This window comes from Scomber scombrus, chromosome 6 (genome assembly GCF_963691925.1).
Source record: "Scomber scombrus chromosome 6, fScoSco1.1, whole genome shotgun sequence".
In the NCBI taxonomy this organism is placed as follows: domain Eukaryota; kingdom Metazoa; phylum Chordata; class Actinopteri; order Scombriformes; family Scombridae; genus Scomber; species Scomber scombrus.
Genome location: NC_084975.1, coordinates 5,600,742 through 5,672,830, shown reverse-complemented (window position 1 = coordinate 5,672,830; position 72,089 = coordinate 5,600,742).

The window sequence follows — 72,089 nt, the reverse complement described above, 5'->3', positions numbered from 1 at the left end:
TATATTGTTGTAATTATTGTATTCTAAGATGTGCTGCTCTGGATCTAAGTGTCTATTTCATTTGAATTCAACGCAGCAGAAATATGCAAGACAGAAATACACAAAATCTGCACAAGCCCCCCTAAAAAAACTGACTGAGTCAAAGTAACCTTTTGCTTGAATGAAAGTGGAAAACAAATCAGTATTTGCTTGTTTGCTGGTTAAATGCAGTTAAGTGCTAATCAAAAATTCAGCTTTTAACCTTTTATAAATGGAGCTGCATCTAAACACATTTGCAACACTTTAATCCTCAATTTGGTGAATGGATGAGTTTTGTAATTAAAAGACATTTAATCAATTTATACCCAATTTCAGACAGGTAACATTCACATTTTGTGCATGTATAACTTTTTGCTTTCTGAATGTCAAGTACAGGCTACTGTACAAAATAAACCAACATTGTATAATAGACTTAATCATTTTATCTGTGTTTACGAAAAGTGTTTTGACCGTGCACTAAATTGAAATATTCACTACATTGTTATATTCAAAAATTAAAAGCATTACTACACTTCCTTTGTTTTTACAGATGGCTCTTTAGTCCCTTTTAATATTCAATGATCAATATATACAAATAAACTACAACATCTTTTGATTGATTAATGTGTAGGACAAGTAAGCTACATTTTTGCTTATAAGTTAATTATATAAAGCTATTGAGCATTGATGAACACACTAGTTTTAAAGTTTTAAATTCATATTTTTAGTAAAGTAAGTTTAGTGAAAATGTTGAAACAAACAACATGCACTTCAGAGCTTTTCTTAAGCACAGGCCAGATAGGGCAATTTCTGGCAAATCTAATTTAGTAGCAGATCAGGTAGCAAAAAAAAACAACCTGTATGAAAAGACGGGCAAATTACATTTAATGAGTAATTTTCCCAATTCAATCACTCTTCAAAGCTACCTTTGTGTTCCGAATACAGAATTTAACCTTTTCACTAATGAACCCTGACTGTGATCAGTGATCAGTCTAATCATTCAAACAAGTTAATTACCCCTCGTAGCAAAGTAGCAAATGTGAGCATAAATAGCACTGCAGTGATAATTAAATTTCTCCAACATCACAGGACAGATGACACAACAACTATTTAATAGAGTTCAACTCTAAAAGTTGGATAATATTCTCGACATGATGTATATTTTAAAAAAAGTGTCTCTAATGATACCTTACCTCCTTTCAGTCCAGTGACACAGAATCTTTCTACAATATATTGAAGAAGTCAAAAGAGGTATTTTGAGAGTTTGACAAGACAGCGGCTTGATCGTATTCACACTTGGCACCAGTGAAGCACGCGACGCCTTGGTTGAATGATCCCTTCTCTGGAGATGAAAGATGGAAAGAGTCCATGGCCTTGAATTCCTCTGTAGCACCTTTCTTTATTAGAATTCAGTCCTGGCGCAGAGTTCTTACGTCTCCTATTATTTCACCACCGTACAACTGACTTCAAACCCTGAAGACAATATGAAATACCTGTTTTCTGTAGCCTTGACAACAGTGACTCTACCTCATAGTCGGCGTAACTTCTCTTTCCCCCCACTACTCACTCTCTCAGAAGGAGTCGAACTCTGTTTTGAGAGCAAGGAACCGTAAGCAGTCCGACCGGATGGGAGGAAAACCTCAGTGCTTTATGAGGATAAAGAGCTCTGACCCAATTAGCTGTCTTTGTTAAATAAAAGTCCACTGGCACTCGTTTAAACTGCCACATAGCCCCCCCCCCCCCCCCCCCCCGCCCCTTCACACACCCTCTCCCTTGCTTGTGTTTTTACTGTACAAAGTGATTACTGATTTAATTAGCTGAGGACCTTGCTTCAGGGAGACTCCTAAATCCATATTGATATTTCTGCAGAGTTTGGAGATAGAGGCCTCGGCTCTGTGATGATGACTTATGAGGGAGGCTGCAGAAAAATATAATGAAAAGATGATTTGCAACTTTTACTCGGCCCTGTTTACTTTTTCCCCTGAGGCTAATCATTCTGTTGCAGGATGATGCTGAGAATTATGCAGAGAGCAAGGAGCTGATCAATGCTGTCTCACAGCTAGAGCCTTGGATTTAAACAGGCCTGCTGTCAAGATAGCAGCTTTTCTGGCTTTGACAAGTGAGTGTGTTCTATTACCGAGCTGCTGAAATGTATTAACTGTATGCACTGCCTGATAAGGATAGAATTGGAGTGAAATTATCCCACCCCAACCTTTCCTTAGTGCTGATTTGTGTATATTGCTCACTCCTATTTCCAGACAAAAACACTGATATTGGATATATAAAAAAACCTGGATTTCTTCTCCTGTCCAATTCCAATATTTTCTAAATGTTTCTACAATATCCTCACATGACACCTAAGTTAATAAGGTTTTGAAAAGATTGAGATTATGGCAAATAAAATATGATATGGTGTGGCTATGGTTATGTGAAAGATTGTGGTTTAGGTTTTTAAAAAAAAAGGAAAACGTTAATTGCTGATGGAACGTGAACCGCAGTCTCCTGCATGAAAATTGCAAAAATGACACACTCATCCACTACCCCATCCACCCATCCTCCATACTTCCTACGCTGGCACAGAACGCAAATTGTGAAACTTAATACTGTCCAATATTACTGTTAATTATATTGTTATTCCTGGGCATTGTGGGCTGAAATTGTTTCATGTGAAGTAAAATATGACATGCTCCCAAAAACTTCCTATGAAAAATCTTAATCTTAAAATGTACATTTTTTATGTTGTCCTTTTACTATTTCCAAGAACACTTGTCCAAACCTAAATGACAGCACGTTATATAAAGATATTTCCAGTGCAGTTATGATTGAGTAAGAAGAAAAGAGAATTTTCCATTGTGCAAGGAGAAATCCCCAGTGGAAAAAACAGATGCAAGCATCAATACACCAGATTACAATGCAGCCTTGGTGTGGTCTTAGTAAGAAGTCCAACTATTGATTTTTTTTTACCGGTAAACTGTCTTGTCCTTGCTGTTACTTTCTATTATCGTAACATTCTTCAAGAAAAATAAATTCAGCTGATTGTCGAACGACATATTGGGAAATGTAGGACGTCACGTAGCGTACCAGAGGTTGAAGTTTCCATTGATGTAAAGCGGCTGTTTTAGGATGAAAGCCTTACACATAATAGTAATAAAAGCACAAATGAAAGCTTTTCAGTTAACAGGGTCTCATTGATATGCAGTCTTTTTCGTTTTCAAAAATACTTTTTTCTTATTAAAATGTAAAAGCAGTGTTCCGTGGTTTTCTTTTCATCATGACTGTACTAAGCGCTCGGTGCTGTGCCGAAGTGCAGTTTTAAGGGAGGGGGGGGGGGGCTTTGAGGTGACGTGCTGGAGCCAGAGAGGAAATGAAAATGAGGGTGGAGAGTATGAAGGTGTCAGGTCGGCTCGTCAAACTCCCTGCACATACTATGAATATTTCACTACTGACACACAGGAGCTCCCCCCCCCCCCCCCCCCCCCCACTGCACTCCTGGAGACAGACAAAGACGTAGAAAGAGAAAGAAGGGACGAAAGTAAGAATGAATGAAAGAGAATAAAGAAAGAAAGACAAACCTCCTTCCCTTCCCTTCACCACACATGGATAGCTGTCTCAAGATTCACAAGGCAGGGATGACAGGAAGAGCTCTCCACAGCTGACAGACCTGCCTTCCACAGCGCCAACAGGGCCTGTCTGAGAGCTCACCCACATCCTACCAGCAGCTAAAACCCCAGTCAGACCGACAGACACACCACTCTCAAAGCGAACAACACACCAACTTATGCACACTACATGCACCCCAAAGGTGTAGACAGAGGGCTGGATTACGAAATAGTTCACACATCATATGTTTGTATGGTAATTTACTGCCGCACAAAACATCAGACGGTCAAAGCACATGACACACAGATCAGGCTCGTTCAACTTTTGCTGTAATAGCTTTAAAGCGTGAACTATGGACCCAGAAAGGATAAAAAAAAAAAACAACTGGAAAACATAAACCAAGCTGTGATCACTCCTGGCTGCTAATGCTACCTGTAAACTGATGGTAAGGGATGCCAATGCTACAGCTGACAGTATAGGTTACAGGAGATATCTCAAAGGAAAAACCAAAGTCATGGGGATTCAACTTCTTGGCATCATGGAAATCTATAGTATATTTCATTGCACCCAGAATTTCAACCTAATGGTGGCAAGGGGGGAAAATCAGGAAATCCCAAAGGAAGGCATGGGATTATTCTGTAGCAACCATTAGTATGCCTTCCCTAGAGCCACACCACAACCATGGCTAAAACCCATCACCTACTTGAAGACGTTTTTCTGGCCAGCTTTGTAGGCGATTGCCAAACAACGCTTTGGCTACCTGCCAATGCTGCTTGTAGATAAAGTTGTTCATCCAAAGGAAAGAACACATTTCATTGTGAGCTGATGTTGATGTTCCCTATTCAGAGCAGACAAGCATACATAATGTACAGTGGTCCAAGCCACAACCTGCCTCTGCTCACTGAAACTCTCAACTGCTGAGATAATCGCGCTTCACTAATCGGATAACTCCACCTCTCTGGGGTAAAGCAATCACAAAGCAAAACACTGTACCTTTTTAAATTTTCATAACTTCAAGCAGTGTATTGTGGAGTAATGAAATAATGACTTTAGAGTCATCTTTTATTTCTTTGAACAGAATGTTTCAGTTAGTTACTACAGTAGAAAAAAACCACTTTGGCGGTTGCCCACTTTTGTGAATGTGATCCTCAAGGATCAACACAGTAAAAGGGGTTAATTTCTAGCTTCAGACAGCGCTCTTGAAATCCAATTTTCCCCTTGAAGAACTTTATTAATTCTATGTTTAAGAAATAATGGACTATTCTGTTCTGTAAGTCCTCCTCGTCTCCAATACTACACACTCAAGCTATAAAAATTCAAGGCAACACCATGCAGTTGACTGTCCGGGGCTTGTGTTGTAATAAACAGATTGCTTCATTTTGCTAGCTTCATGTTAAGTGCTATGTTATGATTTAGAGATCTGTTGATTCAGATGCTGTGTGGTACTGATCAATATGTCTGCACCAGGTGAGCTGAGGTTTACCACTAGAGCAGTAAATCTGACCAGAAGCACTTACTTCCACTGCATGTCCTATGGGCCATTATTGGTGGGTGTGCTCACAGATCAAAGTGGCAGGGGTCTTCCAGGCTAAAAAGGAATAAGAAACAAAGGACCATTAAATCACAGTGAGAGACCCTGCTTCGAGCTACACCCATGTGAACACACACACTTAAACACTGCAGTGTGAGGACTGTGAAGAGGTTTTAGGATCCAAAGAGAAAGATAGAGGAGGAGAAGGAGAGAAAGAGAGCGGGACATTGATTTTCCCCCTCTGAAGTGCCAGTTCATCATTCTGTGAGACACACTCTATCGATCCTCCGCCTTTAGTTTGTTTGTAATTTTGGGGGCTCAAAACCGTTCACAAAGATAGATCCTCTTATATGCCACTTGCCTCCGAGATGAAGAATAGAGGGATCAAAGGATGTTTGAAGATGACCTCATTTTGTGAGGTGCTCTTCACTCGGCTAGTTTTTGTGGCCCTGTTTTAAAATGGGAGCTTTTGGATGTGCAGATGTGGGGGGGGGGAAATCCAGTCAGCTGAGTGTTTATTATAATAATACAGAGACTCGCTCTGGCCACAAATTACCCTTTCTGCTTTTATACCACATTGGTACGGCAGAATATTATTTTATGAAAGTTAAGTGGAGCTATGTTAGTAGATTTTAAGGCCTCACAAGCCAAAATTCACTCATTTTATTAATTCAAGTCAGTAACTATGGCTCCACAATACTAGAGTGTATCTTCCTATCTAAATAATCTCACCAGTGTTAGACATTTCGCCTCTCATCTGCCTTCAGTGTCCTCTACATGGCAAGCACAAAACAGTTGGGTTCGTCAACATGAGCATGCTGTGCGTAATTTAGTGTCACCACATTGCATAACTTCTGCACATTTAAGTTCATCCTTCAAGCATCTACCCCCCCCCCCCCCCCCCTGCTGCCATTTGGAGCTAGAGCCAAAGTGTTAAGTTGCCAAATGCAATTTTTACTCAAAACCTTTAATGCCCCACGATAAGCTCTTTACTGGATGATGTCTTGTTCCTTCCCAGGGATAAAAAGTTGAATTTTTCAAGCAAATAATAAAACATGTCATGCTGCAGAAGTATGCAAAAAGAAAGTATGGAATAATATGCAGGGTTTCTGTAATGGATGTTGATGTGAAAGCATAAAAAAAATCTGTCTTCATGAAACAACCTGCACCTTTAGTTAGGGGAAAATTCTTTATAATACTTCTTGGTGCTTTTTTAGCTTATGAAAACATGTTATTCAATATTTTCAGCAGGGTAGAAGTAGTCAGACAGTTACAGAGGGGGTAAACAAATCTCTGGTTTAGCCATATTATGTGAAACAGTTATGCAACCAGACAGATAACACTAAAAAAACATCTATAGAAACATTTTAGAAAAGAAGCTAGAACTTATGCTTTTACTGATATTTACACACACACACACACACACACACACACACACACACACACACACACACACACACACACACACACACACACACACACACACACACACACACACACACACACACACATTGAGGTAATTATTTTAGGAATACTCAAATTCAATCCCAACATATATTGCCATCAGTGCCAAAACTAATTGGTTTGGGTAAAGTCAGTAATTGTGCTATTTGTTACATTCATTCAGTAAATCACAGCAGGCTTTCAACAGTTTATAGTGCCTCAAAAATGACTGGCATTGTGTTAATTTACATGGTTATAATTTCAATGAGTTTGATGCAATAAGGTTTGCAATTTTTTTGCATTTGCAAAAAAGAAAGCACTGTGTGAGGAAGGTATTTGGTATTGGCAGAGAACCTGAGTTGAGATGTTGAGCTAAGCAAGTTTAATTTGATGTTTGCTGCTTCTTCCAAACAAGAGTGATAACACTGGGTTTGTATATCATCCTTGACCTGATACATTTCTAGTGACCAATCCTACAAATAATTAGAAAATAATTTAAGAAAATTGTTTGCTTTCAGTTGTTTTAAGAGTGAAGTTGGAGCATTAAAATGGTCAGAATTTGGGCTTGAGTGTTATTTGGCTGTAGTTACATTGTGGATTGTGCATGTTTTATTTGAATAAGAGTGGGATTTCACTGCCAACATTCATCGCAACCCGTTTTCCACTGTGACCTCCATAGCTTCTAGGTAAATTCTAACCTGAAAGACAACCACCCACATACAGCCTTACCTTACATCTCCTCTGCACTGCATACCCCCTCACTCCCCCTCATATTTAGACATACTGTAAAAGCTATCACCTCAGAATACCTTCAGAGATACCAATAGAATACTTTAAAGTCATATACAGCAGTAGCAGTTTCAGGAAAGCATGTTTTAATTAGTGTACAATTAACCAAAGAAAACAGACCTACCACCCACGTGCAATGCAAGGGCATGATTCTTAAATCTCCTTAATAACTCACATTAAAAAATGAAGAGTTTTTGAGGGTTTTTGGTGTAAGTCATTTCTGATCATCATGCCAGCACATTTTCTACCCAACACGTGTTCTTCCTGCACCCTTTCCAACTTCATTAATAACAGGCTGCCGTGATGTAAGTAGGAATAAAATACATTACATAAGCCATTAGAAATGAGCAGAGTTAAGATAGTTTAAAAGATAACACATTTCTTTGAGACATCAACCCTAAATGTTTGTCAACTTTGAATATTTCCTTTACAGGATCAGGATTTTCTGCACATTTTAAACCATTCCTACAGCTGTGAACACTGGTTGACATTTGACATTTTACACCAAAGTGCTAATAGTTGTGTGAGAGGAAGTGTTTTTGCTTGGCAGTAAATTTACTGAAAGTTGCCTAACCTTAAATATATTAGTCTGCATGCTGTATTTCACATTATATACTCATCTACTATTTGTTAGCATTATGAAATACTGGCAAAATGATTTTTTGCATGCTATTAAATGCTACCTTTTCTATTCCCCCCTATGCTATTATATTATGCACCAGCTAATATTCTATTTATGGAGTCTGGAGTCAACTATTTGTCATTTCCTTGGTAAAAATCAAGAAGATAACCACCCACTGCCTGGAAATTTGAGATGTAGCTGAAATTCTGGGGTTACTTACGGCAAGCCATAGAACAAAAAGTCCCAAAGAGTACAGTAGCTACAGTAGCATGAACTGATGTAAAAGGATCACCTTTGTATCAATGCTACAGAAATGAACTTTGCCAAAATATATAAAAATAGCATTTACTTTAAATCAATTCAATAAAAAACCTTATTATGTATAATTTTGTTAAACAGGTCCGTTTTTATAAGCTGCCAATATCCAAAAACAAAAACCTTAAAACACTGCTTCCTGTTTTTCTAAGGGATGATGCTGAAATCAGTTTCCTCCAGCTCTCCAGTGGTTAACTACTACAATATTCACAACCTCAAGCCAAACACCACAGCAGCTGATTTCATCCTGATCTGCACACATTCAACTAGAGATGGGTGACTAATCAATCATGTTGTGTGATGATTGGTTGCAACATAAGCCTGCAGATTCCTGGGATTTAGTGGCACATGCTTGAGAGCTACTGTTTAAACAGAAGAAAACAAATCCAGCTGGTGGTTTTCTGTTGAGCGGTATTTCCATTTTGTGTTTTGGCTTTGTTATCTAGATACAGCATGTAGGTTAGGATGGAGTCAACATACCCCCACAAACCATAAGCTGTGATGTTAAATACGATGTTTCTTATCTCCTCAGTCTCTCTTCACAAAGCGGCAAAATATCCTTGCAAAAAAGTCTCCACCGAAAATAATCAAATAATATACCCACAAAAGGATTAACTGTCAAACACAGAAGATATGTGCCAATTGTACAGAGCCCTGAGATGCAATGTGGATATTCAGGGAAATGGTTCTGACAGTTTCTCTGTAATGAGCCTCCATCCTCACAGTTACCAGCAGTGAAATGAGTGACAGTCTCAACACTCTGGGTGGAGGTCATCCATGTGAACGGAGTGCTGCATCCTCCAGATGCTCTTGCCATATTTGCTGCCTACAGGCATTCAATCTGGAATACTTCTTCCTGTCCTTACTCCCCAGGTTTTTAAAATGTCATTTATATCTAATGGCCGTGCTCATTAGCTGCATCTAAAAAACACTCTGGTCATTACCAGCTACATTAGCAGTCAGGCTCCATGCCGAATTCTCTTGTTTGAGTCATCCGTCATACCCCCGTTCGTTGGCAGTTGGGAACACAACAAAATGACGCAAACAGCATATCTTCTAATTATCTGCAACTATCTTTATCTGTTTACATTGCTAGTGGAAGTGTTTTGACAAAGCTGCTTTATCAGTGTAGCAAGTAACCCGATCTGAAACAACATCCATCATGTTGAGGTTGGCGAGGCCACTTGAGGGAACTACACATGCAGTAGTGCGCTAAGAACTGCATTTTACCTTGGCGCAGTCCTCTTGTGTATGGGCAATGTGGGAGAAAGGAGGGTTATGCATGAGTTAGATTGCAATGTAGACAATAGCACTCAACTCTCTTTCATTATTTACTTGTACCACTGTCAGATACACATGTTACAAGAAAGAAAAAAAGTCCAAAGAAACCCCTCCTGTGTCAAGAAGATGAAAAGTTCATTCAAAAACTAAAAGATTCAAGTCTACTTGGAATAGAAGCAGACTTGTTATTTCTACCCAAATACAGCAAAATAAATAACTGCTTTAGAATCAGAGCGGCACACTTTTTTTTTTCTTTTTTAGATTGTGCATATTTCTTTAGAGGAGCTTTGTGTGGGTGTGCAACAGCCTGTCTAAGTAAGAAATAGAGAGAGAGAGCGAGAGTGGGTGGGGGAGCATGCTGGCTATCCTTTGTCAACTGCTCAGTGCCATTTAATGGCCTGTAAACCCCTTTGCTGGAGAAAGAACAGGCAATTAGCATACTGAGTGGATTACAAGATTGCTCTGACTCCTGGATTAATGTGTGCACTTAATCTTCTCTTTGCTAAGCGATTCTTGGATATACAGCTGTTCAAGGGGAACAAATATCCCCACCTCCCATAAACACAACATGTAAAGGGATTTCTTTCATGATGGCATCAAATTCAAAACAGTTACTGTAAGCCTTGTCAAAAATGTTTTTTCAACTTTCATCATTTAAAAAAAAAAAAACCTTTTTCTAAAACCTAAAGGCTGGATAACAAGCAACAGTGGTGTGTAAAAGTGTTCTAAGTGGCAAAGTCCCCTTTTATAGGAAATACTTTCCCAGGACATGTTTGTTACCCAATGCTATTCTCCATTTCTTAGTTGTTGCCCTAATGCTATATATGTGCCCTCCGGGTGCTTTTTTTGTTTGGTCCCAATTCCCCCCCATGTTCCCATAAGGTTTGTCCAAATGCTATTTTGGGTTTGACCTCTAAAGCTGGTGTTAATGGTAGTCCCATTGTAGGTTTTGATTTATAGTTTAGCTCTAGATTCACTCACCGATAGAAGCACTGAAACACTAGATGGATGTGTCATACAGCACATCAGCAGGGGATATCGTGCTTTAATTACACTGCACATATACTTAAAGAACATGAGTTACATCCAGGTAACTTTTTATTTTACTTTTTCTCATTACTGAATAAAAGACTACTGCCTTAAAATATCTGTGTGGTTAGATGTTTAAAGGAGGAGCATGTCCACTATAGTGTAGCCTACAGTGATGTCATGAGCAGGCTCCAAAGCTACACTGGAAGTGTAAAGCGGAAGTGGGGGCCACTTTTCATTTTTTACTGCTAACAAAGTCATGACACTGCATACCAATGCATGCTTGGCTATCCATCAACTTACTCAGAACCTTCTATGTTGTGTCCTTGAATATAAAAGTCAAACATCTGCCAAGACGCTGATCCACAACTATGCCACACACCACGCCATCTCCTTGATTGCTTTCCTCTGACTATCTGTACTCTAGCCTATATGATAAACTTGGGTCTGTACCCCATATCTTCACAAACTCGAGCTTCATCTGCTATCTCTGCCATTGTTTCTGAATCACTGTACCTATTTGCTGGCTTTGATATGATCTTTAATCCATGGCTCTTCACCTCACCCCCAAATCTTTCACCTAGAGTGTCAGCCCAGAAATGAAAAGATCTGATAACTTTGCCTGACTATTGCTCAGTGTCAAGACACTGTGTCTTAAAAAAGCAACATCAGCTTCATATAGCCCACATTCAAGATCACATACAAACACAAAAGGCATGGAAATTGTGGCCGATAAAATAGCTTTCAAAACCAGATATTTGTTCATTCGCATTACATATTCACTGGAAAAACCTCCAAACACTTCCAAATGCTGACACTTACTGCTAATATCTTGCAGGTGGTACCCATATGCCAATGAACCATCATGTTGTAAACCATTTTTAAAAAAAAGCTTAGGACAGCTTGTTTGCCTTGCAGAATATGTGTTAAAATGGAGCAGTAACAGAATACATAGTCCCCTTCCTCTAAATATTACCACAGATAACCATCTTTGCAGTAGTTCTCTGCTTCCATCCTTCCTCACAGATAAAAGGCTTTCGGGATGCACTCCTACAAAGTGCTGATTCACTGCATTGTGTCAAAAGGGAACAGATGGTTGAGGCATACCTTTGCTGTCCATTGAGATGAGTGCTCACAGCTACAACGGCATGCCTAAGCTACACTGGGTTTATATCAAACCCAACTCCTGAGTCATTTTTGTTGGCTAAAAGCTGAAGAAACACAGAGTCCATGTAGGAATGAGAAAGAGAAAGAAAGCCTGGATCCCTGGACGCATTAAGAATGCATTTTTTCTCCTTAGAAATCAATAATGTCTCATTGCCTTGAAGATCGCCAGGAATGCCATCGCTTTCAATTTATACATTCATTCTTCTCAATGAACACACTGTGGTGATCCAGTGTTTTTCATCCCATCAGCCCTCATTCTCCCTCCTGGCCCATCTCCTGGGAGGTTCTTTTAACTTGTGAAGATCTCTTCTCTACTCCTTTAACAATGGCATTTGTCTGAAAATAAGTGTACAGAGAGAGTCCGGGAGTCTGAGACACCAGAGTTTCTGGATTGCATCAACGGCAACGAACTTCGACAAGTTTATTTTTTCCTAATCAGGCCATGATTTGATAAGCTGCACGATGCATGCTCATTTTCTCCACACACACATACTGAGTCCTGCTTAATGAAAGTATCCAGTTGAGATAAGGAATCATATCAATCCACCCACCGCCCTCCAACTTTCACAAAACCTGCTTATGTTTACCTCCTAAGTGCACTGTGACTCAGCACGGTCTAAAGCAGAAATATAGCACAGCAGAGACTTCATATGTCTATTCACTCCCCTTAATTATCAACATCACTGACTGGTGGCAGCATGGAGGCCCTCAGAGAGCTGCCACCAGTCACTGGTCTCTCTCCAAACAGTGAATGGAGGACATGAAACATCCTCAGACATCACAGACAGCAGCAAACCCCCAGCTGTGGGGTAAACAGTCGAAATTTTTTACAGATTGCAGAAGTAACCTTAGGGAATAAATGGTTGTTGCCAGATGTAGTTTTCCAGAATTGGCTGTGATAATATTTCCATCTTGATGTGCCTGTCAAATACAGCTGGCTGATTCTTCAGTCTGAGTCATCTCACGAGATTAGTCAAATGTGCATGTTACTCCTTGAACTTGGAAGTTAAAAAACGTTTGATAAATTTTGCTCCTTCAATATTCTGATGACCAACACATCTGCGTACAACTCTCCAGAACTTGACGGGAATCTTAATTAGACTTTTTTGTCAGTGCACGAGAAGGTGTATGGGAAAATGCATGCGGGATAGTGTACAGTCCCACGAAGCATGTAAGAGTGCGTGTGCACACTCAATTCACTTCTGCTGAGCATAACAATAAAACATAGCTCAATGTGAAGCCCTCACTCAGCAACTTTAATGCTGGCGCCGCGAACAAAGAGGTCAGAGCTTACAGTAATTTTTGTTCTCTCCACATCAATATATGATGCTTCACTGGGGGCAATGAGAACCTGTCCAGAGCTATAACAGGGATCTGTTTGTACGAGGCAAACGAACACACTTTCTGTGCACATTAGACACCTTTTGAACCTCCTACAAGGCAGGGCGTGTAGCAGCAAGGCCTTAACGGCTCAATTCTTTATTCCCTCACAAAAACACTGAAGTCAGCTCTGGTTTATTACAGCTAATGTACCATCTGCTTCCCAGGGTGACTGCTCATTAAATATGGAGGAGATAAATAACATATCTCACGTCTGCAGCACCGAAACTAAACGTGACCGGTGCTATTAAAAGGTGACACTAAGACAGCTGACAACTCCACATTCATACATGATGGTCTGTGCAACCTGGGTAAAAAAAAAAAACATGCAAGAAGATGTTCTTTAAAAGATTCCTGTTTCAGATAGCCTTGGCAGATATTATGCATCTAAATGCAGCCGAGGGAGCTTGTCACTATTTATGTTACAAACTAAATCCAATAAATCAGGAAAGAAATTTCATCTGCAAACACAAATCAATGCTTCCTCTGTGTATCCAGCTTTACTTTCAAATGTCTACAACTTTAGAATTATGAAATCAAAGGTCTGAAATTATGAGATGAAGTCACAGTTATTTATATGGCCAAAAATCTCAGGTTTATCCAAACATATAGCACCCTTTTTTCCTAAATCCTTATTTCAGATTTTTTAAAACTCATTTATTTAGTGTATCAACATAAAATGGTTCATGTAATCATAACGAATTGTCAAAAATCACTAGTTTGGGGAGTCTGAGGTAACACGCTTGCCACCTTTATAAAACCACCAGTAATGCAAAGTAATTTTGTTTATCTATTTCCCCCGGACAATTAAATTCTCCATTAATGTCACTGTGTATTATAAGCTCATATGTGCGTGGGTGTGTGAATGGTTGAGCAGGAAGGATAAATAAATAGCTCCTCCCTTGATGCTGCTTAATTTTAGCAAGCCACTCACGATGGGATGCTTTATATAAGCACCTATTTACCATCCAGCACCACATATACTGTTCATTGTGAGATAAGCAGTAAGACCGCTTTTGTCATCATTTAATTTTTCAAATATTGCCGGAAAAAACAACTGCAGTTAATCACAATTCTGAACACAGGCTTGTCTCTTTCAAAAATGAATGGATAAATAATTCAACAAGAACTGACAGGGAAAAACACATTAGTATTAAATATACTGGACGGCAGTGTTCTGGCTCTTTTAAAAGACGATAAACATTTTTCAAGTTCAGGTCCTCAGCATAACTACTGTGGAACTGAGGAATGCGTCTTGTCTACTTCTGAGGGGTCTGTAGGTGCTACTGGCTTAATTTGCACTTGCGACTTTGTTTGTTCAATCAGCCGAATCATTAATTTTCATACATTTAAAAGAGGGATGGATTTAGCCTGACTCATTAACTTCTCCAGTGTCTGCTGTCTTTTATTTCTTTTGGCTATTGTTGACGTTTTTTAATTGCATGTAGAGAAGTGATGCAACATGGCAGTGACTGCTTGTTTTATCACTCAGAGAACAAAGGTTACAACCTAACCAAGACATTCCCTTTTTGTTCAATCACATAAAAGATGGAACAAGTTATATCCCCAAGCCAAAGTGTGTTCGTACCCACATCACAACAACCTGCACAGATCCCAACAGGTTCTTTAGAGCATGATGTTAGACATAATGTTGCAAGACTACAACCTCTGTGCAACATATGATCAGAGGGGAATAGCAGGAGTCCTGAGATGAGTAAAATGAGCTTGAAATTGAAGTAGCTTAGAGGTTGTTTACACTTGGTTTTAAAATGCGTTTTGGGGATCCGTACAAAAGCAGACAGCAGAGACACAAAGCGCTCCAAAGTGTCCAGCTCAACACTTGTTTTCAGACTGTGTTACTGTCCTGTGTTAATGTTCCTTCCACTAGAAAGTCCAAGGGCCCTGCACACAAAAATGTTTCAAGAACTAATATACATGCATAGGCAATTCGAATTGTTGAGATTGGCAAGACAAAGTCATTTGGCGTTGGCACATGGTCACCAAACATCCATAACGTCCTGCATTGATGTTATAGTTTCCTGTTAAGTCCTTGTTGTGGATGCATCAGGACACATTTGCATTAACACGAGTGGTAAAATGCATCCCAGACCATCTAAGCAAATGGTCTGAGTGACTGGATCACTGTGCATCTTGGTAGTCGTTTACACTTGTATTTAGCACTGTCAACTTGTGATCCAATCACCCAGTTCCCATTTTAAAACCCGGTACAAACAGGGTCTTGTTAATATGTATGAAAACATTCTCATAATGCTTAAATGAAGATGTACAAGTTCTTAAATGTGATGTAAGATTTACAAGTGCTGGCACACAGGACTTACTTTCTAATCAGTTGTTTTGTGTCTGCAATTGCCATATATAATGTGGATAAGCAAAAAAACAAAAAACAAATCATTTAACAGCCTTGATGTCTTGCATTGTATTCTTGTCACGACATCCACAGCTGACACTACAAGTTTCATATGTTCAAAGCTACTTCTATGCTCCACAAACACACTTTTCACTGCAATATTGCAATGCGAAACCACCAATCATGTCTCCTCCACAAAGATCTTCTTGATGTAATTAGTCATCCAAAGGCACTGTACTAATTTCACAAAATCTTGTGAGACCAGAATGTTTAATTACTGTTGAAGTGCTTTTCAGCAACGCTGTTAAACCACTGACTGCTCCTGTATGCTCCTTTCTGCCCTGAAGCCTGAAAGAGAAATTATTTCTCAGCCAAACGTACTGAGTTAAATACCAGCTAAGAAGGGAGTAAAATTGTCTACTATAATGCACAAGTAAATTGTCCTGCCTCAGCATAAATGGATAGGGAGTCTTTACTGCACTAAAGGGTTGTCTATTACAGTACAGTGTGATGGGTTTTTAACCAAATGCTGTACAGTATGTGCTCTACACTACAGCCCAAACTCTAATTAATCAGTGATGAAGCCAATTACAGTCACATGTTTTTTTTACCTGGGATTTATCTTAATCAACAGCCAAGAAGCAATAATAGGCCATGTACAATAGAGCTCACTTCCATTCAAATTTACTTCTATGCAATGCTCTCCGTGAGGTTTAAATTAATTTAAATGTAAGCTTTTTTGTTACATAAAAACATATTAAAGGGACATTTCACTAGATATCCCATGTGAATGCAGAATTGAACTACATAAAAAGAGTTTCACAATTCCTTTACTCTCATGGTCAAGTGCCCATGCACCCCAAATTCTGCTGAGCAGCTATCCGATTGTTTCTTCTCTGCACTTTTCTCAGAGGCGCTTACTCTCTGCAATGCCAAAGAAAATAGTGTGAGCTGAAAAGAACTCCCTGGAGTTTGGTGTTTTTCCCCTCCACGACTGGACACATTGGAGAGCTCTTTGGAGATGGACACATGCTGTGCAGTCTCCTCATGAAAACACCACAGGCAGCATTTGGGGAGGCACACTTTACAGACAGAAGCCTTTACTGAAAGCTCAAACAGCAAAGGCTGCTGAAGTCAGCTTCTGGCACGATGAGACAAAGCTGACAACTCGTTATACATGGGGGGCTTCCACAGCCCGTGCCCTGTCACTATCTTTGCATATCTTTGTCTTTGTACTTTCATTTCTCAGTAATACAGTGTGCCATATTTTCAACTGTTTGATTATTTGATGTCATGGATCATAGTAATGAATTTGGTGTAAAATATATATTTTAAATAAAACACTTTTTGAGGCGTGGTCCCTTAATAAAGAGACTAACATTTTTTGAGGAAGTGCCACCTTCCTGTTGATTTATGATGCAAGAAGTCATCTCTTACCATCCTCCAGCTTAGTTGTGACTTTCAAACACACTATGCAACCGTGACGACCCTTTGGCCCTTCAACAGCTCCAGAGCTGGGTGACCCTAATTACAGTGTTGGCTTTACTGCCAACCATCTCATTGGAAAGCAGCCACAGCTTTGGCGACCCCGGCATACGAGCTGTTCCCAATGGAAAGCAATTTAATGCTTGGCTGCTCAAAGAACAAAATATATGCAGCACAAGAAATCCCTTAGATTAGAGCGGGCGAACGGACTCTGAAAGAGCCTTATCTGACGCCTGATGAGCCACCTGTCACCTTAGAGGTGAAATGAATCCACAACATGGCAGGAAGCAGTTGAATGCTGTCACCAAGCAGCAGGTACAGAGATTCCCATGGTGGGAGCCTGCAGGAAGACGAGCACTGCAACTGCAATCCATTTGTGTTTGAATAACAAGTTATCAAGAAAGATAGCACCCAAGTTGCGGAGTTCCAACATACTGTACTTTAAGTGTAGTGGTGGTTTTGACTGTCGGTCCTTTAGGCCAAATATTTCACTATGGCACCACAGAAAGTAAACTCAGGAATAAAGTCAGAATCTAATCATCTCTTTGCATTTCCCAACTCTGAGCCTAATCTGCAAAGTAGCAAGAATCTCCGTCTTGTGGTTATTTCTTCTTCTTTAGTGCTCAACCTGGCACATATTAACCTCCCTTGCCCTGGGTTTCCTGTACATTAATCATTTTGTCACAATGTGATTAAACACAAATTTGTTTAAGAATATGCTAGAACTAGATTCAGACACAGTGCCCTAAGATTAGACAGAAATGCATGAAAGAGCTTTAAAACATTTCTAGCAGCTTTTAAAATTACGCTGTCCATTTGTTGAAAATGACAATGGTAATTAATGTTCTTTCCCAGTAATTATTAATAATAAAGTGCAAACAGAAAAATGTCCTGTGATGTAGCCTATACTATGCAAGGGTGGTTGAGGAGCAAATCAGCCTGGGTTGAGAGGTCCTCAGCTCGTTCTAAGACCATGATGACCTTTAGATTGAAACAATGTCCTGGGGAGTCAAACCCATTAAGCACAGTAACTGTACTGGAGTGAGCCCTGCACTGAGAATCCATCTCCTTAGATTAGCCGACAGCAAACAGGCCACCGACTGGAGCCTGCCTCAGTGGAGTGATGCCTCTGATGCCTTGAAGCAGCCTCGACAATGTAATCCCATTTGGCCTCCAAAGACTGGAGTTGTGCCTACTTGAACCCCTTTTTAAACTCAATACACACACAAAGAACACACACACACACACACACACACACACACACACACACACACACACACCTTCCAACGAACCACGGTGGTGCAGAAATGCCACAGAGGAAATTGGAAAAGACAGGACTGAATCAACAATTACACAGTGAAAGCCTTTTTCTTTTATGCTATGAACCAACGTCTGACACATTCCTTTCATATCTGATTTGCAGTTTCAGGCTTTTATGACAAATAACCACTTTTTAGTCATGACTAAAATAAGTCCCATTACAGGGACATCTGTCAGATTTATACTATATTTCTATAATTATTATGGCACATATTCTTGACATCATTCCTGTTTTGCTTGTGCATCTGAGACTTTCCTGCTGCATAGCTTCGGGGCAACATGAGTACTAAATCTTCAGAGCCATGCATCATGTACTATTACTCAAAACAATGTAGAGAACATATAAATAAGGGGAAAATCTGTGAAGTTTGTAAGTGCTTTCCGAAAAAATCCAATTAAAACATTTTGCTGATTTGGTCAGTTATTGGTTCAACAAAGACACACTGGCAGAACCTTTTTTAGTTTAGGCAACTATCACATGGTTAAAGTTAGGGAAATATTAAATTAATGGATCAAATTTCAATTCATTTGGTTTCATTTCAAACCAGTCAGTAAGCCAGTCTTTTGCATGAGTTAGATAGTGTCCAAAGTCCCAATCCTGCATCATTGTGATAGTGGTAGTTTTCCAACATAGACTTTATAGATAAACAAATGCCAGTGCTTATTATGCCTCTCTGCCAGAGAAGAACAACCCACCTTATCATACAAGATACAATGGGGAGTACTGTAGCTATCACCGGTAATAAATCTGCAGGCAGAATGATAGACTGTGTCTAAGGGTTTAAGAGTGGAAGGAGCAGCATTTCTATAAATTACATCCCCATAATCCAAAACTGATAGGACAAGTGCTTCAACAATCCTTGTTCTTCTAATCAAAGCTAAAGCTGGTACTTTTCTATAGAAGGAGCCAGTTTTTTTAAGCAGTTGGCTGACAAGATTATCTTTATGGTGTTTAAATATAAATATCTAATCAAGCTCATGCCAAGATATTTATAGTCAGTATCTCAATGTTAGATCAATTTTTAGTGGATATATGCATACTATTATAATCAATATGTCTGGTTCTAGTAAACAGCATGCATTTCGTTTCATCTGGATTAATTACCAATTTAAGATTAATAAGAGCATCTTGTAAAGCATTACAGGGAAGTTCTCAATGGCTAGCTGTACAGAAACAGCGGGACAATACACAACCGTGTCATCAACATAGAGAATGACTTAATAGCCACTTATGGCGCTTTTCCACTACACAGTTCCAGCACGACTCGGCTCGACTCAGCTCGCCTCAACTCGGTACGGTTCCAGAACAGACCTTTTCCATTACAAAAAAGTATCTACTCAACGTGGGCAGGGTCGTCATAGCACGGCTCCGCGAAACTGCCGTGACTTTGTTTTATACGTGACACAAACACATAAACAATGGAGGACATTGAGGCAGTGGTGTACTTGCTGCCGTTTTTGGCTTTCTGTCTCACACAAAGCAAGAAAATTGAGCCGTATGGCTGTAACGCTGCTGCCGGTATTTAAAAATGCCGGGTTTGATTCTTGTGTGGGACGGCTCATGACTCTTCCAGCGACAACTCTTCTGACCAATCAGTGGCCGGCAGTCTGTTGACGTCACATTTATTATCGGCTTGGCTCGCCTGGAACCTCATCAGAGCAGGTACTAAAAAAGTACCAGGTACCAGGTACTATCCCTAGTGGAAACGCAAAAAAAACCGAGGCGAGGCGAGCTGAGTCGAGGCGAGTCGTGCTGGAACTGTGAAGTGGAAAAGCGCCATTAGTGAAGAGGACAGGACCCAAAATTGAACCTTGCAAGACACCTTTTGTTACCAGCAAGAACTCAGACTGGACTTTTCCTGACCTCAAACAGTGAAGTTGCTCTAACAAATAATTCTCACACCAACTGGAAAAGCCAACACTGCATAACTGTAGTAAGAGGAAATGGCAATCAACTGTATTAAATGCTTTTGACAGATCTATAAAAAAAGCAGGACGATGTTTCTTATGGTCTTAACTGGAAAGAAATGTGTGTGAGGTAGGAGGGCAGGAGTTTCTCAGTGACAAAGGGGGGAACAATAATAATAATGAAAGGAAGACAAACAGCGCGACAACATTTAAATGAGCCAGAAGTAATTTTTAAATAAACCTGTCTGCATTTAACTTGGTTTATTTTCACATGAAGACAGCTTTAGTTTTAGGGGCTAACAGCAGCACTGACCAGCTGGAGGAAATCTCTCCATCTGTGACTGTCCGTGGGAGGAAACACTGCTTGCAGCCACAAAAACAACAGCAATCCTCTTTGCCTTTTGTCGTGTAGCTCTTTAACCCTCCAACTGTCTGTCCATGCAGTTATCAGCTGGTAAAATCTTGTTTTAACACATTAAATCGTGGTGTAACCTGAGCTCCACTGTTACTGAACCTGTCTGCTGTGGAGCAGAGCTGCGGCCTGCTGCGGCTCCACAGCGGCAGGTTCAGTTACTGTGGAGATAGGTGACAGGTGACACATAAAGCCATTGTCAATCCATGAAAGGCTGATTTTTACAAATATGGTGTCAATGTCAATAATAACACCTGTATTAATGTGTGTTATTAAAGTGCATTCATATAATTTAGTTAACAGCTCAAAAAACATGTTTAAGTGTGAAGTTCCTCTTGGCTAAGATCAAGTGTGGCATCTGTTTTTACTGTCTTAAACATTGTTTTAAAAATTACACTTATTGTTGTATTTTCAAAGTAACTTGTATGTCTTAAATATTTGAAACTTTTATTAAATGTGTCTGAAATGAGTGGTTTGTTTTTGTTTGAATTGACTGCGTTCCAAAAATGTGCAGGGTTTGAATAGGAGCTAGTAATTCAGTCTAAATAATAACAAGACTTGACATTTCTCAAAGATGTTGTGCATTTATTTCTAAGATGTCTAAATAATGACGAATAGGATGGATCCTTAGTGTGTCCGGAAAGTGACCAGACTCTTTCCCTTTCCTTAAATAAAACTAAAGTTGGGTGAAAACCAATATTCTACTTTAATCTATCTTTTATTCTAAACTTTCTGAATGATACACGTTCTTTAATGACTGAAAGAATAATTTTTTTGTAAAAAAAAAAAACACAAAAAAACAACAACTCCAGCGCTATCTCAACATCTGGGATTTCAGGTGTAGCCTATATCTTATGTCACTATGGGAAACATTAAAGGCTTGGTCACAAAAATGTCTTATATTTCTTTTTGCAACCAAGTGAGAGTTTGCCTTCTTTAACCAAGTATTTCTAATCCATGCTATAGGGCAGTGATCACTAATTCCCAGCAAAAATACACCAAATGTTATAATTTTGTCAGTCCTATTGGATTCGATTAAATCAATAAGGGTAGACCTAGAGACCAGCTGAGATAAGTTGGGGTTACTACTAACCTCATTGTGATAGTCAGATGTATTATTCAGCCAATTTAGATTAAAATAACCCACAACAATTCATTCAACATCAGAACACAGAGAGTACATCAGCAGATGGGGGTCCACTGAATTACGCCAAAACTGAACTTTCAGTGCAAGAAATTGGAAAAAAATCCTTTGGTACGGTGACAGCATTAGAAATGTTACAATGAGAAACTTGATTTAACATGTTTAACCATTCCCACCTTCTCTTCTTATTGTGTCTATTCTATAAATTGTAATCCTTTAGAGCTACATCAAAATCATTGATAATCTTTCTTTCTTTCTTACTTAACATCAAGACATCAGGAACAGTCTGTGAACGTACATATTTACATGATCTAAGTTTTGAAGTAAACTTATAATATTTAAATGACTTATCCCTAAGGCCGTTTCTGTTCTTAAAGGTAAGTGGGTTAAATCGAGTGTTTGGAGTAGGATCTGAAGTATAGCGATGGAAGGCTAGAGGGGGATTTCAATTATATTAGAGGCAGTAACAGTATGATTTGAATAATGAATGGAGTATGTAATGGTGATTCGAGTAGGGATGATCGAAGGAGTAATATATTGTTGGAACAGCATTTTCCAACACGTTTTTTCTCTTCAGGATATATGAACACTAGAACAGTGAAGGGACAGCATACTCAGCGAGTGTTGCTTGAAAGGTATGTCCGGTTCAGGTGATGTAGGGGCAAACTCCAGTATGGGTGCACTGGGTTGTTCTGTAGGGATCAGGAACTGCCCAGGTTTCCTTCAGTAAGAGTTGACACTTGTAGTTAACTGTAGCCTTAGGTTTGGAGGATACGGCTGATGGAGAAGCCCTGTCTGCAGCCATTTCCAGAGTGGACGAGCATCCATTTAGAGTCAGAGAAGTTGGATAGCCCAAGTTTTCCAAAGCCTGAAGCTTGTCTTTATATTGCAAGACTTCAGTCAGTGCAGGATCAAGTAGTGAAAGAGTCATGGGACCTTCATCCCGTTCCAAGGCTTGGCAAGGATGGAGTTGCACAGGAGTGAAACTTTGGTTTTACTCTGAGTCTCAACCAGAGTTCTTCTCTCAGGTGATAACACCACTCCAGCAGGATGGGTCACCACCAGCTGCCATTGAGTCAGAACATGCAGGAGTAGTAATGTTATTTCCACAGAGCAGACGGGGGGGATGATTTCGATTTTATGTATTGACTATAATGATGTTCCTCCTCCTGTGTATTATAAAACAAATAATTTATTTTTAAATGATCAAAAACCAAGCTTGTTTGAAACCTTTTAACAAATACCATCTTACGCCAAAACTTTAGAGGAGGATAGTCATTATTTACTGTAATAATGACCACTGCATGAGGTCTGAAATATGTCTTCCTACATTTCCTGCTGCTGTGAAAACAATCCTAATGCAAAGACCATTATTCAGAAAGTATACGTCTAATGATCTAAAGAATAGAAAAATGTGGAAGGAAAAAAACATACTTTCGAGTCCATGAAAGCTTTCTTCTTTTTTGGATTTTTGTACAATTGATTTGTTTCTATTCTATTTCACTTTCTTGTATTTACTTGAAGTGAAGTGTATGTTCTTTCACAATCTAGCAACCTTTAACAATGAATGTCAAACAAACAGCAGTGTCAGAAATGTTTGGTTATACAATGGCAAGACATTTATATACACCTGCCACCCAATCAACATCAAGAATCAAGAAACAATAAAGGCTGAGTATTCTAAAAGATGTTGTAAATCCATTTTATAAGTTGCTTGAATATGACAGTGAAGGAACTTGCGAACATACATAGACTCACTGAAACACAGCAAAACGCCTCCGCTCTGTCCCAGTGTAATCACACACACAGCAGCTTCAGTATTTTACTTTGATGGTAAGACTGTGTCTGTAAATGATACCGAGCTAAACCCCAGTGCCGCCTCTGCTTGTTGTTGAACAGTCGTGGCCTGGGTTTGTCTCTAAGTGCTGAGTATATTTACCCTCTCTCCAGTGCTATGCTTTGTTGCACTCTGTGAAACAAGGTACAATTCAATTACATGGTGGCTGAGACCCTGACAAGAGCTCACTCTTGTTTCAATCACCCCACAGGTGGATATGGGGATGAGGAAAAAGTTGCGCTCCAGTCACCCCACTGTGGACCACCACAGGGCAATGAGCCATGAGGAGGCAGTCAGAAGGTGGTGGTCAGTGGGTCGGAAAGACCCGCCAGAGCAGAAATCCTACTCATCGAATAGGATGTTTAGGTCAGTTACGAGACCTTTATTTTGAAATTTCATTGCTGTAAAAGACACGGTATGCATAGTATCACCAGTGTCTTTCTATCCTATATGTACAACCACTATTGGCATGTTTTGGTTTCCATGCAGCGTAAATATTCTGTTTAAATGGTCCACTGCACAAAATGGAGGCAAAACAACATCTGTTTCAGGGACTCCACTCCAAGATTTAATGTCTTTTTATTATACTGACCTTTTCTTCCATTTCAAAAATTCTACAGTCTGTGAGCACTTTGGGGATCTGTGAGTCAGGAGATGTGTACACTGCAGCCATCACGCTGAAGGCCCTCTCCAAGGACCCTCCCGTGCCCATTACAGATGAACAGACTCCAATAAAAACAAACACCATCAATCATCATGATTGTCACACTTTTCATTGAGTTCATAATTTCCCTGTGAAAATGGCTGTCGATCCATGGCTGCAGAGACAATTTAAGGCAGTAATCAACCATGTTATGAGTCCACATTGATAATTAATGGGTGACAATGAGAGTGGGAGGGTATCACTGGAATGGGTGTAAACCTTGTTTGTGAAGCCCGATGTATTTCACCGTATTCCTCTCAATAACGTGTTATGTTTGTCTGTGTTCCTCGGGGCTGGAATGTCTTCAGTGATTGAATGCCACCATGTCCTGGAGGAGGCCAGATCATTTAACCGTTAGTCTCGTCGGTTCCCTATGGGAACTTTTTTTGTGTGTCCTGTCTGCCTCATTGTGTATACAGCCCGTAAATGATATTTATGGGTAAAGCCTACAGAGGGATGTTGTGATGATAACGCATACATACCTCGAGCTGCAGGGTGACAGTGAGAAATATGGCAGGGAATTAAGTCAAGATTGCAATGTTAAGAGGGTCATGTCTACATGAGAGCTGACTGTTGTCAAAGCTGATGAGAAATTGTGCAGATAAAAACAGGATGCTGAGCTAAACCAACAACAACACCACCTTCACCCTACTTTAAAAAACCCACCTATTCACTATTTACCTAATTACTACAAGCACTATAAACTGTAATTTGAGAATATAAGAATGAATTAATATGTGTGACAAAAAGTCCAGCTAATGTACAACACACTAGAAGGAGTTGTTTATGCCTAATGATTCAAATAAACGTGTTTGTTAATCTTTAGTCAGTCAGGTCACATAAATACCAGAACACGTTTGATTAAATCGTGTAATTTTATTTTTAATGCACAAGGATATGAACTGCAAAAGGAACAACATTAATTTAATGATGTATGAGATGTTTTTGTTGCTCATGTGTTGATGTTGGTGCAATTTATCTGATCAATTAGTGATAGTGAAAACAGGTGTGCACGATTGGGTTAGCAGTTGGTAACTAGGTAGTGTCAAGATGTGGGAGGATGGGTGAAACTGTTCTGCAAAGACATTCTGTTAGGGTTAGTGCGAGAGGTGGGAAGAAGTAGATTTTCCAGGTATCTGTACTTTACTTGAGTATTTATTTTTCTGACAACTTTTTACATTTACTCCCTACATTTGAACACAAATATCTGTACTTTCTACTCCTTACATTGTCAAAAAAGCCTTTTTACTTGTTTCAACCTCAATGACTTTATAAAAAGACGACATTATGTGCACATAAGCAATAGAAAACCTTTTTTTTTCTTTTGTTGTGTGCGCCCCGTGTTGCCCTGGCCGACTGCCCATATCAAAATCTGCTACTGGCAAAGAAAGACCCGACAATGTGTGCAGACAGTGCAGGAATATGACAACAGCAGGAAGACTCCTGACATACCCACACATGCTGTGCATTGTGGACAGTTTACAGAGGTCGATTATAACGACTGTCTGTGACAGTGAGTGTGTCTGTGAGGAGCGAAATTTTAAAAAAAAGGTGAAAAACACGTTAAGCTCGGCCCTTAATCGCATCATAATTAACGCATTAACGCTGACAGCCCTATATTTATATATATTTATATATATTCCGTCTGAAATTTGAATTGCAGCAAATTAGACTAGTGTCCAGTGATTTATTTTCTGTGCAGGTTGTTAACAAAAGACGAAAACTATCCTATTTTGTGTGCCGAGAACTTTTTTTGTTTTGTCGAGTTATCAAAAGAGGTATTGTGTATCATTGGCGGTAAAAATTCACTTTCATTTTGTACTTAAGAACATTTCAGAGCCTGTACTTTCTTACTTTTATTTGGCTAAAGGAGTTGAATCAGTACTTCCACTTTTACCAGTCTCTTTTACTTTTTTTACATTCTTTACTTCTACTTAAGTACAGAATGTGATTACTTTTGCCACCTCTGGTTGGTGCACACATGGGTGTACATGTGCCCGTAGATTCAATGTGATTGTCAGCTGTAACAGAGATACACTGAATGAATACTTTGTTTGATTTTCAGTACTCTTTGCTTTAATCTAAGTCACTCTTTGGTTACCTGAGCAGATGGTTGGTTCCAGGTAGTTGTGCCTGAGAAGGTAAAAGACACTTGTCATTTGTTTAGTGTGGTACTGTAGGAGTAAAGGGGACAGTTTGCTGTTTAGCTTTGTGGAAGTTGTTTTTGTTTATCCTTGTGGGGTTTGTGTCTTGCCTGTTTTTCATTAACATTTAAGTTTCACCTTTCCTTGCCTGGACTCCTGCCTACAGTACCGCTTTCTTCAAAATGCTGTTAAAGTTTTCCAGTACCAACCTACATCAACTCCCCTTTCTGTGGGGTTATGCCATAGGACATAAAGTGACAATTGCTGGATTATACACAGGAAACATTGATAATTGTCACTAAGTAAAGTAACTAACAATCTTAAAACAGTTGTGTATAGACAACTATTTTTTTCTTTATCAAGGCAAAAACCCCATAAACGGCTCACTCCAACTTCTCAAATGTTACTGCTACTTTACCTCTGTTTTATATCACTCTGGGAACTTTATTGCTTTTTGACATTTTTAAGATTTGACATTTGTAGATGAATTGACAATAGTTGCAATCTAAGAGCAAATATATAATTGAAATGGTAGTCATGTTAGCTAAAAGGGTTTTGCTCCATTATTGCTATCTTCCGATGTTGTTTTAGACTGATAACAATTAAAATGTACAATCTAAACTGATCACGCATTAAAATGCAGGGCTTACAATGAACACTGCTTCTATGTTATTTATTACGATGTCAGTCTGTTACAACATGGTGCCTTTAGGACAGCAGAGACTAGTCCCGTCTTTCCTCACAGAAAGAATGTTGTGCTACGAGACGCAAACATTTCTTCCTGCTTCAAAAAATGAACACAGAGAATATCCAGTTCATCCTATTACCACTGGATTTCTGCTCAGTTTCTGACTTTGGCCTAGTTTTAACTAGTATTTATGAACATGAGCTCTCCAACCCAATGATAACCAAGACTGTAATATGTGACGTCAAACACAGGCATTTCCTACATCTCTATAGTTCTATAGGTACTTTATTGGTTATAGGTCGGATGCGGAATTTATGTTAACCTTTAACGCTAAATAAGTTTCTTGCTGAAGGCTTTAAAACTAAAAAAATATCTGGCATGCCATAGGAGGCACTCGGGATGCAGGCAGCACAATTCAAGAGCTGTGGCTCACATACTTAGCTTGCAGGCTAAGTATTTATTCTCAGTATGTTACCATAGAAAAGCCATCCAAACTGTGGCACATTGACCTCAGGTCAAATTGAAATCACCAAAGTTATATTCAGTAGTGCTGCAAATGCTTTGTGCATCACTCTTGCCATTTGGGTTTTTCAGAGTGATTGCCACATTCAGAGTCAGCCCATTTGGAAATCTTTTTTTTCAAGTCGTTTCATTCACACTGAAGCTCTCTCTGGGATTGGCATGATTTTTTACAAAAAAACATACCGTTATAGGTCATTGGAAAAACATTTGGATTCCAATAATTTGATGGCAACTACATTCTGCATTAAAACTGAGACAGACGCTAACGCTGTTCCCTGCACATTATGGATAAAACCTCTGTATTGTGCCTATACTCTCCCCTTCCAATCTCCTCCCCTTCTTTTCTTTCTATTCATCTATCAGTGCTTGGCTCTGGTTACTGCATATCAGGTCCGGGCACAGGCTAATCGTGCATCCCACAGGCTCAGTAGGACTCCAGCAATCTGAGGGCAGCACATTACCCCAGACACACTTCAGTGTTGCACAGCAGCCTGAATGCCATGTCCGCAGAGAGAGAGCGAAACCACTGGCGTTTGGCCCATCATCTGCTTTCAGCAGGTTTTTGGCTCTGTGAAATCATTTTGCACCACTAATGATGTCTTTTCATGAGCTGCGATCCATCCAAGAGCATTTGGATAGCTATAGGAAAGCACGTATGCAAAGAGTAATAAATGACCTGATTTTACAGAATATGTCTATAATTTCCTTTTTTGAGCAGTAGTAAAAGTTACAGGAAGAGACTTGTACGTAAAGCTTTCAATTCGGACATGATTTTGCACTAAAAACACAAACGTGTAGAAGGAAGACTGCATTAAAGTTTGATGAACTAGGTCATGAAATATGAAAGCTCTGATAAAGTGGATGTTAATAGGTTGCCTATGGGTGGACCAAGCCTGTAAGTGAGGTGAACCTTCCTTCTGCTGAAACGACTATTAACACCGTGTGTGTGTGTGTGTGTGTGTGTGTGTGTGTGTGTGTGTGTGTGTGTGTGTGTGTGTGTGTGTGTGTGAGTGTTGAAAATGCAGAAGCTGCTCACAATGAAACAAAACTGTATAATTTGCAGAGAATGCAACAGATGGATTAGTAAAACATTTATACAGTAATGGATAGTCATTATCCACTTATTAATTTAAGGGCCTTTTTTTAAATTAAGGCGCCGGCTAAGGAACTCGTGCAATAATTTACGGGATATTGACACGGAACAGGATTCCATGCCAGTAGCCCTCAGCGGGGCTTTCAACAAGGATGTGGAGTAACCAACCAGAAAAATCTGGGCTGTAAAAGCCCAATTGTAGTTGTCTCTGGCACATTTTAATGCCACTTTTCCATCACATACACAATGAGTTTGCCTGTTCGACTGTAAACATGTAATCAATTAATTGTAAAAAAGAATTAAGCTTTATGAGTGTTTTAGCCCACACAGTCTGTAAATAGCTATTAATATTTGAAACCATGCCTTTTCCTGACTGATCAAAACTTTTCTAATTAAGAATCATTGGACCATATTTATTACTTATTTATTTATTGACACCTTCACTGTAAGGTTTACCACAACATGCCACAATGATGATTGGTGTTTTACTTGAAACATAAATGCACTCTCTAGTGAAATTAAGGGGGAATGGGTTTTTAATCCCATTTCTTATCTAGCCTATGAATTGGTTTTAAATGAAATTATATATATCTAATGAATCAAGCGTTAGCCACCGTCATCTCGTATGATACAGGTCGGTTACTCTGCTCATTCATTTGTCCATTCATTAAGCCCATAAATGTCTGTGTGGCATATATGGAAAATGCAACACTTTCACTGGACTTCTATACTGTGCAATCATTAAATTGCCGCCATTGGTGTTCACTAAGTAGCCCGTCTAACGAGGATATCCCCTGTCTGTGCAGTCAATGCAATTCTTCATGTGTTTTGTCAACAGATATTTTGCTAATATTTATCAAACACTAAAGATGAGTCTCCACTCTCTACTTGGCAGGACTGAACCTCACAGCTAAGCACACACACAGTCATATAGAGCATGTGGTAGGCAGGACTGATACAGACAGATGTTTCTCTGTCATTGTGCTCGCATTGTTTTGAAGTGGAAGCTAATGGTCGTAAATGTGCAAGCATAGTGAATTGCATAAAAAAAATTAGTTACAATCAACAGTTATTATAATAAAGTAGCCGGCTGGTCTTAGATGAGTAGACAGTTGTTTGGCTGGCTGCTGGCGCTTGTTGAAAGCTTTGCCACAGACTGTTTTTTTCATATTGATAGTAGGTTGTTCTTTTAGTAGTACTGAACCTCTTGTAGACCACTAGCCTGACATTTTTAACGTCACATCGGGCATGTTAGTGCTGTTAAAAAAAAGGATATTTTACTGAATTTTACAGTTCTAAACGAAACCATGATCTTCCCTATCCCTAACTCATTTGTTTGTGTGCCTAAACCTAACCATTGTAACCCAAACCACGAGTTGGATCGGGAGATACAAAAATACACAACTCTATTGCATTTTACTGTGCTTGTACATTTACAACCACTGGCATCCACTTCAAGGCAATGTGAGCACAATGAGCACAATGGGGCGGCTGTGGCTCAGGAGGTAGAGTGGGCGGTTTGATTCCCAACTCCTCCAGTCCACATGTCGATGTGTCCTTGGGCAAGATACTTAACCCCTGAATTGTTCCCGATGGCTGCACCAACAGTGTATGAATGTGTGTGAATGGGTGAATGTGACATGTAGTGTAAAAGTGCTTTGAGTGGTCAAACAGACTGGAAAAGCACTATATAATAATTACAGTCCATAAGTACAGTCTAATTATTGTAAATTAACATCTATAATACAGTTTAATGAGGATGATGATGAAGGATGAAGTGGCTCTGTTTCTGCATCTATTCTACAGCAGACTTCCATTACATTAAATGCAGGAACTGTCCATGGTGCTTACCTTGTACACTCAAAGCTGTTACTCACACTGAATCTTCGATCTATCGGCGTACAATGAAGCATACCCTTGAGTCTAGCTATCTGGCCGTGGTTGACACCAAGATGGCTTTATTTCCATACGGGATCCATGCTGACAAGCCACAACTGGTTTCAACCAGAGCTTAATTCATCTATTATTTAAAAATGATGTAAAAAAACGATGGTAAATTAATCATTAACATATTTACTAAACAAAAACACATAATAGTTTGATGTGGGCCTGTTTTCTGTTTTTATAATCACTGTGGATTGAAAGTAAGAATATTAAGACTATTGATCAGATGAACCAATCAATCTGATGATGTCAGTTATGGCTCTGAAACCTCTGAATGGCATTTTCACTGTTTTCAGTTAATCTAAAAAATTAACTAGCAACTGAATCAATAATGAAAACAATCTTTAGTTGCATCCCTTCAGTATTTCCTGCTGTCTAAAGCTACTGCACTGAGGGGTCATCTATTATTTATACTCTTCCACAGTTACATATTACTACAAACAACAGGTGAAAAACCAGATGAGTACCCTGCATTAATTGTGAGTTAAATATCGAGAACACATATGCCATGCAGGGATACTAACAGCCTTTCATTGCATCCATTGGGCGAGAAGCAGAATACAGTCTGGACATGTTGCCAGCCAGTTTCAACACTAACAGCAGCAGCAGCTCCATTTCTCTGTCGGTGTCCACAGAGTGAGTCGGGAGGCAGTGCCATGCTCACCTGTGTTTTGGCTGCTCTCACAGCTCAATACACAATCACTGTAATATGTGCATAAGATAGAAAAAATAGAGTTGAAGAGGCAATGGTAGCCTAATGGTTAATGTGCATACCACATGATGCTGTGCAGACTTTTCAGTTTATTTTATATCTTACTTTTTGTGGAGAAAACACAATATCTATAATGCTGTTAGAAGCATGTTGCCACTGTTTTAGGAAATCAATCCAGTTATTACAGTACCAGCATGTTTTACAACACTTAAAATGATTCAATCAATACTCTTATGGGTACTTGAGCAGGAATTAAATTCTAATAGTATTAGTGCTGGTCTAACTTCAAAATAAAAGCATCGTTCAGTGTAATATTCTAACCCACTTTGAGCGCAGAGGTTGTGAGAGATGAATAACATGTTTGTGTTGCTCTTTTGGGAGTGACAAGAGAAAGGCGGAACTTGAAAAGAGACTGGGAGTGCTAATGAGCCTTATTTTAAGAACACAACGCAGCCATGAATATTTAACAGCTTGTCTCCTTGATGAACCACCAAAATAAAAAGTGTGATGAATTCAACAGTCTGAGAGAAAAATTGTCTCTGCAAAGCTTCTGCTGCCACGATGCTTCTGCACAATATTTTTTACAACTGTTGCTATAAAGAAAAAGCTTTACATTTTTGTAATAATGCAACAGATTTGAGTAAGAAGGAAATACATACACACATACTCTTAATCTAGTGTTAATGAAAACATAAGTACTTTATATTTTACTACAGTTTTCAATAGAAAGCCAATAAAAACACAAAGGCGTGCCCTCTAAACAACGCTGTGTGCTTTAAACAACACAATCTTCATCTTATTTAACAACTTTATGTCTCTATCACTGCAGCTGGCACTTCATTATTGATGAACAATGACGGATTCTCAAATAAACTTTCTCCACACGTCTAAACAGGACAAGTTTCAAGGTAGTAGGAAAGAGATCTTGCAAGTCCCATGGACTCACTTCGTTGCTAGGCAACAGCAAGGGCACACGTCCTCTTTTTTTTTTTTTCTTTCAGGAAAACAACTTCACTGTCCAAAATAAATAGAGATAGAAGGAACACACGATAAACCTCTTGAGCAGGGTTAAGTCTCTGGGAATAACACTCGGCCAACATCAACTAGTGAAGCTGCAAAAGCCAAAATGTTGTTTTCATTTGGCAATTTGGGGTGTTTGTAATTATCAAAAGGTTTCCAAAGAATAAGCTATTTTAATTCTTAAGTTTTCTGCTTCTTATATCATTGCATATTTTGGTATCTAAAGGAAGTAAAACTGGTTAGTTAATGTCAATGTGTGAAGAAAAATGTAAATTTCTGGTTGTTCCTATTTTTAGACTCAGTAGACCCTAAAAAGATGTAAAATGTATGTAAAAGCTTTACGCAGGCTTTGTCCTTCATCTTATAAGGAAAATATGTGCAAACAGCCTCGGAACAGATCAAAAGGCTACTAGGCTACTAACAACAGTAACTAGGACTCCTTATCAAAAAAGGCTGGCTTTATCTCATTAAAGCAGGCGAGAAAAAAAGGGGGGGAAAAAGCTCCAGTTCCAAAGGGAAATGAAACAGTTTTGCCCGTATTTGCTTTGTTATTTAGCAAGAACAGCTCAAATTAATTACTCTCATCTTCCTCACTCTATTCATTATTCTAGCTGTAAACACATTAGTCAAATGAAATGTCTCCGAGCACACCTGGCTTTCTTATCTTCTCCGTGCTGTAGACAACAGTGGTTCAGCTTTCCAATGTGCTGCAAGCAGAGTATTAAAGAAACCCAGTGCCATTTATGGGATATGGTACCTGCCGCCTCTTCTACCGATAGCTGCCTCCCAGGAAGCCTTAATGTATGAGATTTGTCAGTGTCAATTTCCCAGCTAATCTCTCTGGTCCACCTCGCTGCTGCCTCTGCCGCCCATTCATTCTGCTGCTCTGTCTCTATACCTGCTCACACTATCCCGTGTAGGATACAAAGGCAACGTGAAGCCCAGGGATAGGAAATATATCTGTGGTAGCCGATGCTGCAGCAGTGAGACCATGCATATGCAACAAGCAGAGCTTATACACATGCAAGGAGGTGTGTGGCGGATTCATCTACTACATTTTATGCTGCAGGTCAGAAATGGTACAAGGTCTGAAATTTCATCCACTGAAAATAACACTTCTTTGAAGGCAATAGCAAATAATAAATAGCACATGAAAAATATTAAGCTGATGAAAAAACTGAATTGTGTTTACTGAAACAACCTACTAATTGTTTACAATACACTAAGAATTCCTGATGTGTAGACTACACTGCGACCCACTTACACTGTATAGCAATTTCAACTAATATCCACATTTTTTAAAAAGGGTTATATTATTTTATACTTTCACTTCTGACTACAGTTCAGGAAATGTTTCTCTTAATAGAAAGTGAAAATGAAAAGTGGGTAAAAAAATATAAAATGATATTACATTTCCTCTCAAATAATAAATAATAAAATAAAATTGATTTTCACCTGGGTTTTTATTTCTTAATCCTGCAGTGTTCTCATGTGTAGGAGGCACAGTGAGGAATAATGTCACCACTTGCAGCTTACTTGTAATTTTCATTATATGCAAATGCTCAAGTGTGGTTATACATCATCTGGTAGATGGGACGATGATATAACTGCATACTGTATTTGATGGTGGGCGTTATGTTTGTAGAGTTGAGAGGGAGCAGAAGTTTGTTAGCTAGTTTTGAATATTTACAACTTGTTAAACACACTGAGATAACTTTGTGTACGTGTATAAAAAAAGACTCTTCACTACATTATATTAGCATAGGAAATTACGTTTAACAAATGCATGAATAGAAGATATACAAGAGTGAAAAACCAACAGGGTAATGAGCTTTTTCTAAACAACCAGCTCACTCAAAACACTCAGAAAGAGGTTCGAGTAAGCTGCTGTTAACCAGGTTCAGCCACAAAATGGCATTCGACACTCTGACACTCAAACACAAAAGGAGGGATAAACTGCTAATCAACAGAGACGAGTAAAACCTTTTGTTAAAATGTATGACTTTGGCTTCTGAATAGCTAACGTGTTATTTTTAACAGTGTCAAAAAAACCCAGCATTGCTCAAGAACAGAGGAAGTATTTATTTCTGCACAAGACAAGAATTTGGCAGGCACGGAGATGTAATTTGCCTTAATTCTGCAGTGAGCAAAATGCTAATTTAGGCTACATTAAGAGAGTCTTTGCTCAGTACTGTTGGACGCTGGCACACCGGGAAGCCTCCTGGCCAATAACAATACATTATAACATCACTTAATTAAAATAATTCTGCTAAAAAAAACAAATGAAGACAGTCACTTACAGTAGCTTCAAACTTCAGAGGATGACATTCAAACTTTACCAATGAGAAATGAAAAGCTGGGACGTGCTCAGGGCTGCATTATTTGACTCTGGTTAGTTTCAGACTGAAACTTTCAGTTGCATTTTTAGTGTAATCACACACTTTCTGGTGAACACTGTTTCCTTGCTGTGTTCAGTACTTTCAGAAGAGGCTAAAAAGTTCTAATTTTTCAAACTCTCAAAGTCAAATATGTTAATAAAACTAAACTAAAAATAATTGCTTCAAGGGTTTTATGTTGATGCACTTCTACCAAAATAAACTCACAAAGGTTTTTTAGCTGGCACTTCAATGTTTAACTCATGACATGATGTTTTTTTTTTTTCTGTAAATATTAAGCACATTGACGTTTTGCAAAAAAGTGATAAGCTACTACATACTTGAAATGATATATCTTAAATTGCAGTATTATGCACTCTTTAGTCCAGAGATGTTAAATCAGATATTGGCACGTCTCAGTGCTGTGTGGGTGTTAATGTGTTGAAAGGAAGTTTAATCACATTTAGTTTTCACTCGTGTGTTTGCTTTGGCTCCACTTTAAATGTAAACAATAATTTGTCCCCATCCCAAATAACTTAATGTCTTCTGTTATTAGTGTGGGTGTTTCAGGAGTTGCTGTAATTCATCTGGAAACTCTGGACTAGAACAATGGGGGAAGCTAATGAATTACAACCCTATACAGTAACAAAAAGGTAATTTGTCATTTGATGACAAAATCCAAATTACCTTTTAAAGATAAACAAATGTGAGATTTATTCTCTTTTAAGGGAGACAGCAGCCTTAAAGTAAATAAAATACTGTTTTTTTAGGTCTGTTATCTGGTTGAAACCAGCAGGGGAGAAACAATTAAAGTTTCCAATCTCTATTTGCTAAGCTAAACTAATCGGCTATTGGCTGTAGCTTCATGAGAGTCGTATCGATCTTCCCACCTATCTCTCGGCATTAAAGTGAGTAAGTGTGTTTCCTAAAAACTTGAACTGTTCCTTTAAAGATTGTGGCTTCATTGTGCAAAACAGCTCCAGTTTGGCTGCTAATGGGAAAAAGCTGCAGTTGTGCTGGACCAATGACAAGACACAGTGCTGAGAGAGTGTGTGTGTGTGTGTGTGTGTGTGTGTGTGTGTGTGTGTGTGTGTGTGTGTGTGTGTGTGTGTGTGTGTGTGTGTGTGTGTGTGTGTGTGTGTGTGTGTGTGTGTGTGTGTGTGTGTGTGTGTGTGTGTGTGTGTGATGATATTTTTTTTATTCTCACCTTGTTATTAATAATTTATCTGGCTGAATTCCATTAAAATCTGTAGGAACAGGGGCTTCATATGTCCAGGTTCACTGCAGTGTGTCAGCTGCAAAACAATGAAAACACAGAGTCACACAACATGACAAAAAGGTACTTTATTACAGTTTCTGTGTGTGAGTTATGTCCGATATACTGTGAGGTTTTTGGAGCACAGTTCATTGCATTCAACATCAATTTGACTAGATCTTGCACACATTTTTGCCACATTTTTATGACTAAAAACACTGGAGAATCAATCTTACATTTAATATTTGGATAATAATGAAATGTCTGACTGTTGCTTTCCATTTAAATATGAAATGACTGAAATTCATGAATCACCCAGCAGTTTAATGTGCAGGATCCTAAAGGTTAAAGACTGTAGAACAGATGCATATTTCATTTGGTTCCCTGGTTCATTCTTTATCACTTCATGTTTGAATGTCAGAAGTCATGCTTTACAATAAAATCCAGCACCGTGACTGAGCTTGATTGTGTAACGCTATACTGAAATGAGGCTTTGATAGCCACTTTTCTTATCTTTATATTCCTATATGGGTTATAAAAACCCAGTGCTATGTATAATATCTGACCTGTCAATCTGATTCCTTTAGCTGAGAACGAATTGTCTTTAAAGTAACTTCACTTCATCAGCTACTCATCAAGAATGTACAATGACGTCCTGTTGGAAACAAATGGCTGTAATGTGTCCAAAAATACCAAAAAATCTTTTTAAGAAAAGTGACTTCCAGCAGCCGTGCTTCATGCTGCAATTTTTAAATCTTACTCTGCGTGGCACATTGATTTATTTCCCACTAAGCATAAGGCCATCAATTCGCGGCATATGACATTATGGCTCGTTCAAGGCTGTCTGGGGAGAAATTATCATGCGCGATGATGCCGATGAGTTAAACCCATAGAACAGATGCATGCCTGATGTTGAATCCAAAGCACAATGAAACATTTCACTTCGGAGCACAGCAGGCTCTCTGGAGACAAACTGAGAAATGTAAAAAGAGCAACGTTCTGCAGAAGTCTGGATATCCTCTCTAATCCAGAGGAATCAATAAAATAAAGATTATATCGTTCAAGCTCTGCTGATGATAATCACTGTTTATATGTGTGTGTGTGCATGTGTGTGTGTGTGTGTGTGTGTGTGTGTGTGTGTGTGCGTGTCAGGAAAAAAACATTAAAAAGAGAAGTATGACAGTTTATGTATCTGTGGCTCTTTGGAAAAAAGAAACTCCTCTTCTGTTTTGTACTTGACATATTTTCATTCTTGCTGAAGGATTAAACTGAATTCTTTAGTTTCAGAAATCTCTACTACAAACCTTGGTCTTATAAGCTGTTCAACTTCACTGAATAAACTCAAAAATGTATAGGCTGCTTCTCTTCACTCGAGAAAAAAAGTTTATTTCATCTTTCCACCAATGTGCAAAATCATCTGTGAAACAGTCTTCCGAAGCCAGAATAAAGGTGTGAAAGTGTTCGACTGGGGTAAGCCAAATGTGTTGTTTACAGACTGCATATTAAGAAAAGATACATTTCCAAGTGCATTTACACCATTATGTTTTTTCATTATGTGTTTACTCATCACTGCAGTTTCGTGCTGTACATTATCATATCGTAATGCCACTAAACTGCAGTGGAAATGGTTTTAATGGGCAAAACAACATTTTTCCAGTGAAGTTCTGTAACATCCAAACTAATGTAATAATAAGACTGTACTGCTGTAATAACTCAACTACAGATCAAATAGCTTACCCTGGAGATGTGATTTTGCCATTTGTGTAAGTGATTACTGTAACACTGTTGCTGACAGTAAAAGCCATCAAAGCAGCTAAACTTCAGCATAATGACTTTTAGCAACTCTGAACATATGTGTGAAAAACCACAAACATCAGATAAAAACTGGATTCATTTCAGTTGCCTTCCAAGCAATATTCACACAGCGTATAAATTAACATTTAACTCAAAAAGGTCATTTTTTGTGGCGTTTTTTTTATTTCCATAACAAACAGCAAATATCTGTAAATGTCTTCCTGAGACTTCTTTTAAAGCAACTTAATTTCCATTTATTTCTTGTTCATGTTTGTCTTCTCACAATACGAATGGATATGTGTAACAATCCCATACATTGCTAACACACTGTAAGCCTGCCAGGTATTAGCATAATAAAGAGAGAAACATTAACACAGCATGCTTCACACTCCCGCTTAATTCCTGTTCACCCTAAAATGGGAGAAAATATTATGAGTGTTGTCATAAACACAAGTACAAATCCCTGCTGTTATAGCAGTCATACTGAGACACTTCTGATGTTTCATAGTCATTTCCATTCCACAGCCGGCATTTGCATTTGTTTGATTTCCAGCAGTAGTGTGCAATGCTTCTTTGTGCACCAATACAGACACAAATAAATTAAGATCCATCCTTCCTGGCAGAGATTATTTATCTCCCTACTCAAGCTGTCTGAACTTCGAAAACACGACTTCAACTTATTCATTGCTATTCACATACTCGTCGCCCACTGCCCTGACAGTAAAAACTACAGTCTGCTCCACGCCTGTGCTTGTTTTTTGCAAAATATCAGCCTTATACAGTAGCTAATAAAGAATTTGTTTAGCCTACTTTGGTATGCAGATGCCAGATGAATCATTGTAATGTAATGCAAGCCTATAGCTACAACCCCACTGCTAATCCTACTGCATAAAATCAATTTCTCACATTGGCTTCAGCTGCCCTTAGGAAGACAAATCACAAAACTACTCAAACCGGCGATCAGAATCAAACAGACTGGAATCAGACGGAGCTGAGTGTAATGCCTCTTGTACAATCAGTAACAAGTTGCTGCCAAAATGAGAACATGCCATTTCATTCTCATCAGCCTCTTAAAAAGACAAACATTATATAATTAGGATGATTAAGATGAGCAGAGACTAAAGGCCAACAGTGTTAACATAGCTCGAGATAAAAGGATTAGGGGTGATTCACTTAGAAAAGCTAATGGTATTTTAAAATAGAAAACAGGAATTCATTAGTGGATGTGATTGACAGCTGACTATTGCTGAGATTAATAGCACGGAGAAGCAACAAGCAACTAGTAAATTAACTAAACAACAGGTCTACTTGTTCCGAAGAAAAGGCCAGAAAAGTCACTTACGGTGTCACATGGTCAAGTGCAAAAGGAAAAAAGTGCACCTTTAGGAAAAGAGAGAGCAGTTCTTGCAGTGAGCAGATGAGCACTGACCCAATCTGACCCACTTCTCCCTGATTTATGGTTTATGGTCCCTCAGCAGACACAGCTTTGTTCTGGGGGGTCATAAATCTCCCGCACCTCAGAGCCGATCAGCTGACCCTCCAATCCTGGCAGCTGCCCCCTTCGCACAGTCCCGTCCGCCGGCTGCAGACGAGCTCTCAACACAAAGCAGAAATCACCCAAGCCACAGCGCAGGCAGTTAATCACCGTGAGCAGCAGACAATAGTATGAAATAGAGCCAAGCGGGCCGGGCAGGCGATTCATCGCAATCGTTAAAGCACTCAAATGGGACAGCCAAGGTTTACCTGTTTGGTAACCTCTGCTCTGAGCACGGGGAGTGTTTTCCTTAAAAAAAGTGAAATGAAGTTCTCACTGTTTGAAATAAGCCAGTGCGAGTGAGGAGGATTGAGCTGTACGGATGTGAGAAACATGACACAGTGCCATAGTTTTTCTGTTTATGCCTCCAGCCTTGTTGAAAGGGCTAAATGCTGCACTAATTATGAGACACATTAATTGGTGTGATGAGCAGAATACATGACTGCTGAGACTCTAGGAAGTTGGATCATCAAACAGGCAAACATTGAACACTGCAGCCCGGCTCAGCAGGTTAACTGCTGCTACATAGAAAGCACTGTGTGGCTAGAAAATTAGTTTTTTGGTCGGGATCAGACGTGGTGACATGTTTTCGCTGTCAGTTGCATAAAGAACACAAAAAGGAAAGGGGGAAAGATGGGAGGAGAAAGCAAAAGACAGAATGTAAGGGGACATGAGAGGGGGGTGAGGGATTTTAATTTGAAAGGCAGAAAAGAAACAGTGAGAGAGACAAATGCAACCAGAGAGGAGTCACATATTCCTCCACTAAGACATCACCCTGGAAGTAAACATGGATGGAGAGGCATGCGGAGTACAAATCAAGTGGAAGAGGAAAGGGTCGCCTCTCGCAGCATAGCCGACATGAAAGAAAAAACAAAAAAAAGCCAGCATACTCACCTGCCTAAAGCATGTAAACGCATCTCTGCGCTCTGTCCTTTTACCGCGTGTGTATCGTGAGGGAGCTCTGCTGATGCTCTGCGCACGCCACCAGTCTAAATGATCTCCATGACTCATGCGGGAGCAGATAATTGGCTCTCAGAAAAGTGGGATAAACACTCATTGTAACGGCAGTGAGTAGCCAGGCGATGAGGGTTTTTTTTTTTTTTTGTCTTCCCACTCCCACACATGGATGTTCTCTCTCTCTCTCTCTCTCTCTCTCTATCTATCTCTTCCCTCCCTCCCTCCGTCTCATTCTTTTCCGCTCATTCGCCAACTCCCTCAACAGCCCCCCCTCGCAATCCCACCGCACCTCCCCTCGTCCCCCAAAGCACAACTCTCCTCGCCAAGGTGCCACTAACAGTTTCTGCAAACCTGCTTTCTCATTGGTTCTTTTCTACCCTGCTCACCTCCACTTTCCAGTTTTTGCTGTCTTAAAGGAACAATGTATTCACACACACACACACACACACACACACACACACACACACACACACACACACCCGGGGGGAGTTTTTTCCTTGCATAGAGGAATTTTTGGCGTCCCCCATAAAAGGTTTTAGCCAGCGCCAAAAGAAAAATCACCAGTGCCAGAATGATAAGAATTGAGAATAAAAATAGCAATTCAAATCCTCTCTGAATGTGTTTAAAAGCAATTCATCAAACAACTGTTGAACAAGCAGAACATGCAACATACATCTTTGACTTCCAGCAGTCAAGTCCTCCCGCCCTCTCATCCACTGCCACTGTATTTACATGCGGCTGGCGCTGGATAAACACAGCAAGGCCAGGTAAGCTGCATTGTTTTGACTGGGCTAGAATGCTCCACTGTGAGAGGAGGACTTCCTGAAGAAAAACTGTCTTAAGAAAATGCTGAATTACAACCACAGTGAACTTAATGCATCATGTCCTTCCTCCTGCACGCTCTACCAAGGCGCCACCCCTCACCTAAACCAAACAGAGTATCTCCAGTAGGTGGCAACTCATCTGTGCTACATGTGTGAAAGGGCAACTCTGGAAAATGTCCACACCTGATTCTCCGGGCTCTGTCCAGAGTTTATTCGTGAAAATAGCGAAGGACGAAACGCACTGATAGCATCTGATGCAAACATTTTGAAATAGATCTATTGTTTTAAATGGCACGCCAAACCGCCTCTAGACCCCTACTCCACCCTTGTTTTTATTTTAGAGCATCAAATGAGGACCAAGCGACCAAAGCTGTTTTTTTTTTTCTTTAGCTGAAAAAGAGAGCGATACTGCTAACAAGCTGGGAGCAAGAGCGAGAAAGAGAGAGAGAGAGAGAGAGAGAGAGAGAGAGAGAGAGAGAAGAGAGAGAGAGAGAGAGAGAGAGAGAGAGAGAGAGAGAGAGAGAGAGAGAGAGAGAGAGAGAGAGAGAGAGAGAGAGAGAGAGAGAGAGAGAGAGAGAGAGAGAGAGAGAGAGAGAGAGAGAGAGCAGAGAGAGAGAGAGAGAGAGAGAGAGGGGGGGGGGAGGGGAGAGAGAGAGAGGGAGGCGGCTATAAGAGTGAATGAGATAAATAAAACGTTATTTCATGGCGGTTACGTCCTCAAGCGCAAATAAATAACAATCAAATGATCATTTACCACGGAACCAGACGCCATTAGTTTTATTTTCCTCCTCTGCATTTCTCCTTTTCATTCATTCATTCATTCATTCATTACGTCTAACTAATGCGGCAGTAAATACAAAGAACAACAAAGGACAAATCTGTGTTTTGGGGCCATGGTATTGGCATTTCAAATGTGAGGCCTGCAGTGCGCAATAGGAGCATCAAATGAGGCATTTTAATTACTTCTTTGAGTGTTTTTTAATCAGATCATCTGTGAGGTAAGTTTCCAATGAGATTCAGCTAATCTTCTGTGCATTAATATGAGTATGTATATAGTGTTTTGTTAATAGGGGTTTCATTTACTTAAGCATGAAAGACATGTTTGCTTATCAAATGATCAGAAATAACAGGAAAATGCATTAAAGGCAACACGGACTGATTGCCTTTACACAGACCGATCATGCTTCTTGTTGTGCATAGTCACCCCCAAAGGCCTATTCTAAGCCAGGAAATACCCTGACCCCGGCGACCCTGCCCCCCCCCCTTCGACCTCCTCCTGCAGCTTAGAAAGTGTATCATGATGAGAGGTGTTGGGCAAAACTAATTACAGTTTAGGGTCGGAGCAGCGGGACAGACTTCAATAATTCATGAGCTCAATTTAAGGGGTGTCGGCAGATGTGTACCTGAGGAAACGGAGCTCGAGGAGGGAGCCGAATTAGATTTACTCGGAGACGCCCCGCTGCTGTTGTACGTATCTGGCGGTAGCGGTGGCCAAAATAACAGGATATTAAGCAATTTCTGACATTTATCGATCTCTCTCTCTTGTCGACAGAGTAAATGCGGCAACATCAAAAGGTCTGTGCAACAGCTCGAGGTATGTTGACTGTAACTGGCACAAATAGGGAAGTCGTATTTCTACAAAAGACACGAGTAAGCCGCTTAAATAGAACAGACATCTGGGCAAAAAACTTGTACAAGTTGTTATGTATCACCATGAAACCACTTCCTAATAGTAACGCTTGTGCTCTGCTTTGAGGATGAGCACAATGAGTTCTGAAACCCTCAAATCTCTGTGTCATTGGATCTTAAAAACAACATTTCAACTCCTACATATGTAATTGTGCGCTATGATAAAAGTAACAATCAAGAGCCAAAAGCTGCTTTGATAGTTTTTTTAACATTCCTTTGTTATTGTCTCCTACAGACATTCACATTTAACCAGCTTACATTAGAGGAGGAACTCTTTTCTACTGCCATGCATCTCTGGTTTGGTGTCCTGAATCTGTGACAATGTGGAGATATAACTCTGAATGTTCAGAGCCAAAATATCAAGTGTCTACTGGCTTTAGATTCATCTCTTTTTTAAGTTTTAGAAACTCTAATCTTTGATGTCATCAAGTTTTCTGACTGGAGGCAGCACAGCAAGGAATGAGTTGGACACAGATTATTTTACTGACTCTTGTACACTGACTGAGGAGTGACAGTCCTTCAAACTAACTTGGCTGTCAGTAGTTCAGCAGCAGGTACACGGTAGAAGTGAAATGAAATGACTCAAAACCATGCAGTGTCATTTTCTCCACATCGATGGTTTTTATCTAAAATGCAATGCACCAAGAAAACTGTATCACACATAACGGAGTAAAAACAGACGTAATATCACAAAATCAAACTGCTTTTAAGTGTGAAAGGTTCAAATTTAACATCTTCTCGTGGATCGAGGCCAGGCGGGGAGTTCCGGTCCTCTGAAATGAGGCCAATGCGGAAGTAACTTAAAACTGCATTCTATCAAAAGGCCACCAGGGGGCGACCGTTATGGTGTCAAAAGGACTTCCGTCTATATACAAGTCAATGGAGAATTCACAAACTTCTCACTTGATTTCTAACCTCAGTAAACGTTTTCAAAATGTGTTTATGGTCTCAATCGCTAGTTTAAGGCCTTCTTCAATGCAGTATGATGTTCATTTGGGAAATTTTGGCCTCCCTGATTTTATATTTGACGATAAAGCAGGGTATGCATTAGGGCGTGGCTACGTCGTGATTGACAGGTTGATTGGTTCACAGGTTCAGGAGGGCGCCTCTTGCTCCTCCTGATGCCCATATAAGTAGAATCCGTGTTTTTCTTTTTCCCGACATGCACCTGAAAATTTCAAGATGGCGCTGCTCAGATCCAATACTATTGGCCTCCGAGCAGCAGTCCACAAACCAATGGGTGACGTCACGGATGTTACGTCCATTTCTTATATACAGCCTATGATCGAGGCACATCACGGCACAGATATACGGATTAGCCAAATTGGTTGTGAATGATGAGCATTTGTTTGTTCAATGTATGAAGCATGTTTTCATTTTTTGAGGTTTATACGTTATTTTTTGCTTATTTCAGTTTTTTAATCATAAATGTTAAGGCACATACACATTTTAACCTACCTATGTACATTTTGAATACTGATAGGTAATCATTTCTGATCTAAATGAAAGGTTGTATTTACAGTATAAGTAATAAAACACACTCATTTTCAAGTTTGAACTGATATGACAACAACTGAGTATTTAACTTAACAATATTAAACTCACAAACAGCCAAGAAAATGTGGTTTGGTGTCATACTTTACTCTTTCTGCTTATTGTTGTGGATGTGTGATTTAAACATTTAGTTTTTATGTATGTCTAAACTTCTTGAAAGTTGAAGCTGTCACTGAATTAAGAAAACCTCTGAAAAAAGTTCCAAACTTGAATCATTTCCAGGTTTTTTTGTGTGTTTTTTTCCTTTTTTGTGTGTGTGACCGAGTTCCAGACATCCAGTGAATCAGCTCCTCCAGCAGTAATCTCCAGACCTGTTTACCGTCTGAGCACCTGCGCTGCCTGAAATCCTGGTGATAAATTAGTGACGACAATGAACGGCTTCAGTCGCAGGTGCATCAACTGTGCTGTTTGAATTTTCTTCCCGAGGCTCCTTGTACAAATGCTGACTTTCGGAGAGTTTGCACTTTTGTGGAGTTTTCAAGTGAGCTTTTTACGGTTCACTGAGAACTGTTAACTGTAGAGGGATACATATAAACACTGAAAGCCTCATATTCCTCCATTTATTGGTAATCCCACTGACTCCATCAGAGGGAACAATTGGAAGCAATTATTCCTGAAGGTTTCATTGTTTACTGGACACTGTTAGGGTTTGATGTACTGCTACATTGCCCACCAGCAGATACTTGGCAGGTTTTTGTGATTAACCCTTAAACAGGCAGGAGTGGAATGAAAACTACTATCTAATTTGCACCTAAAGTAAAACATTTATATATTTTTTTTACATATTTTGGATTTTATGAGTTGTATCTCCACTAGGACATGTTGCTCCTATTAAGGTATACAATGGCTATATTGGTAAAAACAATTGAATGTTTTATTTGATAAAGAGAAGTGATACATTCTTGTTTTCCCTGGTCATTAATATAACACATACTAGTTTCTAAACTGATTTTATCATTTCTATCAAAGTATACACATACCACAAGCTTCAATTCTACCAATCCAGTTCAGTTTTTCAACTAATTAGAAAAAGGAAAAGGCACATAAAACTGAAGAACCTCTGATCTGTCAAAGTTACATTCTGAAGACTGATTTCTATTCTAACTTGTGCAACTACGACTTGTCTTTCTTTCTTTTCTTTTTTTTAAAACTCCTTTGTAAAAAAATAAATAAATAAATCAAGCAAGCTGGCAGTCACAGTCGCCTTCAGGTCCACATCTGTAACGTCAACCTTGGCACACCGCCCCTTGTTGATCAAAGCAGCTCCGTGTCTTCAACAACTGGTGTGAATATGAAAAAAAAGGGACTGGCAGTATGGCACGGTTATGCAACCTATTTCAACCAACCCTCCACCCCATTCTTCAAACAAACACAGCTTGCCTTTGGTCTTTATTTCACTGTCATTGATGCATATTTCATTAGGGAATTCACTGTCTTCCTTTGATTCTTTGGCACTTTCGTGCTGCTGTCTAGCAATCCATTAGTTCACATTATCATCTCTGCGGTCCTAATTATAGACAACAAGAAGACTCTTACAACCCTAATGTAAGTATACATTCACACTGCAAGCCTTAGTGCTCAATTTGGATTAATTGGTCAAATATCCTTCTTTTTTTTTTGGTTTGGCTGTTCACTTCTTTATAAAATGTGGCCAGTATCAGATTCAATACTGGTCATAGTCCTGAACTGACCTGCATCCACAAAGGTCCTATGGAAGTAAAACATAAAGGCCCCTGAAGTCAACGTTTACGGTTTCATTTAAAAAGTTGATGCGCAGTGGAAGCCTGCATTTTGTGAGCTGATGATAAAGAAGACGAGGAAAAACAGAGCTACATTTTAAATTATGGCTTTTTGTGGAGCAATGGCTGCTACTTCTGTACAAAGATATACGAACTCCGTCTGTGAGCACCTCTCCACACCTCTCCACAAAACACTCGCAGCCAGACGCTCAGTTCATGCGACCCATCTCACTGTGTGTAGGAGTTGGGTTGTATTGGCTGGAATCACGTTAAGTTGCATGAATTTCAATATGAATATTCAGCCTGAGGTGGCTTTGAAAAGTCAGATCTGTATCTGACTTAGGAACACTTTAAAAGTGTCTCAAAATCAGAACTTAAAAGATCAGATTCCACGTGATTTGTGCTGTTCACGCTGTTATGAAAAACCCCAGATTTGAGTCACATATAAGCAATCTGAACATTATTCCTCCTTTTTATATGTGCATATTTCAAAATTTAACAAATAGGTTTAGTCAAGACTTTTAATTGGTTTAATTGTTATTTTTTGTCAGAAATAGGAGAAAAAAAGCCTGTCACAATATCACTGCACTGTGATGTTGCCACGGGGGTTGTTTTGTCTGGCCTACAATGAAAACCCCCAAAGGTATTGAATTGATAATGCAGCCTATATAAAACAGAGAAAAGCAACGCCTCACACTTAAAAGGCTGATACCCATGAATGTTGGATTTCTTTTTATTTATTTATTCATTCTCAATTGGCAATTACTATAACTGACAGATCATGTGATCACTACAGTATAAGCACGCCACACACAAGTTCCTTTAGGCTATTTTGGGAATGCTGTCGTTCAACCTCTGAATTGAAAGTAGTTTTTTTATAGCTGTTGCTGGAATCTGATTTTAAATGCACTGGATCAAAAATGATGCTAATACTGACCTTATTAAGCAGATCTGATAACTGACCCTCTACCTCTGACAGATTTTGTGCTATACCAGGAACTTCACAGCAGTGTTAACTTATTGATTAATGTATTCCACATTAAAAAAAAAGAGGAAACTTTAAAGAACAGAAACGTGCCTTTGCGGAACTGAACTTGGCAATAAAATGTCTGAGTAAAAAGCCCTTCTTGGGTACTAATGGGCGGAAAGTCACATTATGCTAAATGAGCAGCAGAGGAAAAGACGCTGAGGGAAAATGGCCATAGAGACGGAAGATGAAGCAGGCAAAGCGCACTTCAGTGAGCGTAAGATCATTCCACTTCAAAACACAGGGAGTCTTAATGCTGCCACATAAGCAACTTTTCCTCTGTTATGGACGGCAGTTTTGAAAGGCTGAGTGTTCTCATATGAACCCTTTTATAAGTGGATGCTGTAAAATGACAGCTCTCTCTTTTTCTCCTGGTTTGTGGTTTAGTGTGTAAGAAAATATTTGGATTCATCTGATATGTTGTTGGTCAGCAGTGCTGGAGCATCATCCATAACCTCACCTGTGATTTATGTTTATCTCTGGTAGTAATGTGCTCATTCAATGTACATTTAACATTTTAAATGCAGTTAATTATATTCAATTTTGTGGTACTTGCTTGGTTGAGTTTTTCCACTTCTGCACTTTCAGATGAAATACTGTATATATAACTCCATTACATATCTTTGACATCTACAGTCACTATTTACAACCAATAACCAGCTCGATTGAACTATCTAGTAGTTGTATGTTAAGTGTTTAAAATCAGCTATAACATTAAATATTGTTGACTTAATTAATCATAAATAATAACCTATATTAAAACAGTTTTTACAGAGGATACTTTGGTACATTTGACTAATAATACCTTCATAAAAACTATCTCACACTGTTATACAGCTAAAGGATCTTATTGGTTGTTCCACCGTTGATTTTTAACCATATAACCAGTTTTGGATGCTGTGCACTAAGGTTGAGCAATATACAGTATCGATATTATATCGATATCATGATATGAGATAGATATCATCTTAGAATTTGAATATCCCAATATCGTGATATGGCAGAAGTGTTGCCTTTTCCTGGTTTAAAGGCTGCATTACAATAAAATTATGTAATTTTCTGAATTTACCAGACTGTTCTAGCTGTTCTATGATTTGCCTTTAACACACTTTGTCATTATATCCAAATTACTGATGATGATTTATCAAAAATCTCATTGTGTAAATATTTTGTGAAAGCACAAATAGTCATCCCTACAATATTGTTGCGATATCGATATCAAAGTATTTGGTAAAAGATATTGTGATATTTGATTTTATCTATATCGCCCGGCCCTACTGCACACTGCTGAGTCTACACACTGATACAGCTAAGTGTTTGTGGGTGAAGCATTGATGTTTGCTTCCCTGGACTGACAGCAACCAGTACTGCCAAAATACCCTGGAGCAAAGCCAGACTGAAACTAGCAATCATTAGCTAAAAGTCTGACACAACTAATCAGTATCTAGTTATGGTTATTTGGGCTTTTATTATCGTTGTTATACTTGTATTTAAAAAATGTGTCAGAACTGAGAAGGAGTTTAAAAGAAAAGCTCAAATTCAGCTTTATAGATTCTTGGTGTTGGTAAAAATACAATTGTACTTTAAAAGGAGCACAAAGTATACAGAAAAGCACAGAATACTGACAGTATACAAGGATTTCTCTCATTTAATATACTGTATCTTACATATTGTTTTTAGAAAGAAACTGTTAAAGCTAGAAAATCTTATTTTTGTAGTTACAGTGTTGTTGTTACCAGTGATTAAAATTCAAGAGCTAAAGGAACATCATGTTTGAAGGACTGTTTTGCTTTTTGTTTTGTTGTTTTTTTGTTTTTTCACTGGTAAAAAAAATCTTCAACTTTTTTTGTATGTCCAATTATTTTTTACTTCCAGTTGTGTTTGAACACCAGAGTTCAACAAATTCATACAATTCTTTCATCACAGAGCAACTCAAACATCACAGTCATGCAAGAGTAACTCCAAAGAGCAAAAGGGACAAACCTGTGTTATTTTCCCTCATGTGTTAATACTGCGTTTCAAACAACTGTCATTTTTGAATTTGTCACAGGTCTAATTTGCATAATCTACCTGGTTCCCTAGATTCAGTGGAAATGCACACAGGACTACACGACGGAGACTTTTAGCTCCGAGTTTAGTTCCTGAGATTAGTTCCTGTGGTTCCAAAGTACCTAGAAAGTTTGGTCAAATGGGGGTTTAAGATTATTCAAGACTTGCTTGTACTGCAAGTGATATAATATTTAGTTTGTTTGCTTTCCAGTTTCTGCTGTGTGAGATTTTCTCTTTATTTGGGTACATAATTTAAAACCACAAAGCTGATGATTCTACTAGAAAACTTCAGCCTAAGTGAGACCACTTTGGATCAAAACCTCGCATTTATGACTTTGAATGTGTAGCATAGTGTGTCGGCTTTATTTATTCATGTGTTTGAATTATGTAAAAAAAAAAAAACTAAAAAAAAACATCTTAGGCAAAGCAACGTCCTAGCGGCATTCATAAAATACCGTAAGTTCACTTCAAGCTGTATACAGACTACCTGACAGAAGTGAAGGTAAAACCACTCAAAGTGATAAATAATATTCAGCCAGACACATAATCACAAACATCTTGACTATACTGGCAGTATGTTGAGAAGTTGTATTTTGGCTTTTGTCCATCCACAATGTGAATGAATCACTCGTTAAACAAACAGCCAACAATCTGCTCTAACAGCTGAAAAACTACAAACCTCCACAATACACACGTTTCACACATATGTGCACGTGTACCAGACAGAAAGTTCAAACTCTGTTCTTTGAGCTTTTAGTACAAAAGAAATTATGTTAATGTGGTTTTGAACCCTTCTCAAAGGATGTAAAAAAAAAAAAGAAAAGCCAAATCAAACACTAAGGGTAAAAAGGAATTGTTAAAGCATAGATGAATCATGAGGGAAAGTGTGGTGGATTGAAATCCCCTCATATTGTCACACTGGAGCTTTAATTTATTTTAAGTTAAGATACCCAAAGTACAGCGCTTCTGTGTGAATAAACAGTATAACACACTGTTTTATATCACCTTAAGATTGTGTAAAATGAACAGTCACAAATACAAAATCCCAACTAAAACTTAAAGCATGAAGCTAAACTTAAATTTATTGTCCTGATTTATAAGTATGATCAATTATAAATCATAAATCTAACATTAATCTGCAATATATGCTATAAAAATATCAAAAGTAACTCCAGTGAAATCAGCCTTCACAACCTGATTCTTGGTCAAACTTCATTGTTGGTAACCTCAAAAAAGAAGGAAATACATGCAAAATGTTTAAAAATCTGCAGCTGGGTATATCCATGATATTTATATGGCTGGGTATTGTTTTCAAAGTTTCCGACTTACTAGAGCAAATCCACATGATATCAGACCAGACCTACTAGCTTCAATGTTTATTTTCTATGTGCTTCTCTCTCCTGTCCTTCCTCTCTCTCCTCTCTACCCCAACCGGTCGAGGCAGATGGCCGCCTACTTTGAGCCTGATTCTGAGGTTTCTTCCTGTTAAAAGGGAGTTTTTTCTTGCCATTGTCGCTAAGTACTGCTCATGTGGGAATGTTGAGTCTTTTTAAAATGGAAACCTGAAGAGTACGGTTTAGAACCTGCTCTATGTGTAAAGTGCCTTGAGATAACTTTGTTGTGATTTGGCGTTATACAAATAAAGATTGATTGATTGATTGATGATATCTGAGTTTTTGAGCAATATCAAAATTACACCATTTTGATACCTTAGTTTAAAAATATAGATGCATTTTACTGCAAAACCCTGAATTTTATCAACTGTTAACTGATAAAACTTTCATTTAACTCCCTTTATTTAGCATTTATAAGTAGAATTCAAGTATTAAATACATTTTTAAGTGTGTATTAATGTACAGTATTAGTTCACAGTTTTAACTTCTCCTATAAAGATATAGTTTACAAACCATATGATCAGATAATAAGTCAACAGGAGTATAATGTGACCAGACATTTGATGCCAGCTTTCAGTAGTTGAGCGTTTTCTACACTGTGTGCTCCGGGCTGATGGAGGTTTGAGGTTTGATACCCAGCCATTATAGTTTAAAAGAATTTAATCACAGTCTCAATTGGACACTATAAATGACAACAAGGAGCAAATCAAATAACGCATATGGTGAACACATGTTATGCATTTAGCCAAAAGCACTGACACCAGGGCCACACGCAGCGAGAGGATCGTCAGTATTACTGCAATACAATGGAACCAATAACAGAGTACTGGAGTCAGCGTGGATCATTTTCTGTTCCATTATAATGTACAGTACTGCTTTTCATTAATTATCAGTCATTTTAGTAATTGTTTCATTAAAATACACCAACTTTATAGTACTGAATTATTCAAAACATTAAGATTTTAACTAAGACCCGATTCCATTTAATAACTTTGTCATCACTTATGGCGTTTTAATTAGATCTTTTAGTCTCTAATTTTATTTTACAGTTACCTCTCCATTCATAACCCAATATAAGGTCTAGAAAGCTAGAAAATTGTATACATAATAAACAAGAAAACCTTTTTCTTCTGGGGTCTGCAAGATTCTTGCTTTCCATTAGTACAAAATGAATATCTATGGAGGATGAAAGGGCTGCTGGTTGCTATTAGAGACAGTTAAATGTTATATACAGTAATGCACTTCAACGACCTAAATGCTAACGTAGCTAATATTGAAAGAAAATGGACCTACATGAAAATCTGCAAATTGCAAAGAAATGATTTCCCTGCAGATAGATATCTACAGAAGTGACTTGACAAATGTGTTTCAGCTCATATTCTACATTCAGGACCACGTAAGCAAACTTAAAAAAGTGAATCCAAGTTATAAAACTTTCTCCACAAACTTCAACAACAGATGCTGGCATTCAAGGTGAACTCAATTAAAACACGTTGGGTGTCTCACTACAACTGATTCTGTCTTCCTTCACTTCCCTGAGAGTAAAAAGAAAACCTTATGTTGAGCATATGGGGCTGAATATTATACCCAGAGACTGAGACCCCTTCTCTCCCCTCTTTTAATAAACATGATATTCAAGCGTTGCATCACGATGCTCACTGAACCAGCTAAGCACTTGACGGCAACATCAATGCATCTCCGAGTCTATGAATATACAGTCTGGATTCATGCCTGGAGTGTTTCAACTCCTTCCTCTGCTAATCCTGGCATCAGTGCTAAGCATGCTGTAAGTACAGTCCATTCTTTCGCTCATTCAGCCAGGCAGGAAGTCAGTCAGTAGCTCAGTCATTCAGTCAGAGCTGGCATTAAGATTTCTCCCCACAGCAGCTGAACATAGACCACGGCTCCGTTCCACTGTCACTGAATCATCAGCATTCATTCTCCGATGCTTTCGCCTCACATACTCTGTGTCACAGCAAAGCTCAGAGGCTTCCCAATAGATTTCAGCTGCCCCAGACATTCATGACCTGCACCACCTCAGATAATCAACATGGTAAGACAGCGTTTGGAAGAGTTCGGTCAAGAGGCAGACCAACAATTATTTGTGGCATTTGTCTAACCTTTCACGGAAGAATCAAGTGAGTGTCTGCTCAGACTACCTGAGTGGATGCTGTTGCAATCATCCGTGTCTCTAAGGTAGCTAAAAGTTCAACGTGTCTTACACTGTAAGAAATGTCATTTTGAACAAGTAATTTGTACCTTAGTTTCTATATTAACCAATAATCTGCTAATATGGGGATACAGATTCAGCATTTTGAGCTGCAGGTCCAATGATAACTTCTTTCAAAAGAAAATGTCTCTAAAAAAAAAAACTCTTTTGGCAAAGGTTGGAAGATAAATAAGATTTTTAGAACAAATAATTGCTATTTTTGTCTTTTCTGGGATGGACATTTTTTATCTTGTGAATATGAAATGTCTGTTTTAGCTGTGACAAGGCAACAGAAATGAGCTTACATGTATTCCATTTAAAACATGCCAAGGATTAAAGCTCTTAAGGTTTATGATCTGCCCGAGCGTACAGGGTCAATGGAAAATCTCTTCATCCTTTGAAAAAAAAAATACTTCACATCATTTACTTGTACAGTGAATGAATGCATATAAAAGAGTGAGTCCTTTTCACTTTTTAGCTGAGGAAGACGACGTATGCAGGCTATTTTTCAGTGCAGGCCTGGCTGCTTCTTCACATTCACCCCTGGATCTGCCCAGTGTGACCACAGCTACGTAGCACAGCATCACCTTTTATATCCAGCCAGTAGAAATGTTGCTATTGGATATAACGCTGTGACTCTGCTCAATCTGTCAATATCAAATGGACTCGTTAGAAGTGTGGCTCAGGTGCAGTGGTAGTCTTTGCTTTGCTGCCCTTATGATTCTCTGGAGCACAGAATTCACACGTGAATCTATGTAAATGCCCATATTTAATCACAAGAGTCTATGTCACGTCTATATTTTTGCTCAAAGAGACTCTATTAAAGGCTCATCGAGGGATGAGCACTACAAACTACTTTAGGCTATAAATGCTGAAGCATTAGTTCATGCTATATACATAGTTAACCCTATACAAATAAACATTAACCCTTCGATACTGTTCATATTCTACACCCTAGCAGTATGTCGGGGGTCAGTTTTGACCCGATCTAAGAATCCCCTCATAAAAAGTGTCTATACCAAATTTTGAACCACAGATCTGTTTAAAATGCATCAATAGCTGATCTGACTGGTCAATAAATGGGTGATTAGACATTGATTAGTGTTTCAGAGAGCAGAGAGAGTGTATTTTTGGACTGCTGTGACTCCAGGTAGCTAGCTTGCTCTGGCTATCATGTGGTCAATTTAACATTTTAAACAGTTTGTATTACAAGAGGTGAAACCACAAGAGTTGACAAAACATAACGCAGATTCTAGCTCGTTCAGTCTGTCCCTATCTGCTGGGAGGCTAACGATGGATACTGTAGCTAGCAGATATCACGCTGTTGAGCAGATCAATAAGTGCATTACTTTCTGTAAATAGCAGGAACACAAACAAAAAAAGACAATTAAAGTAATGAATCCTCCTCAAGCTAGAAAATATATCAATACTTTTTGGCTAGTATTGACGCCATCCAGGAAGTGACAAGCTTGTCAAATAGCTGATCACTATTTCATGTGGCCTATACTGCTTACATACCTATACTTTTCTTATGCATTTTATACATATATTGTTGGTCTATTTTCTTAATGTAACCAAGTATGCTTTTAAATAATACTGCACTTGAATGAACTGCTAAATTGAACCATGTAACAACTGTATACACATTGTCTACTTCACAAATCTCTTTAAGATCAGGGGGCAGCAAAGAGATGCACTACCTACAGGAAGAAAGTATAAATATGTTCCTGTATGACACAGAAGAGGGTTGATTTAGGGCTGTGACAGACTTTTCTTATTGAACTTTACAGTCCAAGGATAATAACAGATAAAAAAAGGTATACTTTTGACGACTATAACCTCTACTAATGCTGAGCAGAGTGCAGAGATGATCTTTGTTAATACAAACACACAGGCCACCACCTCGGGTCTTACGGGACAATGACGCAATCCTGTCTGACCGGAAAGCGGTTCGCCCCAGCAGCCATGTCTCGGTGAGGATGAGGGCACAGCAGTTTGTCATTTCTCAGCAGGATGTCAGAAGCAGCCTTAGGTTGTCTAGTTTATTGCCAACGGAGTGGATGTTGGCGAGGAAGATTGACGGGAGGGCTGGTCGACAGGGGGTTAGCCTTTAGCCTAACTTAGATGCCGGCTCACTTGCTGAACTTCCGTGGGCGCTGCTTTTGGCGTTCCCCTGGGCTGTCGTTCATGGGGTGGGGGCGGGATGCCAACATCTTGCAGCCTGGTGCCAAGAGCAAACCAAGGCAATGCAGATCCTCTAACTTTTAAAAAAGAAAAATCTGCGGTGATGACAGTAATGAGCTCAACCCTGCAGTAGACATGTATCACATGATTGCGGAAATGTCGTTATCATCACAGCCCTGGTCTTACTATTCTCTGTTTTGGTGACTGTGGAAGGACAGTTTGTCTAATTTAAGGCCTCCCTGCTGTTACACAAACAAACTGAAAAGTAACATTAGAACAGTATTGGGTTTTTCCACATATCCATAGTTTTACTGACTCATGTACGTCTTTTCAAACCTGTCAGTGGAAATAAATTCATTCCAATTAAGAGTGGTTTCACGGAGTGCTCTGGTAACAAGCTGAGACTCATAGTGGGAGACTCGCCCCTTGGTGACCCCTAATGAGCCAGCAGCCTCCTGCCAGAGGAAGCCCAAGCCGCTGCACTTGTAATGAGCTGCTGTTTTGCTACAGGCCCATCAGATGAGCCACGGAGCTGTCATTCTCACTGCAGGACATGAGCAGCTCCGGCAGATGATGCAATTCTTTGGCGACTTTAAGGACAATGCATGCCTTTGGTGATGTGTTCCTGTTACAGTTTTCCATGTGAAGTGAAATCCTTAATTTATTATTTTCGTATTCATTTCATGTTGTGGGTATCTCGGTTTGGGAAGAGGGAGTTGTTGACATGTTATTTGAAAAGGCTTTAAAATGCTGCAGTGTGACTCAGTTTTGGCTTAGTTACTGATGTTACTGTGTCACTTTTGTTTTTTTTAACAGCACTCATGATATTCAGAGTGCTGGAGTTAACTAGTAAGTGAGGATAGGCTCCTATAGACGCATGTTATGTTGTTATTTGTGTGGGATAAATGCTGTTTCCGTTTACCATAAACTTGCAACTAATAAATATGTTAATTACTGGTTAAACTTTAGAATTTTTTTAATTAAAAAGTTACTCATTTAGTCTATAAAATGTCAGAGAAAGACAACCGCAGTGCCTCATAGCCAAAAGTGACGTCTGCAAATTGCAAATCTAAATCCAAAAAGATACTGAGTGAAGAGTTGGAAGCATTTTTTTTTCATTTTCTTTCAGTTGATTAATTAACTATTAGTTTAAGCACTAGTTTGCCAAATGTGTCTTCTGCCTGTGAAGCCATAATAAATTAATACTACAAAATGTTAGTTATATAGTATAGTATAAATGTATATATAGCTAACTCTCTAACCCTAACCCTAACCCTAATTCATATCTCACGTGTAATATTATGGCTCATCTCCATATAGAAAGATGTCATGATATAAACAAAGCATCCTGGTGTTTGCTTGTGTCTTCAGTGGAGCTATATAATGTGCATAAAAACAGTTTAACACTCTTTCTCCTGATTTTTTTCCCAGTTTCTGAGTCTGACTGAAATTGATGCTCGCTCTAGGAGTGTGACTTATTGCGTTTTTTATTTTATCAGACACGCAGCACCACATGGTGTGCACTCGGGGAGGCTTTAATGTGCAGAAAGTTATAACTTGGACTCAATTTTTATGTGTCACGCCATGCAGAGCTTGATAAGAAACCAGAATAAAGCGTAGCTGGTACAGTTATCAGTCTAACCACGTGTCCTTACCTGTGAGTCCTTCATCATCTCGTCACCTCAACACATCACATAAATCACATCCACACTCACCTCCAGATGTGTAGACGCTGCGGGGGGGTCCAAACGCAGTTGTCAGTAGTAAGGATTTGGAGAACCTGGGCTGTCCTCGTCTCCTGTCGCTCAGACTGGCTCGGACACCGGCTCACAGGAGCTTCGCGATCCCGACGACAAAGCCCAGGCAGGCGGGCAGACACCGCTGGAAATGTCTGCAGCAGCTGATGCACCTCTGCACGATTGGTTTTTCCCTATGTGGCGTTTTGCTTTTGTTCTTTTTCTTTCGACTCTCACTCACAGAAGGCAAACTTTGAGAATTTCACGGGGTATTTCTAGCTGTCGAAATTGGCTGCCACATCCCTAAGGTACCATGACTCTTGATATTGCGCTCCGGTCTGCTCTCTCCTCTGTGCTGCTCCTCCAGGCAGCAGGCGAGCAGGAGGGCGGTGCAACTAGATTCGTGCGCTCCAGCGGTGCATGCGTGGCACGGACGGTCAGATCCCTGGATTCACCTGTCATCACAAGACAAAGTACATCTTATTTAAAATACAAACCCAAGATGAGAGTGGCTCAACAACCCTAACCCTTAAATGTAGGGGCGCTGGTTGCATGTTTCGGGGTTTCCATTTTTTTTTTTTTTTTTTGCTCCATAAGAAGTCTACTTTTCCTCCCAGCTCGCCCTCTAGGAGGATTTTAAACTAAGAAAAGCAATTAGTTTAGAAACCCTGTGGATGTTTTAGGTTGGTAGGTTTGGAGGAAGTCACTAAAAAAATTCAATAAAGTTTGATCAAAGCTGCCAAAAGTTTTATGTCAAAAAAAAAAAATCAATCCAGATAGAGGTCTGGAACCTAATAGAGGTCTGGTGGACTTAATAGAGGTTTCATCCCATGGATCCTTTGAAAGGCTTTTGTTGCCTTTCTGCACTGTCAAATGTGAGATAACAAGGAGAGTGAAATTGAACCATCCTTAATTTTGACAGGGACCTGTGAGACACCTCTCCAACACCCAGGAGCCCAGATTAGGAAGCCTCCATCCTTAACCATTTCATTTTGGTTCATATTTTCATCTGTGCCCACCAGACCATCAGTGTATGAAACATTAATGAAAGGCAAACAGTACAAAAGCAGTGGTGCAAGGTAACAACTTTTACATAATTAATGTGTTAGTGAACAATTTTGACTTTGAGTATTTCTATTTCATATTTTTCAGACATATTTTATTACTTACTCAAAATGTTATAATTGCTATAGGTTACATTTCCCAACAGTACAGATACAATTAACTCCACCTTGACCAGCTATATTATGCAACATTAATGCATAATTAATAGTAATGCATTATTATATTGTATATCTTCCAATATGCATGTTGAAAAATGCCTGTCTTTACAGCTGTTTTATTAAGCCTCCATTATTCTACTTTGACATGGTGAGCATAAAAACTGAGATATTAGTCAATGAAGAAAGATGCTCTATGAAAAATATCAGTGACTATTTCTAATCACATGCATCTATGTTTTTTGGGCTATTAAGTCAATCTGATTGGAAAATATCAGTGGAAATGACATCGCACCAATGAGTGCAGTCATACGGAGAGAACACTGTGGATACCAGCTCATGCTCCATTTGAGGTCATATTTGGGCTAAGCTGTTATGCATATTCATATCCTAATCACAAATACCCCAGCATACATAATTAAGCTTAATACTTTGGATATTATTATGGAAAGAAAACTTAGTGTGACCACACACAAAAAAATAACATTAAATAGGATATCCTGGGTAATATGAGCCTCTCCCATCGCATAATCATGATCATGATAGGGGCTTAAACCAGATGGGAAATGGTGTTTTCATGCCCCGAATGGAAATGTTTATCCCTCTGAATAATATTGGAGTTCAAATGTGCATAAAAAATACCTTCATTATAACATGTAGCAGGGGGTCATTGTTGAAGGGAACATTTTATTTTTCATATTGACGAAATATAAAGCAAGCAAGCACTGTTCCTCACTATTGTCTATTAAATTTAGTATCATTATTTATTTATTTTCTCCAGTGGTGAAGGAGCTCTGTCAAAATAATGTCAAAATAGGCACTGTTGCTTGGGCTTTGGGAGAGAGTTCATTCATTTATTCATAATCACTGCTCATTCCCAGTAGACCTCTGGTGCAGAATGGAGCACATTTACTTAAGCGTTGAATGTCAGTACAGTTTTGAGCTACTTTGAGTAGGCCTATTTCAATGTTACCATATAGTAAAAGTGTACACAACCTCCATTATCAGAGGGAGATAATGCACTTTTATGTTAACGATGACTCTATGGCTGTAGTTTCTTGTAAATTCTGTGTGGAAAGTTAGAGATAAAGATAAAACAAACATTATTGAACCCATATACTAAAATGAAATAATAACAATAATAATAATTTTTATTTATAGAGCACTTTTCACAGTGCTTTTAAAGTGAAAAAATTCAAAACATAAGCAACATTAGGGACAATTGCCATATGCATACATACACACACAAAATATAAAAAATCTCAATGAAACAATCAACATCTCATGACCACAGGAGTTCAGTCTGCCAGCTGATAGGAAAAGCTATTCTGTAAAAGTAAGTTTTAAGAAAAGATTTAAAAGCAGTAACAGAGTCAGCTGACCTGATACTCAATGGACGGCTGTTCCAGAGCTAAAGAGCCAGAACTGCAAATGCTCGATCGTCCTTTGTATTTAAACCTGGACTCACCACCTCTGGGTAACTCAGTCGGTAGGATTAAGGTTTAAATGGATTCTTAAAGAGACTAGAAGACACTGCAGTGAAGCCAAGATTATTGTAATGTGTGAGAACTGCTTTGTTTTGGAGCTGCTCCATTGTTCAGAAGAAGGCAGGAGAATATAATGTATAATTTGCTCTGTTACTAAAGGGCAGAACTGATGTTATTTCGTAAGTATTCCTCAGATGATAAAAACATGACAGGACTACTTTCTTTACATGTTGTTCCAGGATCAAGTTACTATCCAGGATAAAACACAGATTTATCGTAGCTAACTTTACGTTTGGAGTGAGGGGACCATGGAGTGGCTGTATTTGTTTTGAGACGTGTTCAGGGCTAAATGATGAGGACCTCTGTCATGTAAGAGATAAGTTTTAAAAAGATTTGGGACATGCAGCATTTTATACCAGGTAGCAATGTAATGAAGCTAATTTATCAGTGTCAGGAGGTTTAAATGACAGGTACAGCTGTGAATCATCTGCATATCTATTGAAGGAGTGGCTGCGACGATGGATTATCTGTCCCAAGAGCAACATGTACAAGGTAAACAGAACAGGTCCCAAGATTGAGCCTTGTGGTATGGCATGTTTAGTCTGAGAAGTTTGTAAAGTAAATTTACCAACAGGAACAAACTATTTGGTTAAGTACAAGTTTCAGTAATACTTGCCCACTGTTTTTAGTCTGTCTATAAGGATGACATGGTCACTGGTATCAAATGTTGTATTGAGATTAAGAAGCGTAACACAGAATGTCAGACATCCAAACTCTACCGCATATTGTTAGCGGCTCCCTGACACCCGCAAATGGGATACAATCTCCCGGAAGAGTGCACTTTAGAGAGTATCTGCGCATGTGTGTTTGTGTGACTATCAATGCAGCGTGTGTGAAAGTAAAGTGTCCTGATAGCTCTGTGTTGCTGCCTATTAGACCAATCGCTGAAATTAATTTTTGCAGGTTGGGATGTCTGGAACGTGCACCAGAGTCTGTAGCCTTCACCAAATCATTTGTGACTGTAAACTGGCCAGTTTCTGTCTTATCTAGCTTGTGAAACCCAAACTGAAATTTCTCATAATTATTGTTGTTATTGAGTGCGTATAGTAGTTGGAGTAGCACTACTTTTTCAAGAAAGAAAATACATGCATCACAGAGGTAAACTAAAACCTGAATACTATATAAAAAAGTATATTTGAGCATCTTTAACAGAAATATAAAACATGTAAATTAAACATGTATAACTTCTAAAGCATAAAAGTGTTTAGTTAAAATGTAAACCATAAGATAAACTCACAAACTATGAGATATCGTTATGTATCACTTTACACCACTTAAGTAGTGTGTCTGTGGCTCAGGAGGTAGACTAGGTCGTCGGAGGATTGGTGGCTCGATTCCCAGCTCAAATTGCTCCTGATCGCTGTGCTAACAGTGTGTGAATGTTGACTTCCCCCTGATGAGCATTTTGGCACTCTGCATGGAAGCTCCTCCCATCAGTGTATGAATGTGTGTGTGAATGGATGAATGTGATATGTAGTGTAAAAGCACTTTGAGTGGTACAGTCTATTTACCATTTACACAATACCGTAAACCTCCTGAGACCTGAGCTTTTGTTTGGTATGCATTTTTTAATTTCTCCTAGATATTTCTGATTAGTGGGACCTGATAAGAAACAAAAACCATGCATCATAAGTAGTTTGAAAAAAAAAAAAAGATGTCCTCATATGGGAACAATGGGTTTAGTTTTCTGCATAAGACAATTAATTCACCAGTGTATAAAACGATTTATTTCCTTACATTTACATCAACGACATTAAAGTCCTAATGTCCTCGAGAATTTCCAATTAGCAGTGTCATAGCTTGTTGCTATTGTTAAAATGAGTCAAATTGGTATATCAGAATATCAAACTATAAATGTTATTAAGCATAAATAAACAAGTGAGGACAACAGGTCATAGTTAAGTCAAATGGAATATAAGGTCCAGCAAACCCAAAATGTAATGTCCCCATATTAGGGCGCAGAGTCATAGAAGGTTGATAATATTTTATTTTCCCACATGATAATATTTGGCTGGTAGGGTTCATTCAAATGTAAAACAAAAGACACCTCAATCACAGTTCTGATAAACGATTAAGTAAGCTTGCAGGAGCAGGTAACCATAGCAATAGTAACATATGAAACAGATTATGAGTTAAACTGACTAAACAAACTTTAAGCCAACATAAGTTATTATTATTATTTTGCAGCATAACACAATGTAAACACAACATTGCTATATTGAAGCATCTTTGACAAATGTGCTAGCAAGCTGTTGCCTATTGACACATCCAGCAGAATGTAAATCCAGTATTCAATTTTAGCTCTGCTTTTGCTCGTCCTCATCTCTGAAGGGACATTTCTGCTAATGCTATAGGGACAGGGACATATCTAACTATTCTGTGTCTGCTGTTCTGTCCTGTGCAGGTAGAGTTTTGTTGAGCTTATCAGAGTTTTATCACTGAAAACTTGTTCCTGCCACGACTGGAACTGATGCTGTTATGAATGGTAAGAATGAACCAAAGAGTAAAGTTGCAGCCTGTAAAACCTTGACAAGCTGAAAGAGGTAGAAAATGTTTTATAATGACTAGAACTGCAGAGTTATAATGTGGTAATTATAAAAGATTATTATAGCTGATAATTCTCTGTGGTTTCATCATGAGCGACCCTTCTCACGTTTTACATACATAATTTTGTCCATCGTTAATATTTAAATACTGATTAGAGTTGCACTGATTAGAGCAGCTTTAAATGGCCGAGAAGCACAATAACACTCACTGAGGAGTCATGATATAAAAAATTAGACTTAGTGAAGCAATTGTCAATTATCATGAAGTGCTTTGTCTGCTAATTTTGTAGATTTCTAATTATCTTGTGTAGTAATACTTCTAATCGTGAAATTATGAAGAATGATTACCGCTCTATACCTACATGAAACATTTTAGTATTTTATTTCCTTTGATTTAAAGTCAATTTGACCTGTGTTCAATTTGTAGAAACAAGAAGAAACTGGATTCATTCGTCAAACAAGTATCACGTGCATTTGTAGTCCAGCTGTACATTAAACCTCTAGAGAGCCAAACCAGATTCTCTTTCCCTGAGGTGTATGAAACCTGCTCTATCTGCTTAGTTTTGCGCCAGAATTATCTCAGAAGAGAAGAGAGCTCAGGGGCAGGAGAGGGCTTAGGATAAGTCAGAGTGACAATTAGCGGAATGACACATTTTGACACGTCAGACCTCCAAACAGCCTCTGATGAATCATAGGAGCCTGTCCAGAAATAGCCACCTCAGCCCCAGCAACAGAACAGCCGAGCGCCTGTGTCAACTCAGCTTCTGTATCCTAACCAGAAAAAGCAACCCCAGGTCGTCTGTGCTCTGAGCAGTGAACACATTAGATACTGAACGTATGCATTTAGCCTGTACGTGTTGTTCATTCTCTGTATCGCAGTGCCAAGAGCATGCCTCTATCTCTGCATGTGTCTGTCACAAGTTTGATTCCCTCTGAGGTTACCCAAGTTAAAAAAGACTACTGTATGCATTCATTGTACCTTTGATTCCTCTGGCTGCAGTGATACATTTGACCAAGTCTACAAATGCACCCATACATTTAAAAAAAAAAGTATTCAGAATATTATTTTGTAAGTATAATTATCAGACTTTTTTTCTTAGATAGCAATCTTTCTCTTGTAGGCAATTCTGCATCCTGAAATGACTTAAACTTGCAATATATTGCTAATTTAATCAGTCATGAATATCAGTAATGAATGATAAATTTATTTTAATCTCCTTTTGGAACATTTTTATGTTATATACAGTGATGTTGTTGTTGATCACTATTGCTGGTACTGCTGTTATTCCCTTTGCTGCATTCCACATTCATTATGTAAGAGGCTGCTTTAAAGGACCAGCAACAGGTTTTTGTGAATGCATAAAATACAAGGCAGCTCCCCTGGGTGACCATGACACTGCAAGCGTGCCACAGTTTTTAGACTGGTGGAAGTAAACAAGGGAGGATGTTTACATTACTTTAAAATTCCTACTGTATTGTCCTCTTTTTTTCAAATGCCGTCTTCAAGATCCATTCTATGGATTTGTGTGTACACTCACGAAAAGTTTTGTATTAAAAGGGAGGCTTAAAGCTGCCTTCCTGTGTATTGGCATTGAAAATATTTCATATTTTCCCTGAGTCATTTCCTGGCCATGTTGATTAACCACACTGTTCACCAAATGATTTTCATTTGAGAAATACCTTAATGTTGTAGTTGAAAAGTTTGTTAGCTGTTAATAAAAATAAAATGATTTTTTACTATAGTACAATGCTATAGTCATACTTCATCCTCATAAAATTCAATTTTTTTGATGTGCTGATGCAGATGTGCTGATGCAGATGTGCTGATGCAGATGTGCTGATGCAGATGTGCTGTGCGTACAATGAATTAATGCTTAAAATGTAATTAATTTATTTTCAATTAAACCCTGTCCAATCAAAATTGGCACAGAAAATAATGTTTGATATGGTAAAAACAGGAAAGTCAGCAAATCAGTGTGCATTGATCTATAAATGAATGTGAGTGGTTTTTACAATAGCTGCTGTCCACCGCTGCGTTATACTGTATGAAATGCTTCTCCTTCAGGTCATTAAATCCCTGTAGCATCTGGAGTCAGCAGGACTGATATGTGGATAGCTCTGCAGCCTCTGAGAACTGCAGAGTGCAGTGCCATTATGCACGACCACTTGATGACACCACGCTGCTACAGTATAACCACACACACTTCTACACACATCCGACAATGGTCAATATTATGCTTTTTTAGGAAGGAGATGTCAGGTTACAAGAGCCTATCGGCCTATTGTCCAGCTGTCTTTTAACAAAAGTAGCGTCTCATGCTTTATCCTCAAAACAGGCTAATTACTAATCTATGGGTCCGTGCACAAGGTGATACATGTTGTTACTTTCCAAAATAGGTCATACATACTCACTAATATGTCTATCAGTGTCAATTTCTATCATTAACTATCAATGAAAACTCCATCTCTCTTTGGCTGATTTTTTTGTGTGATATCATGAACCATCCAGACATTTCCTGAAGTAAATCTTTCCATTTGCTGAGCTGTCATTATCACGTTTAACTGTTATTAGCACAGCTGTTTAAGAACTATGAAAGCATTGATGTGACTGGCTGAGAGAGCATTTATTAATCACCACACACTGATCTCTACCATCTCTCAGCCTTTTTGCACATTGTGCTGCTGCATGTGCATGAATCAAAATAGCAGGTTTTATTTATTAGTCAGATTTCAACTGTGGGTTCAAAATATTAAACTGAAGCTTTTGCACCTGGCCTGGCCACCGATGGAGATAAAATTACAGACATTTTCTTTAATATAAAACAAGATGTCATTACTCAGGATAGATGATCATTATCTGATTTCACATCATCTCTGTTACTGACATGTAACCTATTCTATAATTAATGCCATAGTAAGTGGGCAGGTTAGGCTTTAATATCACTACTCTTCCTACAAATCAGCAGTGTGCTAAAATGACCATCTGGTTGCCAAGGTAATGGATTATGTCTGACTATTAACCACATTCCCGGTTCGAAAAAACAATGTTGATTGTTAAACAGGAAGTAAACTGGACAGAGGGGGGCTTTAAGGTTACTTTCATGAGGCAGAACCCAAATACAGATGCTGGACAGTCAGGTATAGTGGAAAAAACTTTTATTTAGACAATTAACAATTAAAGTATGATGGAGGCAGGCTGGGGCATTGGCTGAAGTGTGGAGTGGGATGTCCAGGCAGGAGGGCTTTGGCAGAGGTTATCCAGGGAAGAGCTGGCTGGCGGCCTTGGCTAATGGACAAAGATCTGGCGGTGACTGGCTGTTGGTGCAGGGTTCTCGTAGTGAAGAGGAAATGGCTTGATGGCAGGCAGGTGTGCTGATTGCAGATAATAGGCAGGTGCACAGTGAGAGGAATAGCAAGAGATGACAAAAGGGGGAAGGGAACAAGCAAACCAAACCAAAACACATCAAGCACACCTCACTGAAACCAAAGGCTGAAAATAACAAAAACACACTCATATATAATAAGCACCACAGGCAGGAGTCCCCAAAGAGGGATGTATGCATTCAAGATCCAAAATTACTGTACAATAAATAGATTAGGTTAACAATATATTAGTGAAGTTTAAACTACTTACTTTCCATTTCATTCAGCCATCAACACTAAATGACAACTCTGACCAAATCTATTATTAGTAATTTGTTACCAATACTTTCCAGTTGTTTATCATTTCTATTGAGTGTCTTTTTTACCAGTTTTTATTTCTACTTTATTTCTACCCCATATTACCTTAAATGCAGAAAAACCTTATTTATCTTACAGGGAGATTATTTTTCGTATCATAGGTGGATGTACAGGTGAATTGATCCATGCATCTGTACAGATATGCATTAAATACCATGCACATACACACTCAGTCATTAAATGACTCGCTATGCAGGTCGCAGCTAACACAAACTGGACTAATCCAGCATCAGCCCACGTCAGCTTCACACCTCCTTAGAGACACTTGCATGATATCGATCACAGCTTTTCTGATGAAAGCTCGACAGATAAACTGGAGGGATCTCTGTCGGCCTCTGAACATTTATAGAGATGAATATTTGAAGACTTTGAAGCTCCATGGTTGAACAAACTATCGACACACGGTTTGACAGAGGACGTGTTGGGGATGTGATCCATTCATCAGCATGCAGCTGGGCGCCTGGTGGAAACATGGCACCATCCCGCTAGATTTTGTTAGATGTCTAGCTCACTTAGGTGGCTTGCAAAGTTTTGTCCAATCAGCATCTTTTCCCACACCTAGAAAAGGTGGAAGTGACAGTTTTCCAATTGTGAATTAATCAAATCCCCCAAAGGAATAGCAAGAACTAGCATATCTGAAACAGACTGCTGTACAAAGGCTTATGAAGGATCATGTGGAATGTTATTTAATTTCTTTGATTTAGAGTTTTAAAAAACATCTTATTTATCTAATACTAACCCTCAGTTAAGCCTTTTTCTGAAACTGGTCATTTTAGGTCCTGTCTCTTTATGGCCCCCTCCTGATGAGTGAATTGGTTAGCCCTCAGAAGCCCCTCGGCAGACTTCCAGTGGTTCAACAAACAGTAGTAGCTAGATTTAACTTATTTTTCTTGTTTTTACTTGAAATGGAAATTTATGAATACATCCGTACATGTTTGGGCATATCCAATGTAAAATATGCGAGTGGACAACATTAAAAAGCTCAGCAACAACCTTAGCGACAAATGATACAAAACAAGCATTCACAGCAGACTGAAGCTGCGGCTTTCGACTGGCAGGGAGCATTTTATATGTGTTTAGCTCAAGTTTTGGTCATGTTTACCAGAAAATCACAAAATGCATAATAGGTTCCCTTTTACAGCTTTAACCTCCTGAGACCCCAGCTTTTTGTTTGTACAGGAAGTCGTTTTTTAAATAAATAATGTCCTCATATGGGGACACTGGGTTCATTTTACTGTATAACAGAATTAATTCACCATTGTAAAAAACTAACTATTTCCTTACATTTACACCTTCCCTTTGCATGAATTAGCAGTGTCGTAGCTTGTTGCTATTGCTAAAATTAGTCAAATTTGGACAAGATATCAAACTACAAATGTTATTAAGCATAAATAAACAAGTTTCAACCATAAAATGTGATGAGGTTTTTTACCTGGTCCACTTTTGACTGGAGAGCGCCTGTTGATTGACTTTTTGCACTGATTTTTACACCGTAATGTGCTTTTGCGACCATGAGGTGGCACAAAAAAAGCATGTACGAATGAGGACGACAGGTCAAAGTTCAGCAGAATGAAGTATAAAGACCAGCAAAACCAAAATGTAAAGTTCCCATATGAGGATGCCGGGTCGCAGGAGGTTAAGAATCCAATTACTGATGACAATTCATACCTAGTACACTATCATTTTGGTTTTACAACAATAAGTACTAAATACACCCCCCCCCCCAAAAAAAAAATCTGACGTTTTGTTGGTTTTTGTCTTGTTTGTTGTTTTTGTTTTATTTCGTTTTCATTACTATTTTACATAAAATAATATTTGAACAGAAATCTCCAAAAACAGTAGAACACTATTGTTGCATCTTTATTTGCTGAGTGTTACTTTTGTTACTTTACACAAAAATTTAATCTCATTTAGTTAAACACATGATACTCAAAACATTTTCTGTCCAAGATGCTAAAAAAAAAGTTGTACCTTTTTGCAAGAGAAAGATCTAACAATAAAAAGATTACAACGATTGAAAAACTGATAAGTAATCACTTTTACCGTTACTTCCGACAGGACATGATACTGTATATGTATGTAGTTCATTCAGCAGTTAAAACTCAGTAACCTTGCACAGCACAAAATAAAATAAATGTAAAGACTGTGTCAGTTTTATGCACATACCCATTCAGCAAGGTTTGGACTGGCTCCCATACAGTAGTTTGAATTTATGACCTGGTCTTTGTGCAAAATATGCAAGATTTGTGAATATCTGGTCATTTTTCAGCCAAGGGAGCAATGCAGCTACTCCCTCTTGTAGTACAGCACTAAATTGATTTCCTGGACTCGGTCATTATTGGACTACAGAAGAGGAAATGGCCCCTACCGGTAATTAAAAAGTGATTTTTTTTTTTAACAGGAATCTTCTGCCTCATTAAAATCTCACAGGGCAGGTAAGAGGGGGTATTATCTGCTGAAAGGACAGCCAGGTAGTTCGCACCATCCCACTGAAATGCAGGACAGAAATTCAAGCTTGCACAATAGAGGAAGCAAGTCCCTTTTTCTCACAGTATCATTTATGCAATGAATGATATCTAGTAATTGGTGTGAACATCTTGGTTCACATTGTGTTTTCCGCAGGAAGTGAGAGCAGCCGAGCTCCCCATTGAATTTTTTTCCCAAGCTTTCTGCAGGCAGGATGTAAAGAAATCTTGAGGAGAGGTTAAGCCATTGTTAATTCCACAATACTTAATCATTCTCCTAAAATAACAGGGAAACAGCCATCCTGAAACAGTAGCCAATGCAAAGATTAACTGGATTAGTACCAGATGATGCGGTCGAGCAGTGATTGCTGAATGTATCTCAGTGTGGGAACTGTTAAGATCTGGGTTTGTTAAAATGCAAATCTCTCCCTGAATGTAAACAATGTCAACCTTTTTACATCATAAATCACCAATTTCTGATTATTTCTGGGCAGATTTGATGCACAAATCAGATACTTTACATGGACACCACTCTTCAGGAAGGCTTCAGCTTTCTACTTTATTCTTTCAGCTTAGTTCCCAACCTTGATTGAGGAGAGGCAGTCAAAATAATAGATTCTATGGGGAAATGGCTGGATTTTTTTTTTTGAAGCATACTGTAAATCTTTGGCTAGGAAAGCCACTGTGGGCTTGTTATGGGCACTCCTTATGAATAATTGTGGAGGTCCTGCAGCCTTAATAACCTCACTAACTCAGTATCCTCTCTTCCCGTCTGTCAGTCTGGTCATCTCCATACAGAGGGACACAAAGCGACCATACCCTATGGGCGTCCATGAATAGGGGATGTTTATAACAGCGTGGTACGATTTGTCACTCCTTAGTGCAACCTGTGTCCTGCAGGAAGCCAAATAATGATTTTAACTGCCCGTCTAAAAGATTGATCTCCCTAATCCTCCCCACCTTTCTTCCAACTGAAAGGTGCAGACTAATTTACGACAGGGCCGACGATGGGCACGCTACGCCAGTGAATGAATGATCTGGCCTCTAGCAAAAAGAGGTAATTTCCTCTTAATGTAGTGCCGTAAACATTTATCATCACGCTGAGCTGACAGCGCATCGACACAGTGAGGACGCTGCAAGTGCTCACTTTAATCTGTGGAGATTTTTACCTCTGATAAGTGATGCAGCCTATAATCACCACACCCACCATGCTTGGTTAATTTTACCACCACCTGCAATAGTAACTGTTGATTTGGGGTGCTATAAATAAATATAAATCCTTAGGCAGTTCAAAGGGACAACTTCAGATAAGCATCAGTCACTGCCACCAGGGTATTGAGGAAATATTAAAGTTTGCTGTTTGATGTCATGACAGAAGGAAAGACAAGCAGGAACCAAATAATTGAATGAGTCTCGAAGGGAGGCTATCAAATTACATAATGCAATTATGTTGACAACCTTGCTTGTGTTGACACTGTGGGAAGTGTAATATTCCAGTGATTTGGGAAGGCTAGGACTGTTCATAAAGCTCAGGGATAAATAATGTAGATTCACATTAACTGGCTCACGCTGAGAAAGGCGTTTGCACATAAATATATAATATGCTGAAACAGAGAAAACACTTAAAAACAATTGTGTACAAGGAGAGTGAGTAAAAACAGAGACAATGCAAAGAGAGAAAGAGGAGAGGCTGGGCATTAACGCATTAAGCAGCTGAAAAGGTCTGTAAACCTGCTGCAGCACAATAAATAAAGTATTATATAAGCCCCCAATTACTTATTCTTTTAGGCTAATAATTAATCATACAGCACCCATTAAGGGGGTTATTTTTGCGTAAAGCCATATTAATACATTTTTTGGCCACTAACATGCTAGTAATCAATCGCCTACTTATACATCTAAAAGACACAGAACACAGTACTTAAAAAAAGGGTGAGAGAGAGTTGCATACTGAAATTGATGAATATATAAATGTCACATGCTGGATCGGCATCAGTGCCAATACTGTACCTTATTAAAAAGATCTGGTATCGACCAAATATTACATTTTGCCACTAATGCTGTTTTAAATTCATTGCAATTTTATTAAGCTTATGAAACAATACACTCAAAAAACTGTCTAAAAGTAATTAGTGTAGTTTTGTTAACTTACATATTGAAGGATGATCACACCATTGAGATATAAGGATTTTAAATTGATAGAAAAAATACAGGTATTGGCAAAAAAAGAAGAAGCGTGATTCCATCTACACATGAAACAATTCGATCGACAGAAATCATCTTAATGTATATCCTCTGGTGTTGTTCAGCGTCTCTGTCAATCCTCTGCAGGATTTTCTCCTCTCACTTTAAGGCCAAACATTATTGAATCACAGTAATAGAGCCAAGAAGAGGCTTGCTTCACTTGTGGTTGATGACAAGTCTTAAGCATATTAAATCCAGTGTCACCAGAAGATCAATACCTACTGACAGTGTTGACGCTTGTCCAATGGGGTGACATGGTGTAGGCGTGCATTTGTATTACACTGTGCTGGGCTATCTGTGCCAGTGTTAAAGTTCACTGTCTGAGATTGGGGTGGATCAATCTTTGTTCTGCCACTCACAATAAGACTCAAATGAGCAATTTTAAACTGGAGTGCATCGGATGACCTGTCAGGAATGTGGAGGTATCATTATCATCTAAGCCTACCTTCATTATCTTTGAGCAGAGATACCGATGCAGTTGACATCTGCAATTAACTTGTCTTTCTTTTCAAAAAAATGATGTAGCAGACTAATTGGCTTTGGTTTTATAGCTTCTATGAATCTGGTCTTTGCTCTTGAATGCCATTATGGATTTTAATCGATTGCCATTTGGCACAAAACCTTCAGGATCTTGACAACCAAGTGCAAAAAAAAAAAAAGAACAAGTCACCATGTAAAACATATTTCAATGTGATAACTACAAATGTAGAATCTCTGTAATGTGCATCCTGATATGATTCATTCAGTGATTTCCAAATTGGTCCTGATGGAGCACATTTGTTAATTTCATTGATGTGGCTGGGGAATATACTTTTCTTGTGACATTGTACATGATAAAGAACTTAAGTACAAGTCAAGATATTGTGATATATTGCATAACAAGCTAACAAAACACTGTAACGCTGCCTTACATGGAACTACTCTCTGGATACTAAAAATGTGCTCTTTTTTAGTCTTTGGAGGGGTTTCTAAACAAACTAGCATGATTGTGGCAATGCGCTTTTCTAGTCTTTCTGACCACTCAAAGCCCTTTTATGGCGCTTTTCCAGCACGGCTTGACTCGACTCGACTCGTTCTTTTTTGTGTTTCCACTAAGTAAGTTCCTGGTACCTGGTACTTTTTTAGTACCTGCTCTGGTGAGGTTCCAAGCGAGCCGAGCCGATACTAAATGTGACGTCAACAGTCTGCCGGCCACTGATTGGTCAGAAGAGTTGTCGCTGGAAGAGTCATGAGCCGTCCAACACAAGAATCAAACCCGGCATTTTTAAATACCGGCAGCAGCGTTACAGCCATAGTTAAAGCCATACGGCTCAATTTTCTTGCTTTGTGTGTGACAGAAAGCCACATACAGCAGCAAGTACACCATCGCCTCAATGTCCTCCATTGTTTATGTGTTTGTGTCACATATAAAACAAAGTCAAGGCAGTTTCGCGGAGCCGTGCTATGATGACCCCGCCCACGTTGAGTAGGTACTTTTTGTAATGGAAAAGGTTCCTGGAACCGTACCGAGTCGAGTCGAGTCGTGCTGGAA